Below are 72,089 nucleotides of genomic sequence, written 5' to 3' on the forward strand. Positions count from 1 at the left end.
ACTCTCACTTTCAATGATTTGAACCTCTCCAGTGAGTCCAGTTTTAGATTCCGATGCTTCACTTCAGAATTCCTGTATTCCTTGGACCTTCTTATTGACGATGAATCACAGAAATTTCATCCGAATTAAATTCAAAAGGCGCAATGCCGACTTAAGTACAAGAGGACCGACACTCTAACTTTCTATGATTTGAACCTCTCCTGTGAGCCCAGTTTTAGATTCCGATGCTTCACTTCAGGTTTACTGTATCCCTTGGACCTTCTTATTGATGATGAAACACAGAACTGGCATCCGAATTTAATACAAAAGGCACAATGCCGACTTAAGTACAAGAGGACTGACACTCTCACTTTCTATGAATTCAACCTCTCCTGTGAGTCCAGTTTCAGATTCCGATGCTTCACTTCAGGTTTCCTGTATACCTTTGACCTTCTTATTGACGATGAAACACAGAAATTGCATCCGGATTTAATACAAAAGGCACAATGCCGACTTAAGTACAAGTGGACTGACACTCTCACTTTCTATGATTTGAACCTCTCCTGTGAGTCCAGTTTTAGATACCGATGCTTCACTTCTGGTCTACTGTATCCCTTGAACCTTCTTATTGACGATGAAGCACAGAAATTGGATACGAATTAATTACAAAAGGCACAATGCCGACTTAAGTAGCAGAGGACTGACACTCTAACTTTCTATGATTTGAACCTCCACTGTGAGCCCAGTTTTAGATTCCGATGCTTCACTTCAGGTTTACTGTATCCCTTGGACCTTGTAATTGACGATGAAACACAGAAATTGCATCCGGATTTAATACAAAAGCACAATGCCGACTTAAGTACAAGAGGACTGACACCCTCACTTTCTATGATTTGAACCTGTCCTGTGGGTCCAGTTTTACAATCCGATGCTTCACTTCATGTTTGCTGTATACCTTCGACCTTCTTATTGACGATGAAACACAGAAATTTCATTCAAATTAAATTCAAAATGCACAATGCCGACTTAAGTACAAGAGGACTGACACTCTAACTTTCTATGATTTAAACCTCTCCTGTGAGCCCAGTTTTAGATTCCGATGCTTCACTTCAGGTTTACTGTATCCCTTGGACGTTCTTATTGATGATGAAACACAGAACATGCATCCGAATTTAATACAAAATGCACAATGCCGACTTAAGTACAAGAGGACTGACACTCTCACTTTCTGTGAATTCAACCTCTCCTGTGAGTCCAGTTTTAGATTCCGATGCTTCACTTCAGGTTTCCTGTATACCTTGGACCTTCTTATTGACGATGAAACACAGAAATTGCATCCGGATTTAATACAAAAGGCACACTGCCGACTCAAGCAAAAGAGGACTGACACTCTCACTTTCTATGATTTGAACCTCTCCTGTGAGTCCAGTTTTAGATTCTGATGCTTCCCTTCAGGTCTACTGCATCCCTTGAACCTTCTTACTGACGATGAAGCACAGAAATTGGATCCGAATTTAATACAAAAGGCACAATGCCGACTTAAGTAGCAGAGGACTGACACTCTAACATTCTATGATTTGAACCTCCACTGTGAGTCCCGTTTTAGATTCCGAAGCTTCACTTCAGGTTTACTGTATCCCTTGGACCTTCTTATTGACAATGAAACACAGAAATTGCATCCGAATTTAATACAAAAGCACAATGCCGACTTAAGTACAAGAGGACTGACACTCTCACTTTCTATGATTTGAACCTCTCCTTTGAGTCCAGTTTTAAAATCCGATGCTTCACTTTAGGTTTACTGTATCCCTTGGACCTTCTTATTGACGATGAAACACAGATATTGCATCCGAATTTAATACAAAAGGCACAATGCCCACTTAAGTACAAGAGGACTGACACTCTAACTTTCTATGATTTGAACCTCTCCTTTGAGCGCAGTTTTTGATTCCGATGCTTCACTTCAGGTTTACTGTATCTCTTGGACCTTCTTAATGATGATGAACCACAGAAATTGCATCCAAATTTAATACAAAAGGCACAATGCCGACTTAAGTACAAGAGGACTGACATTCTCACTTTCTCTGAGTTCAACCTCTCCTGTGGGTATAGTTTTAGATTCCGATGCTTCACTTCAGGTTTACTGTATACCTCGTAATATCTTATTGACGATGACACACAGAAATTTCATCCGAATTAAATACAAAATTCACAATGCCCACTTAAGTACAAGAGGACTGACACTCTAACTTTCTATGATTTGAACGTCTCCTGTGAGCCCAGTTTTAGATTCCGATGCTTCACTTCAGGTGTACTGTATACCTTGGACCTGCGTATTGACAATGAAGCACAGAAATTACTTCGGTATTAAATTCAAAATGCACAATGCCGACTTAAGTAGCAGAGGACTGACATTCTAACTTTCTATGAATTGAACCTCCACTGTGAGTCCAGCTTTAGATTCCGATGCTACACTTCAGGTTTACTGTATCCCTTGGACCTTCTTATTGACGATGAAACACAGAAATTGCATCCGAATTAAATACAAAAGGCACTATGCCGACTTAAGTACAAGAGGACTGACACTCTCACTTTCTATGATTCGAACCTCTCATGTGAGTCCAGTTTTAGATTCCGATGCTTCACTTCAGGTTTCCTGTAAACCATGGGCCTTCTTATTTACGATGAAACACAGAAATTTCATCCGAATTAAATTCAAAAGGCACAATGACGACTTAAGTACAAAAGGACTGACAATCTAACTTTCAATGATCTGAACCTCTCCTGTGAGTAGAGTTTAAGATTCCGATGTTTCACTACAGGTTTACTGTATCCCTTGGACCTTCTTATTGACGATGAAACAAAGAAATTGCATCCGAATTTAATACAAAAGGCACAATGACGACTTAAGTACAAAAGGACTGACACCCTAACTTTCTGTGATTTGAACCTCTCCTGTGAGGCCAGTTTCAGATTCCGATGCTTCACTGTATACCTTGGACCTTCTTATTGACGATGAAACACAGAAATTGCATCGGAATTAAATTCAAAAGGCGCAATGCCGACTTAAGTACAAGAGGACTGACACTCTAACTTTCTATGATTTGAACCTCTCCTGTGAGTCCAGTTGTAGATTCGGATGCTTCACTTCAGGTTCACTGTATACCTTGGACCTTCATATTGACGATGAAGCACAGATATTGCTTGGGAATTAAATTCAAAAGGCACAATGCCGACTTAAGTAGCAGAGGACTGACACTCTAACTTTCTATGATTTGAACCTCTCCTGTGAGTCCAGTATTAGATTCCGATGCTTCACTTCAGGTTTGCTGTTCCCTTGGACCTTGTTAATGACGATGAAACACAGAAATTGCATCCGAATTTAATACAAAAGGCACAATGACGACTTAAGTACAAGAGGACTGACACTCTAACTTTCTATGATTTGAACCTCTCCTGTGAGTCCAGTTGTAGATTCGGATGCTTCACTTCAGGTTCACTGTATACCTTGGACCTTCTTATTGACGATGAAACATAGAATTTGGTCGGCATTAAATTCAAAAGGCACAATGCCGACTTAAGTACAAGTGGAGTGACACTCTAACTTTCTATGATTTGAACCTCTCCTGTGAGTCCAGTTTTAGATTCCGATGCTTCACTTCGGGTTTACTGTATCCCTTGGACCTTCTTATTGTCGATGAAACACAGAAATTGCATCCGAATTTAATACAAATGGCACAATGCCAACTTAAGTACAAGAGGACTGACACTCTCACTTTCTATGATTTTAACCTCTCCTGTGAGTCCAGTTTTAGATTCCGATGCTTCACTTCAGGTTTCGTAAATATGTTGGATCTTGTTATTGACGATGAAACACAGAAATTGCATCGAATTTAATACAAAAGGCACAATGCCGACTTAAGTACAAGAGGACTGACACTCTCACTTCCTATGATTTAAGCCTCCACTGTTAGTCCAGTTTTAGATTCCGATGCTTCTATTCAGGTTTACTGTATCCCTTGGACCTTCTTATTGATGATGAAACACAGTACTTGCATCCGAATTTAATACAAAAGGCACAATGCCGACTTGAGTGCAAGAGGAGTGACACTCACACTTTCTATGATTTGAACCTCTCCTGTGGGTCCAGTTTTAGATTCCGATGCTTCACTTCATGTTTCCTGTATACCTTGGACCTTCTTATTGACGATGAAACACAGAAATTTCATCCAAATTAAATTCAAAATGCACAATGCCGACTTAAGTACAAGAGGACTGACACTCTAACTTTATATGATTTGAACCTCTCCTGTGAGCCCAGTTTTAGATGCCGATGCTTCACTTCAGGTGGACTGTATCCCTTGGACCTTCTTATTGATGACGAAACACAGAAATTGCATCCCAATTTAATACAAAAGGCACAATGCCGACTTAAGTACAAGAGGACTGACAGTCTCAGTTTCTATGAGTTCAACCTCTCCTGTGAGTCCAGTTTTAGATTCCGATGCTTCACTTCAGGTTTACTGTATACCTTGTACCTTCTTATTGACGATGAAACACAGAAACTGCATCCGAGTTTAATACCAAAGGCACAATGCCGACTTAAGTACAAGAGGACTGACACTCTAACTTTCTATGATTTGAACCTCTCCTGTGAGTCCACTTTTAGATTCCAAAGCCACACTTCAGGTTTACTGTATCCCTTGGACCTTCTTATTGACGATTAAAATCAGAAATTGCATCCGAAATTAATACAAAAGGCACAATGCCGACTTAAGTACAAGAGGTCTGACACTCTCACTTTCTATGATTTGAACCAGTCCTGTGAGTCCAGTTTTAGGTTCCGATGCTTCACTTCATGTTTCCTGTATACCTTGGACCTTCCTATTGACGATGAAACACAGAAATTGCATCCGGATTTAATACAAAGGGCACAATGCCGACTCAAGTACAAGAGGACTGATACTCTGACTTTCTATGATTTGAACCTGTCCTGTGAGTCCAGTTTTAGATTCCGATGCTTCACTTCAGGTTTACTGTATCCCTTGGACCTTCTTTTTGACGATGAAACACAGAAATTGCATCCGAATTTAATAAAAAAGGCACAATGGCGACTTAAGTACAAGAGGACTGACATTCTCACTTTGTATGATTTGAACCTCTCCTGTGAGTCCAGTTTTAGATTCCGATGCTTCACTTCAGATCTACTGTATACCTTGGACCTTCTTATTGACAATGAAGCACAGAAATTACTTCGGTATTAAATTCAAAAGGCACAATGCCGACTTAAGTACAAGAGGACTGACACTCTAACTTTCTATGATTTGAACCTCTCCTGTGAGTCCAGTTGTAGATTCGGATGCTTCACTTCAGGTTCACTGTATACATTGGACCTTCTTATTGACGATGAAGCACAGAAATCGCTTCGGAATTAAATTCAAAAGGCACAATGCCGACTTAAGTAGCAGAGGACGGACAGTCCAACTTTCTATGATTTGAACCTCTCCTGTGAGTCCAGTTTTAGATTCCGATGCTTCACTTCTGGTTTACTGTTTCCCTTGGACCTTGTTATTGACGATGAAACACAGAAATTGCATCCGAATTTAATACAAAAGGCACAATGACGACTTAAGTACAAGAGGACTGACATTCTAACATTCTATGATTTGAACCTCTCCTGTGAGTCCAGTTGTAGTTTCGGATGCTTCACTTCAGGTTCATTGTATACCTTGGACTTTCTTATTGACGATGAAACATAGAATTTGCCTCGAATTAAATTCAAAAGGCACAATGCCGACTTAAGTACAAGTAAAGTGACACTCTAACTTTGTATGATTTGAACCTCTCCAGTGAGTCCAGTTTTAGATTCCGATGTTTCACTTCGGGTTTACTGTATCCCTTGGACCTTCTTATTGACGATGAAGCACAGAAATTGTATCCGAATTTAATACAAAAGGCACAATGCCGACTTAAGTACAAGAGGACTGACACTGTCACTTTCTATGATTTGAACCTGTCCTGTGAGTCCAGTTTTAGATTCCGATGCTTCACTTCAGGTTTACTGTATCCCTTGGAGCTTCTTTTTGACGATGAAACACAGAAATTGCATCCGAATTTAATAAAAAAGGAACAATGCCGACTTAAGTACAAGAGGACTGACACTCTCACTTTGTATGATTTGAACCTCTCCTGTGAGTCCAGTTGTAGATTCGGATGCTTCACTTCAGGTTCACTGTATACCTTGGACCTTCTTATTGACGATGAAGCACAGAAATCGCTTCGGAATAAATTCAAAAGGCACAATGCCGACTTAAGTAGCAGAGGACTGACACTCTAACTTTCTATGATTTGAACCTCTCCTGTGAGCCCAGTTTTAGATTCCGATGCTTCACTTCAGGTTGACTGTATCCCTTGGACCTTCTTATTGATGACGAAATACAGAAATTGCATCCGAATTTAATACAAAAGGCACAATGTCGACTTAAGTACAAGAGGACTGACACTCTCACTTTCTATGAGTTCAACCTCTCCTGTGAGTCCTGTTTTAGATTCCGATGCTTCACTTCAGGTTTACTGTATACCTTGGACCTTCTTATTGACGATTAAAGTCAGAAATTGCATCTGAATTTAATACAAAAGGCACAATGCCGACTTAAGTACAAGAGGACTGACACTCTCGCTTTCTATGATTTGAACCTCTCCTGTGAGTCCAGTTTTAGAATCCGTTGCTGCTCTTCAGGTTTCCAGTATACCTTGGACCTTCTTATTGACGATGAAACACAGAAATTTCATCCGAATTAAATTCAAAAGGCACTATGCTGACTTAAGTACAAGAGGACTGACACTCTAACTTTCTATGATTTGAACCTCTCCTGTGAGCCCAGTTTTAGATTCCGATGCTTCACTTCAGGTTGACTGTATCCCTTGGACCTTCTTATTGATGACGAAATACAGAAATTGCATCCGAATTTAATACAAAAGGCACAATGTCGACTTAAGTACAAGAGGACTGACACTCTCACTTTCTATGAGTTCAACCTCTCCTGTGAGTCCTGTTTTAGATTCCGATGCTTCACTTCAGGTTTACTGTATACCTTGGACCTTCTTATTGACGATTAAAGTCAGAAATTGCATCCGAATTTAATACAAAAGGCACAATGCCGACTTAAGTACAAGAGGACTGACACTCTCGCTTTCTATGATTTGAACCTCTCCTGTGAGTCCAGTTTTAGATTCCGATGCTTCACTTCAGGTTTACTCTATACCTTGTACCTTCTTATTGACGATGAAACACAGAAATTGCATCCGAATTTAATTCAAAAGGCACAATGCCGACTTAAGTACAAGAGGACTGACACTCTAACTTTCTATGATTTGAACATCACCTGTGAGCCCAGTTTTAGATTCCGATGTTTCACTTCAGGTTTACTGTATTTCTTGGACCTTCTTATTGACGATGAAACACAGAAATTGCATCGGAATTAAACTGAAAAGGCACAATGCCGACTTAAGCACAGGAGCACTGACACTCCAACATTCTATGATTTGAACCTCTCCTGTGAGTCCAGTTTTGGATTCCGATGCTTCACTTCAGGTTTACTGTATCCCTTGGACCTACGTATTGACGATGAAACACAGAAATTCCATCGGAATTAAATCCAAAAGGCACAATGCCGACTTAGGTAAAAGAGGACTGACACTCTCACTTTCTATGATTTGAACCTCTCTTGTGAGTCCAGTTTTAGATTCCGATGCTTCACCTCAGGTTTACTGTATACCTGGGACCTTCTTATTCACGATTAAGCACAGAAATTGCAACAGGAATTAAATTCAAAAGGCACAGTGCCGACTTAAGTACAAGTGGAGTGAAACTCTAACTTTCTATGTTTTGAACCTCTCCTGTGAGACCTGTTTCAGATTCCGCTGCTTCACTACAGGTTTACTGTATCCGTTGGACCTTCTTATTGACAATGAAACACAGAAATTGCATCCGAATGTAATACAAATGGCACAATGCCGACTTATGTACAAGAGGACTGACTCTCTAACTTTCTATGATTTGAACCTCTCCTGTGAGTCCAGTTTTAGAATCCGATGCTTCACTTCAGGTTTACTGTATCCCTTGGACCTTCTTAGTGACAATGAAACAATGAAATTCCATTGGAATTATATTCAAAAGGCACAATGCCGACATGAGTACAAGAGGACTGACAGTCTAACTTTCTAAGATTTGAACCTCTCCTCCGAGTCCAGTTTTAGATTACGATGCTTCACTTCAGGTTTACTGTATCCCAGGGATCTTCTTATTAACGATAAAGCACAGAAATTGCATCGGAATTAAATTCAAAAGGCACAATGCCGACTTAACTACAAGAGGACTGACACTCTAACTTTCTATGATTTGAACCTCTCCTGTGAGTCCAGTTTTAGATTTCGATGCTTCACTACAGGTTTACTGTATCCGTTGGAGCTTCTTATTGACGATGCAACACAGAAATTGCATCCGAATTTAATACAAAAGGTACAATGCTGACTTAAAAACAAGAGGACTGACACTCTAACTTCCTACGATTTGAACCTCTCCAGTGAGTCTAGTTTTAGATTCCGATGCATCACTTCAGGTTCACTGTTTACCTTGGACCTTCTTATTGACGATGAAACATCGAAATTGCATCGGAATTCAATTCAAGTGGCACAATGCCGACTTACGTAGAAGAGGACTGACACTCCAACTTCCTATGATTTGATCCACTCCTGTGAATCCAATTTGGATTCGGATGCTTCACTTCAGGTTTACTGTATACCATGGGACTTCTTATTGACGATGAATCACAGAAATTGCTTCGGAATTAAATTAAAAGGCACAATGCCGACTTAAGTAAAAGAGGACTGACACTCTAACTTTCTATGATTTGAACCTCCCCTGTGAGTCCAGTTTTAGAATCCGATGCTTCACTTCAGGTTTCCTCTATCCCTTGGACCTTCTTATTGACAATGAAACAGTGAAATTGCATCGGAATTAAATTCAAAAGGCACAATGCCGACTTAAGTACAAGAGGACTGACAGTCTAACTTTCTAAGATTTGAACCTCTCCTCCGAGTCCAGTTTTTGATTCCGATGCTTCGCTTCAGGTTTACTGTATCCCAGAGACCTTCTTATTAACGATGAAGCACAGAAATTGCATCGGAATTAAATTCAAAAGACACAATACCGACTTACCTACTAGAGGACTGACACTCTCACTTTCTATGAATTCAACCTCTCCTCCGGGTCCAGTTTTAGATTACGATGCTTCACTTTAGGTTTACTGTATCCCAGGGATCTTCTTATTAACGATGAAGCACAGAAATTGCATCGGAATTAAATTCAAAAGGCACAATGCCGACTTAACTACAAGAGGATTGACAGTCTAACTTTCTAAGATTTTAACCTCTCCTCCGAGTCCAGTTTTGGATTCCGATGCTTCGCTTCAGGTTTACTGTATCCCAGTGACCTTCTTATTAACATGAAGCACAGAAATTGCATCGGAATTAAATTCAAAAGGCACAATGCCGACATAACTACAAGAGGAGTGACACTCTAACTTTCTATGTTTTGAACCTCTCCTGTGAGTCCAGTTTTAGATTCCGAAGCTCACTTCAGGTTTACTGTATCCCTTGGACCTTCGTATTGACGATGAAACACAGGAATTCCATCGGAATTAAATCCAAAAGGCACAATGCCGACTTATGTACAAGAGGACTGACACTCTAACTTTATATGATTTGAACCTCTCCTGTGAGTCCAGTTTTAGATTCCGATGTTTCACTTCAGGTGTACTGTATACCGTGGACCTTCTTATTGACAATGAAGCACTAAAATTGCATCGGAATTAAATTAAAAAGGCACAGTGCTGACTTAAGTACAAGAGGAGTGACATTCAAACTTTCTATGATTTGAACCTCTCCTGTGAGTCCAGTTTTAGATTCGGATGCTTCACTTCAGGTTCACTGTATACCTTGGACCTTCTTATTGACGATGAATCACTAAAATTGCATCGCAATTAAATTAAAAAGGCACAGTGCTGACTTAAGTACAAGAGGACTGACACTCTCACTCTCTATGATTTGAACCTCTCCTGTGAGTCCAGTTTTCGATTCCGATGCTTCACTTCAGGTTTCGGATATACGTTGGACCTTCTTATTGACGATGAAACACGGAAATTGCATCCGAATTTAATACAATAGGCACAATGCCGACTTAAGTACAAGAGGACTGACACTCTCACTTTCTATGATTTGAACCTCTCCTGTGAGTCCAGATTTAGATTCCGATGCTTCACTTCAGGTTTCCTGTATACCTTGGACCTTCTAGTTGACGATGAAACACAGAAATTGCATCTGAATTAAATACAAAAGGCACAATGCCGACTTAAGTACAAGAGGACTGACACTCTCACTTTCTATGATTTGAACCTCTCCTGTGAGTCCAGTTTTCGATTCCGATGCTTCACTTCAGGTTTTCTGTATACCTTGGACCTTCTAATAGACGATGAAACACAGAAATTTCATCCGAATTTAATTCAAAAGGCACAATGGCGACTAAGCTACAAGAGGACTGACACTCTAACTTTCTATGATTTGAACCTCTCCTGTGAGTCCACTTTTAGATTCGTATGCTCACTTCAGGTTTACTGTATACTTTGGAACTTCTTATTGACGATGAAGCACAGAAATTGCTTCGGAATTAAATTCAAAAGGCACAATGCCGACATAAGTAGCAGAGGACTGACACTCTAACTTTCTATGATTTGAACCTCCACTGTGAGTTCAGTTTTAGATTCCGATGCTTCACTTCAGGTTTACTGTATCCTTTGGACCTTCTTATTGACGATGAATCACAGAAATTGCATCCGAATTTAATACAAAAGGCACAATGCCGACTTAAGTACAAGAGGACTGACACTCTCACTTTCTATGATTAAAACCTCTCCTGTGGGTACAGTTTTAGACTACGATGCTTCACTTCATGTTTCCTGTATACCTTGGACCTTCTTATTGACGATGAAACACAGAAATTTCATCCGAATGAAATTCAAAATGCACAATGCCGACTTAAGTACAAGAGGACTGACACTCTCATTTTCTATGAGTTCAACCTCTCCTGTGAGTCCAGTTTTAGATTCCGATGCTTCACTTCAGGTTTACTGTATACCTTGTACCTTCTTATTGACGATGAAACACAGAAATTGCATCCGACTTTAATACAAAAGGCACAATGCCGACTTAAGTACAAGAGGACTGACACTCTAACTATCTATGATTTGAACCTCCCCTGTGAGTCCAGTTTTTGATTCCGATGATTCACTTTAGGTTTACTGTATCCCTTGGACTTTCTTATTGATGATGAAACACAGAAATTGCATCCGAATTTAATACAAAAGGCACAATGCCGACTTATGTACAAGAGGACTGTCACTCTCACTTTCTATGATTTGAACCTCTCCTGAGAGTCCAGTTTTAGATTCCGATGCTTCACTTCAAGTTCACTGTATACCTTGGACCTTCTTATTGACGATGAAACACAGAAATTGCATCGGAATTACATTCAAAAGGCACAATGCCGACTTAAGAACAAGAGGACTGACACTCTAACTTTCTATGATTTGTGCATCTCCTGTAGTGCAGTTTTAGATTCGGATGCTTCACTTCAGGTTTACTGTATACCTTGGACCTTCTTATTGACGATGAAGCACTGAAATTGCTTCAGAATTATATTTAAAAGGCACAATGCCGACTTAAGTACAAGAGGACTGACACTCTAACTTTCTATGATTTGAACCTCTCCTGTGAGTCAAGTTTTAGATTCCGATGCTTCACTTCAGGGTTAGTGTATCCCTTGGAACTTCTTATTGACGATGAAACACAGATATTGCATCCGAATTTAATAGAAAAGGCACAATGACGTCTGAAGTAGAAAAGGACTGACACTCTAACTTTCTGTGATTTGAACCTCTCCTGTGAGTCCAGTATTAGAGTCCAATGCTTCACTTCAGGTTCACTGTAAACCTTGGACCTTCTTATTGACGATGAAACACAGAAATTGCATCGGAATTAAATTCAAAAGGCACAATGCCCACTTAAGTACAAGAGGACTGACACTCTCACTTTCTATGATTTGAACCTATCCTGTGAGTCCAGTTTTAGCTTCCGATGCTTCTCTTCAGGTCTACCTTATCCCTTGGACCTTCTTATTGACGATGAAGCACAGAAATTGCATCCGAATTTAATACAAAAAGGTACAATGCTGACTTAAAAACGAGAGGACTGACACTCTAAATTCCTACGATTTGAACCTCTCCAGTGAGTCTAGTTTTAGATTCCAATGCCTCACTTCAGGTTCACTGTTTACCTTGGACCTTCTTATTGACGATGAAACATCGAAATTGCATCGGAATTCAATTCAAATGGCACAATGCCGACTTACGTAGAAGAGGACTGACACTCTAACTTTATATGATTTGAACCTCCCCTGTGAGTCCAGTTTTAGATTCCGATGTTTCACTTCAGGTTTATTGTATACCGTGGACCTTCTTAGTGACAATGAAACTCTGAAATTGCATCGGAATTATATTCAAAAGGCACAATGCCGACATAAGTACAAGAGGACTGACACACTAACTTTCTAAGATTTGAACCTCTCCTCCGAGTCCAGTTTTAGATTACGATGCTTCACTTCAGGTTTACTGTATCCCAGGGATCTTCTTATTAACGATGAAGCACAGAAATTGCATCGGAATTAAATTCAAAAGGCACAATGCCGACTTAACTACAAGAGGACTGACACTCTAACTTTCTATGATTTGAACCTCTCCTGTGAGTCCTGTTTTAGATTCCGATTCTTCACTTCAGGTTTACTGTATCCCTTGGACCTTCTTATTGACGATGAAACACAGAAATTGCATCGGAATTAAATTCAAAAGGCACAATGCCGACTTAAGTACAAGAGGACTGACATTCAAACTTTCTATGATTTGAACCTCCCCTGTCAGTCCAGTTTTAGAATCCGATGCTTCACTTCAGGTTTACTCTATCCCTTGGACCTTCTTATTGACAATGAAACACTGAAATTGCATCGGAATTAAATTCAAAAGGCACAATGCCGACTTAAGTACAAGAGGACTGACAGTCTAACTTTCTAAGATTTGAACCTCTCCTCCGAGTCCAGTTTTAGATTCCGATGCTTCACTTCAGGTTTACTGTATCCTTTGGACCTTCTTATTGACGATGAATCACAGAAATTGCATCCGAATTTAATACAAAAGGCACAATGCCGACTTAAGTACAAGAGGACTGACACTCTCACTTTCTATGATTAAAACCTCTCCTGTGGGTACAGTTTTAGATTCCGATGCTTCACTTCATGTTTCCTGTATACCTTGGACCTTCTTATTGACGATGAAACACAGAAATTTCATCCGAATGAAATTCAAAATGCACAATGCCGACTTAAGTACAAGAGGACTGACACTCTCATTTTCTATGAGTTCAACCTCTCCTGTGAGTCCAGTTTTAGATTCCGATGCTTCACTTCAGGTTTACTGTATACCTTGTACCTTCTTATTGACGATGAAACACAGAAATTGCATCCGACTTTAATACAAAAGGCACAATGCCGACTTAAGTACAAGAGGACTGACACTCTAACTATCTATGATTTGAACCTCTCCTGAGAGTCCAGTTTTAGATTCCGATGCTTCACTTCAAGTTCACTGTATACCTTGGACCTTCTTATTGACGATGAAACACAGAAATTGCATCGGAATTACATTCAAAAGGCACAATGCCGACTTAAGAACAAGAGGACTGACACTCTAACTTTCTATGATTTGTTCATCTCCTGTAGTGCAGTTTTAGATTCGGATGCTTCACTTCAGGTTTACTGTATACCTTGGACCTTCTTATTGACGATGAAGCACAGAAATTGCTTCAGAATTATATTTAAAAGGCACAATGCCGACTTAAGTACAGGAGGACTGACACTCTAACTTTCTATGATTTGAACCTCTCCTGTGAGTCAAGTTTTAGATTCCGATGCTTCACTTCAGGGTTAGTGTATCCCTTGGAACTTCTTATTGACGATGAAACACAGATATTGCATCCGAATTTAATAGAAAAGGCACAATGACGTCTGAAGTAGAAAAGGACAGACACTCTAACTTTCTGTGATTTGAACCTCTCCTGTGAGTCCAGTATTAGAGTCCAATGCTTCACTTCAGGTTCACTGTAAACCTTGGACCTTCTTATTGACGATGAAACACAGAAATTGCATCGGAATTAAATTCAAAAGGCACAATGCCCACTTAAGTACAAGAGGACTGACACTCTCACTTTCTATGATTTGAACCTATCCTGTGAGTCCAGTTTTAGCTTCCGATGCTTCTCTTCAGGTCTACTGTATCCCTTGGACCTTCTTATTGACGATGAAGCACAGAAATTGCATCCGAATTTAATACAAAAGGTACAATGCTGACTTAAAAACGCGAGGACTGACACTCTAAATTCCTACGATTTGAACCTCTCTAGTGAGTCTAGTTTTAGATTCCGATGCCTCACTTCAGGTTCACTGTTTACCTTGGACCTTCTTATTGACGATGAAACATCGAAATTGCATCGGAATTCAATTCAAATGGCACAATGCCGACTTACGTAGAAGAGGACTGACACTCTAACTTTATATGTTTTGAACCTCTCCTGTGAGTCCAGTTTTAGATTCCGATGTTTCACTTCGGGTTTATTGTATACCGTGGACCTTCTTAGTGACAATGAAACTCTGAAATTGCATCGGAATTATATTCAAAAGGCACAATGCCGACATAAGTACAAGAGGACTGACACACTAACTTTCTAAGATTTGAACCTCTCCTCCGAGTCCAGTTTTAGATTACGATGCTTCACTTCAGGTTTACTGTATCCCAGGGATCTTCTTATTAACGATGAAGCACAGAAATTGCATCGGAATTAAATTCAAAAGGCACAATGCCGACTTAACTACAAGAGGACTGACACTCTAACTTTCTATGATTTGAACCTCTCCTGTGAGTCCTGTTTTAGATTCCGATGCTTCACTTCAGGTTTACTGTATCCCTTGGACCTTCTTATTGACGATGAAACACAGAAATTGCATCGGAATTAAATTCAAAAGTCACAATGCCGACTTAAGTACAAGAGGACTGACATTCAAACTTTCTATGATTTGAACCTCCCCTGTGAGTCCAGTTTTAGAATCCGATGCTTCACTTCAGGTTTACTCTATCCCTTGGACCTTCTTATTGACAATGAAACACTGAAATTGCATCGGAATTAAATTCAAAAGGCACAATGCCGACTTAAGTACAAGATGACTGACAGTCTAACTTTCTATGTTTTGAACCTCTCCTGTGAGTCCAGTTTTAGATTCCGAAGCTTCACTTCAGGTTTACTGTATCCCTTGGACCTTCGTATTGACGATGAAACACAGGAATTCCATCGGAATTAAATCCAAAAGGCATAATGCCGACTTATGTACAAGAGGACTGACACTCTGACTTTATATGATTTGAACCTCTCCTGTGAGTCCAGTTTTAGATTCCGATGTTTCACTTCAGGTGTACTGTATACCGTGGACCTTCTTATTGACGAAGAAACACAGATATTGCATCCGAATTAAATTCAAAAGGCACAATGGCGACTTAAGTACAAGAGAACTGACTCTCTAACTTTCTATGATTTGAACCTCTCCTGTCAGTCCAGTTTTTGATTCCGATGATTCACTTTAGGTTTACTCTATCTCTTGGACTTTCTTATTGATGATGAAACACAGAAATTGCATCCGAATTTAATACAAATGGCACAATGCCGACTTATGTACAAGAGGACTGACACTCTCACTTTCTATGATTTGAACCTCTCCTGTGAGTCCGGTTTTAGATTCCGATGCTTCACTTCAAGTTCACTGTATACCTTGGACCTTCTTATTGACGATGAAACACAGAAATTGCATCTTAATTACATTCAAAAGGCACAATGCCGACTTAAGAACAAGAGGACTGTTACTCTAACTTTCTATGATCTGTGCATCTCCTGTGAGTCCAGTTTTAGATTCAGATGCTTCACTTCAGGTTTACTGTATACCTTGGACCTTCTTATTGACGATGAATCACTAAAATTGCATCGGAATTAAATTAAAAAGGCACAGTGCTGACTTAAGTACAAGAGGACTGACACTCTCACTCTCTATGATTTGAACCTCTCCTGTAAGTCCAGTTTTAGATTCCGATGCTTCACTTCAGGTTTCGGATATACGTTGGACCTTCTTATTGACGATGAAACATGGAAATTGCATCCGAATTTAATACAATAGGCACAATGCCGACTTAAGTACAAGAGGACTGACACTCTCACTTTCTATGATTTGAACCTCTCCTGTGAGTCCAGTTTTAGATTCCGATGCTTCACTTCAGGTTTCCTGTATACCTTGGACCTTCTAATAGACGATGAAACACAGAAATTTCATCCGAATTAAATTCAAAAGGCACAATGCCGACTAAAGTACAAGAGGACTGACACTCTAACTTTCTATGATTTGAACCTCTCCTGTGAGCCCAGTTTGAAATTCCGATGCTTCACTTCAGGTTTACTGTATCCCTTGGACCTTCTTATTGATGATGAAACACAGAACTTGCATCCGAATTTAATACAAAAGGCACAATGCCGACTTAAGGACAAGAGGACTGACACTCTCACTTCCTACGAATTCAACCTCTCCTGTGAGTCCAGTTTTAGATTCCGATGCTTCGCTTCAGGTTCACTGTATACCATGGACCTTCTTATTGACGATGAAACACAGAAATTGCATCGGAATTAAATTCAAAAGGCACAATGCCGACTTAAGTACAGGAGGACTGACACTCTAACTTTCTATGATTTGAACCTCTCCTGTGAGTCCAGTTTTAGATTTGTATGCTCACTTCAGGTTTACTGTATACTTTGGAACTTCTTATTGACGATGAAGCACAGAAATTGCTTCGGAATTAAATTCAAAAGGCACAATGCCGACATAAGTAGCAGAGGACTGACACTCTAACTTTCTATGATTTGAACCTCCACTGTGAATTCAGTTTTAGATTCCGATGCTTCACTTCAGGTTTACTGTATCCTTTCTACCTTCTTATTGACGATGAATCACAGAAATTGCATCCGCATTTAATACAAAAGGCACAATGCCGACTTAAGTACAAGAGGACTGACACTCTCACTTTCTATGATTAGAACCTCTCCTGTGGGTCCAGTTTTAGATTCCGATGCTTCACTTCATGTTTCCTGTATACCTTGGACCTTCTTATTGACGATGAAACACAGAAATTTCATCCGAATGAAATTCAAAATGCACAATACCGACTTAAGTACAAGAGGACTGACACTCTCACTTTCTATGAGTTCAACCTCTCCTGTGAGTCCAGTTTTAGATTCCGATGCTTCACTTCAGGTTTACTGTATACCTTGTACCTTCTTATTGACGATGAAACACAGAAATTGCATCCGACTTTAATACAAAAGGCACAATGCCGACTTAAGTACAAGAGGACTGACACTCTAACTTTCTATGATTTGAACCTCCCCTGTGAGTCCAGTTTTAGTTTCCAAAGCCTCACTTTAGGTTTACTGTATCCCTGGGACCTTCTTATTGACGATGTAACACAGAAATTGCATCCGAATTTAATACAAAAGGCACAATGCCGACTTAAGTACAAGAGGACTGACACTCTCACTTTCTATGATTTGAACCTGTCCTGTGAGTTTAGTTTTACATTCCGATGCTTCACTTCAGGTTTACTGTATCCCTTGGACCTTCTTTTTGACGATGAAACACAGAAATTGCAACCGAATTTAATACAAAAGGCACAATTCCGACTTAAGTACAAGAGGACTGACACTCTCACTTTCTATGATTTGAACCTCTCCTGTGAGTCCAGTTTTAGATTCCGATGCTTGACTTCAGGTTTTGTCTATACTTTGGCCCTTCTTATTGACGATGAAACACAGAAATTGCATCCGAATTAAATTCAAAAGGCACAATAGCGACTTAAGTACTAGAGAACTGACTCTCTAACTTTCTTTGATTTGAACCTCTCCTGTGAGTCCAGTTTTTGATTCCGATGATTCACTTTAGGTTTACTGTATCCCTTGGACTTTCTTATTGATGATGAAACACAGAAATTGCATCCGAATTTAATACAAAAGGCACAATGCCGACTTATGTACAAGAGGAGTGACACTCTCACTTTCTATGATTTTAACCTCTCCTGAGAGTCCAGTTTTAGATTCCGATGCTTCACTTTAAGTTCACTGTATACCTTGGACCTTCTTATTGACGATGAAACACAGAAATTGCATCGGAATTACATTCAAAAGGCACAATGCAGACTTAAGAACAAGAGGAATGACACTCTAACTTTCTATGATTTGTGCATCTCCTGTGAGTGCAGTTTTAGATTCCGATGCTTCACTTCAGTTTTACTGTATCCCTTGGACATTCTAATTGACGATTAAACACAGAAATTGCATCGGAATTAAATTCATAAGGCACAATGCCGACTTAAGTACAAGAGGACTGACACTCTAACTTTCTATGATTTGAACCTCTCCTGTGAGTCCAGTTTTAGATTCCGACGCTTCACTTCATTTTTACTATATCCCTTTTACCTTCTTATTGACGATGAGGCACAGAAATTATTAAATTCAAAAGGCACATTGCCGACTTAAGTACAAGAGGAGTGTAACTCTAACTCTCTATGATTTAAACCTCTCCTGTGAGTCCAGTTTTAGATTCCGATGCTTCAATTCAGATCTACTGTATCCCTTGGACCTTCTTATTGAAGATGAAACAAAGAAATTGCATCCGAACATAATACAAAAGGCACAATGCCGACTTAAGTACAAGAGGACTGACACTCTCACTTTCTATGATTTGAACGTCTCCTGTGAGTCCAGTTTTAGAATCCGATACTTCACTTCAGGTTTTCTGTATACCTTGGACCATCTTATTGACGATGAAACACAGAAATTGCATCCGAATTTAATACAAAAGGCACAATGCCGACTTAAGTACAAGAGGACTGACACTCTCACTTTCTATGATTTGAACCTCTCCTGCGAGTCCAGTTTTAGATTCCGATGCTTCACTTCAGGTTTCCTGTATACCTTGGACCTTCTTATTGACGAAGAAAGACAGATATTGCATCCGAATTAAATTCAAAAGGCACAATGGCGACTTAAGTACAAGAGAACTGACTCTCTAACTTTCTATGATTTGAACCTCTCCTGTGAGTCCAGTTTTTGATTCCGATGATTGACTTTAGGTTTACTGTATCCCTTGGACTTTCTTATTGATGATGAAACACAGAAATTGCATCCGAATTTCATACAAAAGGCACAATGCAGACTTATGTACGAGAGGACTGACACTCTCACTTTCTATGATTTGAACCTCTCCTGTGAGACCAGTTTTACATTCCGATGCTTCACTTCAGGTTCACTGTATACCTTGGACCTTCTTATTGACGATGAAACACAGAAATTGCATCGGAATTACATTCAAAAGGCACAATGCCGACTTAAGTACAAGAGGACTGACACTCTAACTTTCTATGATTTGAACCTCTCCTGTGAGTCAAGTTTTAGATTCCGACGCTTCACTTCAGGTTTGCTGTATCCCTTTTACCTACTTATTGACGATGAGGCACAGAAATTGCATCGGAATTAAATTCAAAAGGCACATTGCCGACTTAAGTACAAGAGGAGTGAAACTCTAACTTTCTATGATTTGAACCTCTCCTGTGAGTCCAGTTTTAGATTCCGATGCTTCACTACAGGTTTACTGTATCCGTTGGAGCTTCTTATTGACGATGAAACACAGAAATTGCATCCGAATTTAATACAAAAGGCACAATGCCGACTTAAGTACAAGAGGACTGACACTCTCACTTTCTATGATTTGAACCTATCCTGTGAGTCCAGTTTTAGCTTCCGATGCTTCACTTCAGGTCTACTGTATCCCTTGGACCTTCTTATTGACGATGAAGCACAGAAATTGCATCCGAATTTAATACAAAAGGCACAATGCTGTCTTAAGTGCAAGAGGACTGACACTCTAACTTCCTACGATTTGAACCTCTCCAGAGAGTCTAGTTTTAGATTCCGATGCTTCACTTCAGGTTCACTGTTTACCTTGGACCTTCTTATTGACGATGAAACACCGAAATTGCATCGGAATTCAATTCAAAAGGCACAATGCCGACTTAAGTAGAAGAGGACTGACACTCTAACTTTCTATGATTTGATCCTCTCCTGTGAATCCAATTTGGATTCGGATGCTTCACTTCAGGATTACTGTATCCCTTGGACCTTCGTATTGACGATGAAACACAGAAATTCCATCGGAATTAAATTCAAAAGTCATAATGCCGACTTAAGTACAAGAGGACTGACACTCGTAATTTCTATGATTTGAACCTCTCCTGTGAGTCCAGTTTTAGATTCCGATGCTTCACTACATTTTTACTGTATCCGTTGGAGCTTCTTATTGACGATGAAGCACAGAAATTGCATCCGAATTTAATACAAAAGGCACAATGCCGACTTAAGTACAAGAGGACTGACACTCTAACTTTCTATGATTTGAACCACTCCTTTGAGTCCAGTTTTAGATTCAGATGCTTCACTTCAGGTTTAGTGTATCCCTTGGACCTTCTTATTGACGATGAAGCACAAAAATTGCATCGGAATTAAATTCAAAAGGCACAATGCCGACTTAAGTACAAGAGGACTGACACTCTAACTTTCTATGATTTGAACCTCTCCTGTGAGTCCAGTTTTAGAATCCGATGCTTCACTTCAGGTTTACTGTATCCCTTGGACCTTCTTATTGACAATGAAACACTGAAATTGCATCGGAATTAAATTCAAAAGGCACAATGCCGACTTAAGTACAAGAGGACTGACACTCTAACTTTCTAAGATTTGAACCTCTCCTCCGAGTCCAGTTTTAGATTCCGATGCTTCACTTCAGGTTTACTGTATCCCAGGGACCTTCTTATTAACGATGAAGCACAAAAATTGCATCGGAATTAAATTCAAAAGGCACAATGCCGACTTAACCCTTTAATGCATACTGTAGCTGATAAGCTACAGACCTCATTTCTTCGTTTTATTCCATATGGAGAAACATTTTCGATCAAATTCGTTATGTAGCTAAGTGTATACACTCCGCTGCAGTTTCTAGTAGTTCTTCATAGCGATCATAGATGGCAGGACGAGCTGAAGCAGTTCGACAGTGACCTGTGTGGACATACTGCCAAGTGTGTGTTTTGGCGGAAAGTTGAGGTGGGTTTTTGGTGTTTGTGCACTGATTTCTGGTTTTGAAAATTACTTTTTCATTTTGAAAACGTAAGTAGATATGGTGTAAACAGTTAATTCGAGTGTCTTTGCGATAGATTTGAAATGAGGCCTGTTTTTGTGTATGTAGCTTATCAGCTACATTTTTCATTTACTGCATTTCAGGCGCTGACGTAAAAATGTCTCGAAAGAGTCAAGAAGAAATGCTTATGGAATGGTTAGAGATTCCACTAAGCAGTGATGACGATCTTGAGTGTTTCTCTGACGATTCCATTCAAGATGAGACGTATGTTGCTCCAGAATCTGTTGATTGTGATAGTGACAGTAGTGACGAAGAAAGTCAAGTACCAGTAATTAGGACTGAAGATGTTTCTGGAACAAGACAATCTGATGTTATAATGAAGGAATCGACGTCACAGTTGTCTGATAATGCTCTGAAACTGCCATGCAGCAGCAAAAATGTTACCAAAAACAGCAGGAGTGTGGTTTGGAAAGATAAACAGTTCATTATTCCCGAACTGTAGTCAAAATTTCATGGCAATACTTCGTTACTAGAAGAAGTAATAAACTTAAATACTCCATACCAATTCTTCAAACATATATTTCCATCTAAATTGTTTGATCTAATTGTCGAAGAGTCTCATAGATACAGTGTGCAGTGTAATCCTGATAGACCAATAGATTTATCCTGTGATGACATAAAAAAATTTATGGGCATCTGTCTCGTAATGTCAATAGTTCATGTACCTAATACGAGGGATTACTGGGGAGAAGTTACTGGTACTCATCTGATCAAGACAACAATGACAGTGAATCAGTATGAGCATATACGTAAGTTTCTTCACTTCAATGACAACAGTGCAATGATACCCAGGGGTGAAAAAGGTCATGATAGACTCTTCAAGATAAGACCCATAATAGAATTGATGAGATCTCGGTTTCAAACAATACCTGTTGAGGAGTGAGTTTCTGTTGATGAACAGATATGTTCAACAAAGGCTAGAAGTTATTTGAAACAATACATGCCAAACAAGCCTCATAAATATGGATACAAATTATTTGTTATTAGTGGCATATCTGGTTATGCCTACGATTTTGAGATTTTCACTGGAGATGAAAATAAACCAGAAAAAAGAGTGACTGGGGAGGAAGACTTGGGAGCAAGCGCAAATGTTGTAGTTCGACTCAGTAGGATACTACCAAGAAATATGAACCACAAACTGTACTGTGACAATTATTACACAAGTCTGCCACTGCTTGTATGGTTACATAAACAAGGAATTTACTCACTTGGGACAGTCAGAAGAAACAGAGTGCCAGACTGCAAGCTCCCTTCAGAAGCTGAGCTGAAGAAAATGGCACGAGGTGCATCAGTAGAGCGTGTCGCAACAGTGGATGGTGTCGACATATCAAATGTAGTGTGGAAAGATAACAAGAGTGTGATGTTGCTTTCTACACTTGCTGGACAGCAGCCTATTCATGAAGCAGGGAGGTATGACAAAAAAACAAAGTCAAGAACAACAATACCTTGTCCACAAATAATTAAACTCTACAATAAACATATGGGAGGTGTTGACCTTCTTGACAGCATAATGGGTCGACATAAAATTCTTGTGAAAAGTCGAAAATGGTATATAAGATTGTTTTACCATCTCCTGGACATGGGAGTAGTCAATTCCTGGCTGTTGTATAGGAGAGTAGCAGAAACCAAAGGGATTAAGAGAACTATGAAACTCTCCGAATTTCGAATGGAAATTGCTCCCTGTTTGTGTCGCTCAGGTCATACTTCAGCAAAACGTGGAAGGCCAAGTAATGAACTCGAAAACCAAATACAAGCTAAGAAGACAAAGGGGCCCACAGCACATGTACCTCCACAAGATGTAAGGCTGGATGAAGTAGGTCACCTGCCTTCGTACTTGCAAGTGAGACAGAGGTGCAAAATGCCAGGATGCAAGGGTTTTTCCTGGGTTCAGTGTAATAAATGTGCAGTTGCATTGTGTTTGCACAAACAAAAGAACTGTTTTCAAACATTTCATGTAAAGTGATTATCACATGCTTGGGTACAAACCTGTTGGAACTAGATACCTTATTGTTCATATACAAAAGTGAATAAAATATACAATAAATGCTCAATATTTACAACATTAATGTCCTATTTATTATTTTAGGATTTTCCCTTCCTATTCAAAGTATTTAATCATAATCAACAATTAAGTTACGAGAGATTTGGTCAAAATTGAGGGAGCAAAATAAGCACATTTATTGTGGCTCATAAGGTGTTAACTCAAAATGTAGCTGATCAGCTACAAAGCGATTTTCAACAATAGTGCCTTGTTAATTTAATTAAAAAAATTTTCAATATTTTTTTCGAAATGTAAGCACTATAAACTAAACATGGTAATTTTTACAGCTTGAAATAAAAAATCATGCATTTAAGGGTTAACTACAAGAGGACTGACACTCTAACTTTCTATGATTGGAACCACACCTGTGATTCCAGTTGTAGATTCCGATGCTTCACTTCAGGTTTACTGTATTCTTTGGACCTTCTGATTGACGATGAAAAACAGAATTTGCATAAGAATTTAATACAAAAGACACAATGCCGACTTAAGTACAAGAGGACTGACACTCTAACTTTCTATGATTTGAACCTCTCCTGTGAGTCCAGTTTCAGATTCCGAAGCTTCACTTCAGGTTTACTGTATCCCTTGGACCTTCGTACTGACGATGAAACACAGGAATTCCATCGGAATTAAATCCAAAAGGCACAATGCCGACTTAAGTACAAGGGGGCTGACACTCTAACTTTATATGACTTGAACCTCTCCTGTGAGTCCAGTTTTAGATTCCGAGGTTTCACTTCAGGTTTACTGTATACCTTGGACCTTCTTATTGACGATGAAGCACTGAAATTGCATCGGAATTATATTAAAAAGGCACAGTGCTGACTTAAGTACAAGAGGAGTGACACTCTAACTTTCTATGATTTGAACCTCTCCTGTGAGTCCAGTTTTAGATTCCGATGCTTCACTTCAGGTTCACTGTATACCTTGGACCTTCATATTGACGATGAAGCACAGAAATTGCTTCGGAATTAAATTCAAAAGGCACAATGCCGACTTAAGTAGCAGAGGACTGACACTCTAACTTTCTATGATTTGAACCTCTCCTGTGAGTCAAGTTTTAGATTCCGACGCTTCACTTCAGGTTTGCTGTATCCCTTTTACCTACTTATTGACGATGAGGCACAGAAATTGCATCGGAATTAAATTCAAAAGGCACATTGCCGACTTAAGTACAAGAGGAGTGAAACTCTAACTTTCTATGATTTGAACCTCTCCTGTGAGTCCAGTTTTAGATTCCGATGCTTCACTACAGGTTTACTGTATCCGTTGGAGCTTCTTATTGACGATGAAACACAGAAATTGCATCCGAATTTAATACAAAAGGCACAATGCCGACTTAAGTACAAGAGGACTGACACTCTCACTTTCTATGATTTGAACCTATCCTGTGAGTCCAGTTTTAGCTTCCGATGCTTCACTTCAGGTCTACTGTATCCCTTGGACCTTCTTATTGACGATGAAGCACAGAAATTGCATCCGAATTTAATACAAAAGGCACAATGCTGTCTTAAGTGCAAGAGGACTGACACTCTAACTTCCTACGATTTGAACCTCTCCAGAGAGTCTAGTTTTAGATTCCGATGCTTCACTTCAGGTTCACTGTTTACCTTGGACCTTCTTATTGACGATGAAACACCGAAATTGCATCGGAATTCAATTCAAAAGGCACAATGCCGACTTAAGTAGAAGAGGACTGACACTCTAACTTTCTATGATTTGATCCTCTCCTGTGAATCCAATTTGGATTCGGATGCTTCACTTCAGGATTACTGTATCCCTTGGACCTTCGTATTGACGATGAAACACAGAAATTCCATCGGAATTAAATTCAAAAGTCATAATGCCGACTTAAGTACAAGAGGACTGACACTCGTAATTTCTATGATTTGAACCTCTCCTGTGAGTCCAGTTTTAGATTCCGATGCTTCACTACATTTTTACTGTATCCGTTGGAGCTTCTTATTGACGATGAAGCACAGAAATTGCATCCGAATTTAATACAAAAGGCACAATGCCGACTTAAGTACAAGAGGACTGACACTCTAACTTTCTATGATTTGAACCTCTCCTGTGAGACCAGTTTTACATTCCGATGCTTCACTTCAGGTTCACTGTATACCTTGGACCTTCTTATTGACGATGAAACACAGAAATTTCATCCGAATGAAATTCAAAATGCACAATACCGACTTAAGTACAAGAGGACTGACACTCTCACTTTCTATGAGTTCAACCTCTCCTGTGAGTCCAGTTTTAGATTCCGATGCTTCACTTCAGGTTTACTGTATACCTTGTACCTTCTTATTGACGATGAAACACAGAAATTGCATCCGACTTTAATACAAAAGGCACAATGCCGACTTAAGTACAAGAGGACTGACACTCTAACTTTCTATGATTTGAACCTCCCCTGTGAGTCCAGTTTTAGTTTCCAAAGCCTCACTTTAGGTTTACTGTATCCCTGGGACCTTCTTATTGACGATGTAACACAGAAATTGCATCCGAATTTAATACAAAAGGCACAATGCCGACTTAAGTACAAGAGGACTGACACTCTCACTTTCTATGATTTGAACCTGTCCTGTGAGTTTAGTTTTACATTCCGATGCTTCACTTCAGGTTTACTGTATCCCTTGGACCTTCTTTTTGACGATGAAACACAGAAATTGCAACCGAATTTAATACAAAAGGCACAATTCCGACTTAAGTACAAGAGGACTGACACTCTCACTTTCTATGATTTGAACCTCTCCTGTGAGTCCAGTTTTAGATTCCGATGCTTGACTTCAGGTTTTGTCTATACTTTGGCCCTTCTTATTGACGATGAAACACAGAAATTGCATCCGAATTAAATTCAAAAGGCACAATAGTGACTTAAGTACTAGAGAACTGACTCTCTAACTTTCTTTGATTTGAACCTCTCCTGTGAGTCCAGTTTTTGATTCCGATGATTCACTTTAGGTTTACTGTATCCCTTGGACTTTCTTATTGATGATGAAACACAGAAATTGCATCCGAATTTAATACAAAAGGCACAATGCCGACTTATGTACAAGACGACTGACACTCTCACTTTCTATGATTTTAACCTCTCCTGAGAGTCCAGTTTTAGATTCCGATGCTTCACTTCAAGTTCACTGTATACCTTGGACCTTCTTATTGACGATGAAACACAGAAATTGCATCGGAATTACATTCAAAAGGCACAATGCAGACTTAAGAACAAGAGGAATGACACTCTAACTTTCTATGATTTGTGCATCTCCTGTGAGTGCAGTTTTAGATTCCGATGCTTCACTTCAGTTTTACTGTATCCCTTGGACATTCTAATTGACGATTAAACACAGAAATTGCATCGGAATTAAATTCATAAGGCACAATGCCGACTTAAGTACAAGAGGACTGACACTCTAACTTTCTATGATTTGAACCTCTCCTGTGAGTCCAGTTTTAGATTCCGACGCTTCACTTCATTTTTACTATATCCCTTTTACCTTCTTATTGACGATGAGGCACAGAAATTATTAAATTCAAAAGGCACATTGCCGACTTAAGTACAAGAGGAGTGTAACTCTAACTCTCTATGATTTAAACCTCTCCTGTGAGTCCAGTTTTAGATTCCGATGCTTCAATTCAGATCTACTGTATCCCTTGGACCTTCTTATTGAAGATGAAACAAAGAAATTGCATCCGAACATAATACAAAAGGCACAATGCCGACTTAAGTACAAGAGGACTGACACTCTCACTTTCTATGATTTGAACGTCTCCTGTGAGTCCAGTTTTAGATTCCGATACTTCACTTCAGGTTTTCTGTATACCTTGGACCATCTTATTGACGATGAAACACAGAAATTGCATCCGAATTTAATACAAAAGGCACAATGCCGACTTAAGTACAAGAGGACTGACACTCTCACTTTCTATGATTTGAACCTCTCCTGCGAGCCCAGTTTTAGATTCCGATGCTTCACTTCAGGTTTCCTGTATACCTTGGACCTTCTTATTGACGAAGAAAGACAGATATTGCATCCGAATTAAATTCAAAAGGCACAATGGCGACTTAAGTACAAGAGAACTGACTCTCTAACTTTCTATGATTTGAACCTCTCCTGTGAGTTCAGTTTTTGATTCCGATGATTGACTTTAGGTTTACTGTATCCCTTGGACTTTCTTATTGATGATGAAACACAGAAATTGCATCCGAATTTCATACAAAAGGCACAATGCAGACTTATGTACGAGAGGACTGACACTCTCACTTTCTATGATTTGAACCTCTCCTGTGAGACCAGTTTTACATTCCGATGCTTCACTTCAGGTTCACTGTATACCTTGGACCTTCTTATTGACGATGAAACACAGAAATTGCATCGGAATTACATTCAAAAGGCACAATGCCGACTTAAGTACAAGAGGACTGACACTCTAACTTTCTATGATTTGAACCTCTCCTGTGAGTCAAGTTTTAGATTCCGACGCTTCACTTCAGGTTTGCTGTATCCCTTTTACCTACTTATTGACGATGAGGCACAGAAATTGCATCGGAATTAAATTCAAAAGGCACATTGCCGACTTAAGTACAAGAGGAGTGAAACTCTAACTTTCTATGATTTGAACCTCTCCTGTGAGTCCAGTTTTAGATTCCGATGCTTCACTACAGGTTTACTGTATCCGTTGGAGCTTCTTATTGACGATGAAACACAGAAATTGCATCCGAATTTAATACAAAAGGCACAATGCCGACTTAAGTACAAGAGGACTGACACTCTCACTTTCTATGATTTGAACCTATCCTGTGAGTCCAGTTTTAGCTTCCGATGCTTCACTTCAGGTCTACTGTATCCCTTGGACCTTCTTATTGACGATGAAGCACAGAAATTGCATCCGAATTTAATACAAAAGGCACAATGCTGTCTTAAGTGCAAGAGGACTGACACTCTAACTTCCTACGATTTGAACCTCTCCAGAGAGTCTAGTTTTAGATTCCGATGCTTCACTTCAGGTTCACTGTTTACCTTGGACCTTCTTATTGACGATGAAACACCGAAATTGCATCGGAATTCAATTCAAAAGGCACAATGCCGACTTCAGTAGAAGAGGACTGACACTCTAACTTTCTATGATTTGATCCTCTCCTGTGAATCCAATTTGGATTCGGATGCTTCACTTCAGGATTACTGTATCCCTTGGACCTTCGTATTGACGATGAAACACAGAAATTCCATCGGAATTAAATTCAAAAGTCATAATGCCGACTTAAGTACAAGAGGACTGACACTCGTAATTTCTATGATTTGAACCTCTCCTGTGAGTCCAGTTTTAGATTCCGATGCTTCACTACATTTTTACTGTATCCGTTGGAGCTTCTTATTGACGATGAAGCACAGAAATTGCATCCGAATTTAATACAAAAGGCACAATGCCGACTTAAGTACAAGAGGACTGACACTCTAACTTTCTATGATTTGAACCACTCCTTTGAGTCCAGTTTTAGATTCAGATGCTTCACTTCAGGTTTAGTGTATCCCTTGGACCTTCTTATTGACGATGAAGCACAAAAATTGAATCGGAATTAAATTCAAAAGGCACAATGCCGACTTAAGTACAAGAGGACTGACACTCTAACTTTCTATGATTTGAACCTCTCCTGTGAGTCCAGTTTTAGAATCCGATGCTTCACTTCAGGTTTACTGTATCCCTTGGACCTTCTTATTGACAATGAAACACTGAAATTGCATCGGAATTAAATTCAAAAGGCACAATGCCGACTTAAGTACAAGAGGACTGACACTCTAACTTTCTAAGATTTGAACCTCTCCTCCGAGTCCAGTTTTAGATTCCGATGCTTCACTTCAGGTTTACTGTATCCCAGGGACCTTCTTATTAACGATGAAGCACAAAAATTGCATCGGAATTAAATTCAAAAGGCACAATGCCGACTTAACCCTTTAATGCATACTGTAGCTGATAAGCTACAGACCTCATTTCTTCGTTTTATTCCATATGGAGAAACATTTTCGATCAAATTCGTTATGTAGCTAAGTGTATACACTCCGCTGCAGTTTCTAGTAGTTCTTCATAGCGATCATAGATGGCAGGACGAGCTGAAGCAGTTCGACAGTGACCTGTGTGGACATACTGCCAAGTGTGTGTTTTGGCGGAAAGTTGAGGTGGGTTTTTGGTGTTTGTGCACTGATTTCTGGTTTTGAAAATTACTTTTTCATTTTGAAAACGTAAGTAGATATGGTGTAAACAGTTAATTCGAGTGTCTTTGCGATAGATTTGAAATGAGGCCTGTTTTTGTGTATGTAGCTTATCAGCTACATTTTTCATTTACTGCATTTCAGGCGCTGACGTAAAAATGTCTCGAAAGAGTCAAGAAGAAATGCTTATGGAATGGTTAGAGATTCCACTAAGCAGTGATGACGATCTTGAGTGTTTCTCTGACGATTCCATTCAAGATGAGACGTATGTTGCTCCAGAATCTGTTGATTGTGATAGTGACAGTAGTGACGAAGAAAGTCAAGTACCAGTAATTAGGACTGAAGATGTTTCTGGAACAAGACAATCTGATGTTATAATGAAGGAATCGACGTCACAGTTGTCTGATAATGCTCTGAAACTGCCATGCAGCAGCAAAAATGTTACCAAAAACAGCAGGAGTGTGGTTTGGAAAGATAAACAGTTCATTATTCCCGAACTGTAGTCAAAATTTCATGGCAATACTTCGTTACTAGAAGAAGTAATAAACTTAAATACTCCATACCAATTCTTCAAACATATATTTCCATCTAAATTGTTTGATCTAATTGTCGAAGAGTCTCATAGATACAGTGTGCAGTGTAATCCTGATAGACCAATAGATTTATCCTGTGATGACATAAAAAAATTTATGGGCATCTGTCTCGTAATGTCAATAGTTCATGTACCTAATACGAGGGATTACTGGGGAGAAGTTACTGGTACTCATCTGATCAAGACAACAATGACAGTGAATCAGTATGAGCATATACGTAAGTTTCTTCACTTCAATGACAACAGTGCAATGATACCCAGGGGTGAAAAAGGTCATGATAGACTCTTCAAGATAAGACCCATAATAGAATTGATGAGATCTCGGTTTCAAACAATACCTGTTGAGGAGTGAGTTTCTGTTGATGAACAGATATGTTCAACAAAGGCTAGAAGTTATTTGAAACAATACATGCCAAACAAGCCTCATAAATATGGATACAAATTATTTGTTATTAGTGGCATATCTGGTTATGCCTACGATTTTGAGATTTTCACTGGAGATGAAAATAAACCAGAAAAAAGAGTGACTGGGGAGGAAGACTTGGGAGCAAGCGCAAATGTTGTAGTTCGACTCAGTAGGATACTACCAAGAAATATGAACCACAAACTGTACTGTGACAATTATTACACAAGTCTGCCACTGCTTGTATGGTTACATAAACAAGGAATTTACTCACTTGGGACAGTCAGAAGAAACAGAGTGCCAGACTGCAAGCTCCCTTCAGAAGCTGAGCTGAAGAAAATGGCACGAGGTGCATCAGTAGAGCGTGTCGCAACAGTGGATGGTGTCGACATATCAAATGTAGTGTGGAAAGATAACAAGAGTGTGATGTTGCTTTCTACACTTGCTGGACAGCAGCCTATTCATGAAGCAGGGAGGTATGACAAAAAAACAAAGTCAAGAACAACAATACCTTGTCCACAAATAATTAAACTCTACAATAAACATATGGGAGGTGTTGACCTTCTTGACAGCATAATGGGTCGACATAAAATTCTTGTGAAAAGTCGAAAATGGTATATAAGATTGTTTTACCATCTCCTGGACATGGGAGTAGTCAATTCCTGGCTGTTGTATAGGAGAGTAGCAGAAACCAAAGGGATTAAGAGAACTATGAAACTCTCCGAATTTCGAATGGAAATTGCTCCCTGTTTGTGTCGCTCAGGTCATACTTCAGCAAAACGTGGAAGGCCAAGTAATGAACTCGAAAACCAAATACAAGCTAAGAAGACAAAGGGGCCCACAGCACATGTACCTCCACAAGATGTAAGGCTGGATGAAGTAGGTCACCTGCCTTCGTACTTGCAAGTGAGACAGAGGTGCAAAATGCCAGGATGCAAGGGTTTTTCCTGGGTTCAGTGTAATAAATGTGCAGTTGCATTGTGTTTGCACAAACAAAAGAACTGTTTTCAAACATTTCATGTAAAGTGATTATCACATGCTTGGGTACAAACCTGTTGGAACTAGATACCTTATTGTTCATATACAAAAGTGAATAAAATATACAATAAATGCTCAATATTTACAACATTAATGTCCTATTTATTATTTTAGGATTTTCCCTTCCTATTCAAAGTATTTAATCATAATCAACAATTAAGTTACGAGAGATTTGGTCAAAATTGAGGGAGCAAAATAAGCACATTTATTGTGGCTCATAAGGTGTTAACTCAAAATGTAGCTGATCAGCTACAAAGCGATTTTCAACAATAGTGCCTTGTTAATTTAATTAAAAAAATTTTCAATATTTTTTTCGAAATGTAGGCACTATAAACTAAACATGGTAATTTTTACAGCTTGAAATAAAAAATCATGCATTTAAGGGTTAACTACAAGAGGACTGACACTCTAACTTTCTATGATTGGAACCACACCTGTGATTCCAGTTGTAGATTCCGATGCTTCACTTCAGGTTTACTGTATTCTTTGGACCTTCTGATTGACGATGAAAAACAGAATTTGCATCCGAATTTAATACAAAAGACACAATGCCGACTTAAGTACAAGAGGACTGACACTCTAACTTTCTATGATTTGAACCTCTCCTGTGAGTCCAGTTTCAGATTCCGAAGCTTCACTTCAGGTTTACTGTATCCCTTGGACCTTCGTACTGACGATGAAACACAGGAATTCCATCGGAATTAAATCCAAAAGGCACAATGCCGACTTAAGTACAAGGGGGCTGACACTCTAACTTTATATGACTTGAACCTCTCCTGTGAGTCCAGTTTTAGATTCCGAGGTTTCACTTCAGGTTTACTGTATACCTTGGACCTTCTTATTGACGATGAAGCACTGAAATTGCATCGGAATTATATTAAAAAGGCACAGTGCTGACTTAAGTACAAGAGGAGTGACACTCTAACTTTCTATGATTTGAACCTCTCCTGTGAGTCCAGTTTTAGATTCCGATGCTTCACTTCAGGTTCACTGTATACCTTGGACCTTCATATTGACGATGAAGCACAGAAATTGCTTCGGAATTAAATTCAAAAGGCACAATGCCGACTTAAGTAGCAGAGGACTGACACTCTAACTTTCTATGATTTGAACCTCTCCTGTGAGTCAAGTTTTAGATTCCGACGCTTCACTTCAGGTTTGCTGTATCCCTTTTACCTACTTATTGACGATGAGGCACAGAAATTGCATCGGAATTAAATTCAAAAGGCACATTGCCGACTTAAGTACAAGAGGAGTGAAACTCTAACTTTCTATGATTTGAACCTCTCCTGTGAGTCCAGTTTTAGATTCCGATGCTTCACTACAGGTTTACTGTATCCGTTGGAGCTTCTTATTGACGATGAAACACAGAAATTGCATCCGAATTTAATACAAAAGGCACAATGCCGACTTAAGTACAAGAGGACTGACACTCTCACTTTCTATGATTTGAACCTATCCTGTGAGTCCAGTTTTAGCTTCCGATGCTTCACTTCAGGTCTACTGTATCCCTTGGACCTTCTTATTGACGATGAAGCACAGAAATTGCATCCGAATTTAATACAAAAGGCACAATGCTGTCTTAAGTGCAAGAGGACTGACACTCTAACTTCCTACGATTTGAACCTCTCCAGAGAGTCTAGTTTTAGATTCCGATGCTTCACTTCAGGTTCACTGTTTACCTTGGACCTTCTTATTGACGATGAAACACCGAAATTGCATCGGAATTCAATTCAAAAGGCACAATGCCGACTTAAGTAGAAGAGGACTGACACTCTAACTTTCTATGATTTGATCCTCTCCTGTGAATCCAATTTGGATTCGGATGCTTCACTTCAGGATTACTGTATCCCTTGGACCTTCGTATTGACGATGAAACACAGAAATTCCATCGGAATTAAATTCAAAAGTCATAATGCCGACTTAAGTACAAGAGGACTGACACTCGTAATTTCTATGATTTGAACCTCTCCTGTGAGTCCAGTTTTAGATTCCGATGCTTCACTACATTTTTACTGTATCCGTTGGAGCTTCTTATTGACGATGAAGCACAGAAATTGCATCCGAATTTAATACAAAAGGCACAATGCCGACTTAAGTACAAGAGGACTGACACTCTAACTTTCTATGATTTGAACCACTCCTTTGAGTCCAGTTTTAGATTCAGATGCTTCACTTCAGGTTTAGTGTATCCCTTGGACCTTCTTATTGACGATGAAGCACAAAAATTGCATCGGAATTAAATTCAAAAGGCACAATGCCGACTTAAGTACAAGAGGACTGACACTCTAACTTTCTATGATTTGAACCTCTCCTGTGAGTCCAGTTTTAGAATCCGATGCTTCACTTCAGGTTTACTGTATCCCTTGGACCTTCTTATTGACAATGAAACACTGAAATTGCATCGGAATTAAATTCAAAAGGCACAATGCCGACTTAAGTACAAGAGGACTGACACTCTAACTTTCTAAGATTTGAACCTCTCCTCCGAGTCCAGTTTTAGATTCCGATGCTTCACTTCAGGTTTACTGTATCCCAGGGACCTTCTTATTAACGATGAAGCACAAAAATTGCATCGGAATTAAATTCAAAAAGCACAATGCCGACTTAACCCTTTAATGCATACTGTAGCTGATAAGCTACAGACCTCATTTCTTCGTTTTATTCCATATGGAGAAACATTTTCGATCAAATTCGTTATGTAGCTAAGTGTATACACTCCGCTGCAGTTTCTAGTAGTTCTTCATAGCGATCATAGATGGCAGGACGAGCTGAAGCAGTTCGACAGTGACCTGTGTGGACATACTGCCAAGTGTGTGTTTTGGCGGAAAGTTGAGGTGGGTTTTTGGTGTTTGTGCACTGATTTCTGGTTTTGAAAATTACTTTTTCATTTTGAAAACGTAAGTAGATATGGTGTAAACAGTTAATTCGAGTGTCTTTGCGATAGATTTGAAATGAGGCCTGTTTTTGTGTATGTAGCTTATCAGCTACATTTTTCATTTACTGCATTTCAGGCGCTGACGTAAAAATGTCTCGAAAGAGTCAAGAAGAAATGCTTATGGAATGGTTAGAGATTCCACTAAGCAGTGATGACGATCTTGAGTGTTTCTCTGACGATTCCATTCAAGATGAGACGTATGTTGCTCCAGAATCTGTTGATTGTGATAGTGACAGTAGTGACGAAGAAAGTCAAGTACCAGTAATTAGGACTGAAGATGTTTCTGGAACAAGACAATCTGATGTTATAATGAAGGAATCGACGTCACAGTTGTCTGATAATGCTCTGAAACTGCCATGCAGCAGCAAAAATGTTACCAAAAACAGCAGGAGTGTGGTTTGGAAAGATAAACAGTTCATTATTCCCGAACTGTAGTCAAAATTTCATGGCAATACTTCGTTACTAGAAGAAGTAATAAACTTAAATACTCCATACCAATTCTTCAAACATATATTTCCATCTAAATTGTTTGATCTAATTGTCGAAGAGTCTCATAGATACAGTGTGCAGTGTAATCCTGATAGACCAATAGATTTATCCTGTGATGACATAAAAAAATTTATGGGCATCTGTCTCGTAATGTCAATAGTTCATGTACCTAATACGAGGGATTACTGGGGAGAAGTTACTGGTACTCATCTGATCAAGACAACAATGACAGTGAATCAGTATGAGCATATACGTAAGTTTCTTCACTTCAATGACAACAGTGCAATGATACCCAGGGGTGAAAAAGGTCATGATAGACTCTTCAAGATAAGACCCATAATAGAATTGATGAGATCTCGGTTTCAAACAATACCTGTTGAGGAGTGAGTTTCTGTTGATGAACAGATATGTTCAACAAAGGCTAGAAGTTATTTGAAACAATACATGCCAAACAAGCCTCATAAATATGGATACAAATTATTTGTTATTAGTGGCATATCTGGTTATGCCTACGATTTTGAGATTTTCACTGGAGATGAAAATAAACCAGAAAAAAGAGTGACTGGGGAGGAAGACTTGGGAGCAAGCGCAAATGTTGTAGTTCGACTCAGTAGGATACTACCAAGAAATATGAACCACAAACTGTACTGTGACAATTATTACACAAGTCTGCCACTGCTTGTATGGTTACATAAACAAGGAATTTACTCACTTGGGACAGTCAGAAGAAACAGAGTGCCAGACTGCAAGCTCCCTTCAGAAGCTGAGCTGAAGAAAATGGCACGAGGTGCATCAGTAGAGCGTGTCGCAACAGTGGATGGTGTCGACATATCAAATGTAGTGTGGAAAGATAACAAGAGTGTGATGTTGCTTTCTACACTTGCTGGACAGCAGCCTATTCATGAAGCAGGGAGGTATGACAAAAAAACAAAGTCAAGAACAACAATACCTTGTCCACAAATAATTAAACTCTACAATAAACATATGGGAGGTGTTGACCTTCTTGACAGCATAATGGGTCGACATAAAATTCTTGTGAAAAGTCGAAAATGGTATATAAGATTGTTTTACCATCTCCTGGACATGGGAGTAGTCAATTCCTGGCTGTTGTATAGGAGAGTAGCAGAAACCAAAGGGATTAAGAGAACTATGAAACTCTCCGAATTTCGAATGGAAATTGCTCCCTGTTTGTGTCGCTCAGGTCATACTTCAGCAAAACGTGGAAGGCCAAGTAATGAACTCGAAAACCAAATACAAGCTAAGAAGACAAAGGGGCCCACAGCACATGTACCTCCACAAGATGTAAGGCTGGATGAAGTAGGTCACCTGCCTTCGTACTTGCAAGTGAGACAGAGGTGCAAAATGCCAGGATGCAAGGGTTTTTCCTGGGTTCAGTGTAATAAATGTGCAGTTGCATTGTGTTTGCACAAACAAAAGAACTGTTTTCAAACATTTCATGTAAAGTGATTATCACATGCTTGGGTACAAACCTGTTGGAACTAGATACCTTATTGTTCATATACAAAAGTGAATAAAATATACAATAAATGCTCAATATTTACAACATTAATGTCCTATTTATTATTTTAGGATTTTCCCTTCCTATTCAAAGTATTTAATCATAATCAACAATTAAGTTACGAGAGATTTGGTCAAAATTGAGGGAGCAAAATAAGCACATTTATTGTGGCTCATAAGGTGTTAACTCAAAATGTAGCTGATCAGCTACAAAGCGATTTTCAACAATAGTGCCTTGTTAATTTAATTAAAAAAATTTTCAATATTTTTTTCGAAATGTAGGCACTATAAACTAAACATGGTAATTTTTACAGCTTGAAATAAAAAATCATGCATTTAAGGGTTAACTACAAGAGGACTGACACTCTAACTTTCTATGATTGGAACCACACCTGTGATTCCAGTTGTAGATTCCGATGCTTCACTTCAGGTTTACTGTATTCTTTGGACCTTCTGATTGACGATGAAAAACAGAATTTGCATCCGAATTTAATACAAAAGACACAATGCCGACTTAAGTACAAGAGGACTGACACTCTAACTTTCTATGATTTGAACCTCTCCTGTGAGTCCAGTTTCAGATTCCGAAGCTTCACTTCAGGTTTACTGTATCCCTTGGACCTTCGTACTGACGATGAAACACAGGAATTCCATCGGAATTAAATCCAAAAGGCACAATGCCGACTTAAGTACAAGGGGGCTGACACTCTAACTTTATATGACTTGAACCTCTCCTGTGAGTCCAGTTTTAGATTCCGAGGTTTCACTTCAGGTTTACTGTATACCTTGGACCTTCTTATTGACGATGAAGCACTGAAATTGCATCGGAATTATATTAAAAAGGCACAGTGCTGACTTAAGTACAAGAGGAGTGACACTCTAACTTTCTATGATTTGAACCTCTCCTGTGAGTCCAGTTTTAGATTCCGATGCTTCACTTCAGGTTCACTGTATACCTTGGACCTTCATATTGACGATGAAGCACAGAAATTGCTTCGGAATTAAATTCAAAAGGCACAATGCCGACTTAAGTAGCAGAGGACTGACACTCTAACATTCTATGATTTGAACCTCTCCTGTGAGTCCAGTTTTAGATTCCGATGCTTCACTTTAGGTCTACTGTATCCCTTGGACCTTCTTATTGACGATGAAACACAGAAATTGCATCCGAATTTAATACAAAAGGCACAATGCCGACTTAAGTACAAGAGGACTGACTCTCTCACTTTCTATGATTTGAACCTGTCCTGTGAGTCCAGTTTTACATTCCGATGTTTCACTTCAGGCTTACTGTATCCCTTGGACCTTCTTTTTGACGATGAAACACAGAAATTGCATCCGAATTTAATACAAAAGGCACAATTCCGACTTAAGTACAAGAGGACTGACACTCTCACTCTCTATGATTTGAACCTCTCCTGTGAGTCCAGTTTTAGATTCCGATGCTTCAATTCTGATCTACTGTATCCCTTGGACCTTCTTATTGAAGATGAAACAAAGAAATTGCATCCGAACTTGATACAAAAGGCACAATGCCGACTTAAGTACAAGAGGACTGACACTCTCACTTTCTATGATTTGAACCTCTCCTGTGAGTCCGGTTTTAGATTCCGATGCTTCACTTCAAGTTCACTGTATACCTTGGACCTTCTTATTGACGAAGAAACACAGATATTGCATCCGAATTAAATTCAAAAGGCACAATGGCGACTTAAGTACAAGAGAACTGACTCTCTAACTTTCTATGATTTGAACCTCTCCTGTCAGTCCAGTTTTTGATTCCGATGATTCACTTTAGGTTTACTCTATCTCTTGGACTTTCTTATTGATGATGAAACACAGATATTGCATCCGAATGTAATACAAAAGGCACAATGTCGTCAGAAGTACAAAAGGACAGACACTCTAACTTTCTGTGATTTGAACCTCTCCTGTGAGTCCAGTAGCAGAGTCCAATGCTTCACTTCAGGTTCACTGTATACCTTGGACCTTCTTATTGACGATGAAACACAGAAATTGCATCGGAAATAAATTCAAAAGGCACAATGCCGACTTAAGTACAAGAGGACCGAAACTCTAACTTTCTATGATTTGAACCTCTCCTGTGAGTCCAGTTTTAGCTTCCGATGCTTCACTTCAGGTTTACTGTATCCCTTGGACCTTCTTATTGACGATGAAACACAGAAATTCCATCGGAATTAAATTCAAAAGGCACAATGCCGACTTAAGTACAAGAGGACTGACACTCTAACTTTCTATGATTTGAACCTCTCCTGTGAGTCCAGTTTTAGTTTCCGATGCTTCACTTCAGTTTCACTGTATCCCTTGGGCATTCTAATTGACGATGAAACACAGAAATTGCATCGTTATTAAATTCAAAAGGCACAATTCCGATTTAAGTACAGGAGGACTGACACTCTAACTTTGTATGATTTGAACCTCTCCTGTGAGTCCAGTTTTGGATTCTGATGCTTCACATCAGGTTTACTGTATACCTTGGACCTTCTTATTGACAATGAAACACTGAAAGTGCATGGGAATCAAATTCAAAAGGCACAATGCCGACTTAAGTACAAGAGGACTGACTGTCTAACTTTCTATGATTTGAACCTCACCTGTGAGTCCAGTTTTACATTCCGATGCTTCTCTTCACGTTTACTGTTTCCCTTGTACCTTCTTATTGACGAAGAAACACAGGTATTGCATCCGAATTAAATTCAAAAGGCACAATGGCGACTTATGCACAAGAGGACTGACACTCTCACTTTCTATGATTTGAACCTCTCCTGTGAGTCCAGTTGTAGCTTCCGATGCTTCACTACAGGTTCACTGTATACCTTGGACCTTCTTATTGACGATGAAACACAAAAATTGCATCGGAATTACATTCAAAAGGCACAATGCCGACTTAAGGACAAGAGGACTGATACTCTAACTTTCTATGATTTGTGCATCTCCTGTGAGTCCAGTTTTAGCTTCCGATGCTTCACTTCAGGTTTACTGTATCCCTTGGACCTTCTTATTGACGATGAAACACAGAAATTCCATCGGAATTAAATTCAAAAGGCACAATGCCGACTTAAGTACAAGAGGACTGACACTCTAACTTTCTATGATTTGAACCACTCCTTTGAGTCCAGTTTTAGATTCAGATGCTTCACTTCAGGTTTAGTGTATCCCTTGGACCTTCTTATTGACGATGAAGCACAAAAATTGCATCGGAATTAAATTCAAAAGGCACAATGCCGACTTAAGTACAAGAGGACTGACACTCTAACTTTCTATGATTTGAACCTCTCCTGTGAGTCCAGTTTTAGAATCCGATGCTTCACTTCAGGTTTACTGTATCCCTTGGACCTTCTTATTGACAATGAAACACTGAAATTGCATCGGAATTAAATTCAAAAGGCACAATGCCGACTTAAGTACAAGAGGACTGACACTCTAACTTTCTAAGATTTGAACCTCTCCTCCGAGTCCAGTTTTAGATTCCGATGCTTCACTTCAGGTTTACTGTATCCCAGGGACCTTCTTATTAACGATGAAGCACAAAAATTGCATCGGAATTAAATTCAAAAGGCACAATGCCGACTTAACCCTTTAATGCATACTGTAGCTGATAAGCTACAGACCTCATTTCTTCGTTTTATTCCATATGGAGAAACATTTTCGATCAAATTCGTTATGTAGCTAAGTGTATACACTCCGCTGCAGTTTCTAGTAGTTCTTCATAGCGATCATAGATGGCAGGACGAGCTGAAGCAGTTCGACAGTGACCTGTGTGGACATACTGCCAAGTGTGTGTTTTGGCGGAAAGTTGAGGTGGGTTTTTGGTGTTTGTGCACTGATTTCTGGTTTTGAAAATTACTTTTTCATTTTGAAAACGTAAGTAGATATGGTGTAAACAGTTAATTCGAGTGTCTTTGCGATAGATTTGAAATGAGGCCTGTTTTTGTGTATGTAGCTTATCAGCTACATTTTTCATTTACTGCATTTCAGGCGCTGACGTAAAAATGTCTCGAAAGAGTCAAGAAGAAATGCTTATGGAATGGTTAGAGATTCCACTAAGCAGTGATGACGATCTTGAGTGTTTCTCTGACGATTCCATTCAAGATGAGACGTATGTTGCTCCAGAATCTGTTGATTGTGATAGTGACAGTAGTGACGAAGAAAGTCAAGTACCAGTAATTAGGACTGAAGATGTTTCTGGAACAAGACAATCTGATGTTATAATGAAGGAATCGACGTCACAGTTGTCTGATAATGCTCTGAAACTGCCATGCAGCAGCAAAAATGTTACCAAAAACAGCAGGAGTGTGGTTTGGAAAGATAAACAGTTCATTATTCCCGAACTGTAGTCAAAATTTCATGGCAATACTTCGTTACTAGAAGAAGTAATAAACTTAAATACTCCATACCAATTCTTCAAACATATATTTCCATCTAAATTGTTTGATCTAATTGTCGAAGAGTCTCATAGATACAGTGTGCAGTGTAATCCTGATAGACCAATAGATTTATCCTGTGATGACATAAAAAAATTTATGGGCATCTGTCTCGTAATGTCAATAGTTCATGTACCTAATACGAGGGATTACTGGGGAGAAGTTACTGGTACTCATCTGATCAAGACAACAATGACAGTGAATCAGTATGAGCATATACGTAAGTTTCTTCACTTCAATGACAACAGTGCAATGATACCCAGGGGTGAAAAAGGTCATGATAGACTCTTCAAGATAAGACCCATAATAGAATTGATGAGATCTCGGTTTCAAACAATACCTGTTGAGGAGTGAGTTTCTGTTGATGAACAGATATGTTCAACAAAGGCTAGAAGTTATTTGAAACAATACATGCCAAACAAGCCTCATAAATATGGATACAAATTATTTGTTATTAGTGGCATATCTGGTTATGCCTACGATTTTGAGATTTTCACTGGAGATGAAAATAAACCAGAAAAAAGAGTGACTGGGGAGGAAGACTTGGGAGCAAGCGCAAATGTTGTAGTTCGACTCAGTAGGATACTACCAAGAAATATGAACCACAAACTGTACTGTGACAATTATTACACAAGTCTGCCACTGCTTGTATGGTTACATAAACAAGGAATTTACTCACTTGGGACAGTCAGAAGAAACAGAGTGCCAGACTGCAAGCTCCCTTCAGAAGCTGAGCTGAAGAAAATGGCACGAGGTGCATCAGTAGAGCGTGTCGCAACAGTGGATGGTGTCGACATATCAAATGTAGTGTGGAAAGATAACAAGAGTGTGATGTTGCTTTCTACACTTGCTGGACAGCAGCCTATTCATGAAGCAGGGAGGTATGACAAAAAAACAAAGTCAAGAACAACAATACCTTGTCCACAAATAATTAAACTCTACAATAAACATATGGGAGGTGTTGACCTTCTTGACAGCATAATGGGTCGACATAAAATTCTTGTGAAAAGTCGAAAATGGTATATAAGATTGTTTTACCATCTCCTGGACATGGGAGTAGTCAATTCCTGGCTGTTGTATAGGAGAGTAGCAGAAACCAAAGGGATTAAGAGAACTATGAAACTCTCCGAATTTCGAATGGAAATTGCTCCCTGTTTGTGTCGCTCAGGTCATACTTCAGCAAAACGTGGAAGGCCAAGTAATGAACTCGAAAACCAAATACAAGCTAAGAAGACAAAGGGGCCCACAGCACATGTACCTCCACAAGATGTAAGGCTGGATGAAGTAGGTCACCTGCCTTCGTACTTGCAAGTGAGACAGAGGTGCAAAATGCCAGGATGCAAGGGTTTTTCCTGGGTTCAGTGTAATAAATGTGCAGTTGCATTGTGTTTGCACAAACAAAAGAACTGTTTTCAAACATTTCATGTAAAGTGATTATCACATGCTTGGGTACAAACCTGTTGGAACTAGATACCTTATTGTTCATATACAAAAGTGAATAAAATATACAATAAATGCTCAATATTTACAACATTAATGTCCTATTTATTATTTTAGGATTTTCCCTTCCTATTCAAAGTATTTAATCATAATCAACAATTAAGTTACGAGAGATTTGGTCAAAATTGAGGGAGCAAAATAAGCACATTTATTGTGGCTCATAAGGTGTTAACTCAAAATGTAGCTGATCAGCTACAAAGCGATTTTCAACAATAGTGCCTTGTTAATTTAATTAAAAAAATTTTCAATATTTTTTTCGAAATGTAGGCACTATAAACTAAACATGGTAATTTTTACAGCTTGAAATAAAAAATCATGCATTTAAGGGTTAACTACAAGAGGACTGACACTCTAACTTTCTATGATTGGAACCACACCTGTGATTCCAGTTGTAGATTCCGATGCTTCACTTCAGGTTTACTGTATTCTTTGGACCTTCTGATTGACGATGAAAAACAGAATTTGCATCCGAATTTAATACAAAAGACACAATGCCGACTTAAGTACAAGAGGACTGACACTCTAACTTTCTATGATTTGAACCTCTCCTGTGAGTCCAGTTTCAGATTCCGAAGCTTCACTTCAGGTTTACTGTATCCCTTGGACCTTCGTACTGACGATGAAACACAGGAATTCCATCGGAATTAAATCCAAAAGGCACAATGCCGACTTAAGTACAAGGGGGCTGACACTCTAACTTTATATGACTTGAACCTCTCCTGTGAGTCCAGTTTTAGATTCCGAGGTTTCACTTCAGGTTTACTGTATACCTTGGACCTTCTTATTGACGATGAAGCACTGAAATTGCATCGGAATTATATTAAAAAGGCACAGTGCTGACTTAAGTACAAGAGGAGTGACACTCTAACTTTCTATGATTTGAACCTCTCCTGTGAGTCCAGTTTTAGATTCCGATGCTTCACTTCAGGTTCACTGTATACCTTGGACCTTCATATTGACGATGAAGCACAGAAATTGCTTCGGAATTAAATTCAAAAGGCACAATGCCGACTTAAGTAGCAGAGGACTGACACTCTAACTTTCTATGATTTGAACCTCTCCTGTGAGTCCAGTTTTAGATTCCGATGCTTCACTTTAGGTCTACTGTATCCCTTGGACCTTCTTATTGACGATGAAACACAGAAATTGCATCCGAATTTAATACAAAAGGCACAATGCCGACTTAAGTACAAGAGGACTGACTCTCTCACTTTCTATGATTTGAACCTGTCCTGTGAGTCCAGTTTTACATTCCGATGTTTCACTTCAGGCTTACTGTATCCCTTGGACCTTCTTTTTGACGATGAAACACAGAAATTGCATCCGAATTTAATACAAAAGGCACAATTCCGACTTAAGTACAAGAGGACTGACACTCTCACTCTCTATGATTTGAACCTCTCCTGTGAGTCCAGTTTTAGATTCCGATGCTTCAATTCTGATCTACTGTATCCCTTGGACCTTCTTATTGAAGATGAAACAAAGAAATTGCATCCGAACTTGATACAAAAGGCACAATGCCGACTTAAGTACAAGAGGACTGACACTCTCACTTTCTATGATTTGAACCTCTCCTGTGAGTCCGGTTTTAGATTCCGATGCTTCACTTCAAGTTCACTGTATACCTTGGACCTTCTTATTGACGAAGAAACACAGATATTGCATCCGAATTAAATTCAAAAGGCACAATGGCGACTTAAGTACAAGAGAACTGACTCTCTAACTTTCTATGATTTGAACCTCTCCTGTCAGTCCAGTTTTTGATTCCGATGATTCACTTTAGGTTTACTCTATCTCTTGGACTTTCTTATTGATGATGAAACACAGAAATTGCATCCGAATTTAATACAAATGGCACAATGCCGACTTATGTACAAGAGGACTGACACTCTCACTTTCTATGATTTGAACCTCTCCTGTGAGTCCGGTTTTAGATTCCGATGCTTCACTTCAAGTTCACTGTATACCTTGGACCTTCTTATTGACGATGAAACACAGAAATTGCATCTTAATTACATTCAAAAGGCACAATGCCGACTTAAGAACAAGAGGACTGTTACTCTAACTTTCTATGATCTGTGCATCTCCTGTGAGTCCAGTTTTAGATTCAGATGCTTCACTTCAGGTTTACTGTATACCTTGGACCTTCTTATTGACGATGAAGCACAGAAATTGCTTCGGATTTAAATTCAAAAGGCACAACGCCGACATAAGTACAAGAGGACTGACACTCTAACTCTCTATGATTTGAACCTCTCTTGTGAGTCAAGTTTTAGATTCCGATGCTTCACTTCAGGTTTAGTGTATCCCTTGGAACTTCTTATTGACGATGAAACACAGATATTGCATCCGAATGTAATACAAAAGGCACAATGTCGTCAGAAGTACAAAAGGACAGACACTCTAACTTTCTGTGATTTGAACCTCTCCTGTGAGTCCAGTAGCAGAGTCCAATGCTTCACTTCAGGTTCACTGTATACCTTGGACCTTCTTATTGACGATGAAACACAGAAATTGCATCGGAAATAAATTCAAAAGGCACAATGCCGACTTAAGTACAAGAGGACCGAAACTCTAACTTTCTATGATTTGAACCTCTCCTGTGAGTCCAGTTTTAGCTTCCGATGCTTCACTTCAGGTTTACTGTATCCCTTGGACCTTCTTATTGACGATGAAACACAGAAATTCCATCGGAATTAAATTCAAAAGGCACAATGCCGACTTAAGTACAAGAGGACTGACACTCTAACTTTCTATGATTTGAACCTCTCCTGTGAGTCCAGTTTTAGTTTCCGATGCTTCACTTCAGTTTCACTGTATCCCTTGGGCATTCTAATTGACGATGAAACACAGAAATTGCATCGTTATTAAATTCAAAAGGCACAATTCCGATTTAAGTACAGGAGGACTGACACTCTAACTTTGTATGATTTGAACCTCTCCTGTGAGTCCAGTTTTGGATTCTGATGCTTCACATCAGGTTTACTGTATACCTTGGACCTTCTTATTGACAATGAAACACTGAAAGTGCATGGGAATCAAATTCAAAAGGCACAATGCCGACTTAAGTACAAGAGGACTGACTGTCTAACTTTCTATGATTTGAACCTCACCTGTGAGTCCAGTTTTACATTCCGATGCTTCTCTTCACGTTTACTGTTTCCCTTGTACCTTCTTATTGACGAAGAAACACAGGTATTGCATCCGAATTAAATTCAAAAGGCACAATGGCGACTTATGCACAAGAGGACTGACACTCTCACTTTCTATGATTTGAACCTCTCCTGTGAGTCCAGTTGTAGCTTCCGATGCTTCACTACAGGTTCACTGTATACCTTGGACCTTCTTATTGACGATGAAACACAAAAATTGCATCGGAATTACATTCAAAAGGCACAATGCCGACTTAAGGACAAGAGGACTGATACTCTAACTTTCTATGATTTGTGCATCTCCTGTGAGTCCAGTTTTAGATTCAGATGCTTCACTTCAGGTTTACTGTATACCTTGGACCTTCTTATTGACGATGAAGCACAGAAATTGCTTCGGAATTAAATTCAAAAGACACAATGCCGACTTAACTACAAGAGGAGTGAAACTCTAACTATCTATGATTTGAACCTCTCCTGTGAATCCTGTTTTAGATTCCGTTGCTTCACTAAGGGTTTACTGTATCCGTTGGACCTTCTTATTGACGATGAAACACAGAAATTGCATCCGAATTTAATACAAAAGGCACAATGCCGACTTAAGTTCAAGAGGACTGACACTCTCACTTTCTATGATTTGAACCTATCCTGTGAGTTCAGTTTTAGATTCCGATGCTTCACTTCAGGTCTACTGTATCCCTTGGACCTTCTTATTGACGGTGAAGCACAGCAACTGCATCCGCATTTAATAAAAAAGGCACAATACTGACTTAAGTACAAGAGGACTGACACTCTAACTTTCTATGATTTGAACCTCTCCAGTGAGTCTAGTTTTAGATTCCGATGCTTCACTTCAGGTTCACTGTTTACCTTGCACCCTCTTACTGACGATGAAATACAGAAATTGCATCGGAATTCAATTCAAAAGGCACAATGCCGACTTAAGTAGAACGGGACTGACACTCTAACTTTCTATGATATGAACACCTCCTCCGAGTCCAGTTTTAGATTCCGATGCTTCACTTCAGGTTTATTGTATCCCAGGGACCTTCTTATTAACGATGAAGCACAGAAATTGCATCGGAATTAAATTCAAAAGGCACGATGCCGACTTAACTACAAGTGGACTGACACTCTAACTTTCTATGCTTTGAACCTCTCCTGTGAGTCCAGCTTTAGATTCCGATGCCTCACTTCAGGTTTACTGTATCCCTCGGACCTTCTTATTGACGATGAAACACGGAAATTGCATCCGAATTTAATACAAAAGGCACAATGTCGACTTAAGTACAAGAGGACTGACACTCTCACTTTCTGTGATTTGAACCTCTCCTGTGAGTCCAGTTTTAGATTCCCATGCTTCACTTGCGGTTTACTGTATCCCATGGACATTCTTATTGACGATGAAGCACAGAAATTGCATCCGAATTTAATACAAATGGCACAATGCCGACTTCAGTACAAGAGGACTGACACTCTCACTTTCTATGATTTGAACCAGTCCTGTGAGACCAGTTTTACATTCCGATGCTTCACTTCAGGTTTACTATATCCCTTGGACCTTCTTTTTGACGATGAAACACAGAAATTGCATCCGAATTTAATACAAAAGGCACAATTCCGACTTAAGTACAAGAGGAATGACACTCTCACTTTCTATGATTTGAACCTCTCCTGTGAGTCCAGTTTTAGATTCCAATGCTTCACTTTAGGTTTCCTGTATACCTTGGACCTTCGTATTGATGAAGAAACACAGATATTGCATCCGAATTAAATTCAAATGGCACAATGGCGACTTAAGTACAAGAGAACTGACTCTCTAACTTTGTATGATTTGAACCTCTCCTTTCAGTCCAGTTTTTGATTCCGATGATTCACTTTAGGTTTACTGTATCCCTTGGACTTTCTTATTGATGATGAAACACAGAAATTGCATCTGAATTTAATACAAATGGCACAATGCCGACTTAAGTACAAGAGGATTGACACTCTCACTTTCTATGATTTGAGCCTCACCTGTGAGTCCGGTTTTAGATTCCAATGCTTCACTTCAAGTTCACTGTATGCCTTGGACCTTCTTATTGACGATGAAACACAGAAATTGCATCTTAATTACATTCAAAAGGCACAATGATGACTTAAGAACAAGAGGACTGACACTCTAACTTTCTATGATCTGTGCATCTCCTGTGAGTCCAGTTTTAGATTCAGATGCTTCACTCCAGGTTTACTGTATACCTTGGACCTTCTTATTGACGATGAAGCACAGAAATTGCTTCGGAATTAAATTCAAAAGGCACAATGCCGACTTAAGTACAAGAGGACTGACACTGTAACTCTCTATGATTTGAACCTGTCCTGTGAGTCAAGTTTTAGATTCCGATGCTTCACTTCAGGTTTAGTGTATCCCTTGGATCTTCTTATTGACGATGAAACACAGATATTGCATCCGAATTTAATACAAAAGGCACAATGACGTCAGAAGTACAAAGGGACAGACACTCTAACTTTCTGTGATTTGAACCTCTCCTGTGAGTCCAGTATTAGAGTCCAATGCTTCACTTCAGGTTCACTGTATACCTTGGACCTTCCTATTGACGATGAAACACAGAAATTGCATCGGAATTAAATTCAAAAGGCACAATGCCGACTTAAGTGCAAGAGGTCTGAAACCCTAACTTTCTATGATTTGAACCTCTCCTGTGAGTCCAGTTTTAGATTCCGATGCTTCACTTCACGTTTACTGTATCCCTTGGACCTTCTTATTGACGATGAAACACAGAATTTGCATCGGAATTAAATTCAAAAGGCACAATGCCGACTTAAGTACAAGAGGACTCACACTCTAACTTTCTATGATTTGAACCTCTCCTGTGAGTCCAGTTTTGGATTCCGATGCTTCACTTCAGTTTTACTGTATCCCTTGGTCATTCTAATTGACGATGAAACACAGAAATTGCATCGGAATTAAATTCAAAAGGCACAATTCCGATTTAAGTACAGGAGGACTGACACTCTAACTTTCCATGATTTGAACTTCTCCTGTGAGTCCAGTTTTAGATTCTGATGCTTCACATCAGGTTTACTGTATACCTTGGACCTTCTTATTGACAATGAAACTCTGAAATTGCATGGGAATCATATTCAAAAGGCATAATGCCGACTTAAGTACAAGAGGATTGACTCTCTAACTTTCTATGATATGAACCTCTCCTGTGAGTCTAGTTTTAGATTCCGATGCTTCACTTCAGGTTTACTGTATCCCAGGGACGGTCTTATGGACGATGAAGCACAGAAATTGCATCGGAATTAAATTCAAGAGGCACAATGCCGACTTAACTACAAGAGGAGTGAAACTCTAACTCTCTATGATTTGAACCTCTCCTGTGAGTCCAGTTTTACATTCCGATGCTTCTCTTCAGGTTTACTGTTTCCCTTGGACCTTCTTATTGACGAAGAAGCACAGGTATTGCATCCGATTTAAATTAAAAAGTCACAATGGCGACATAAGTACAAGAGAACTGACTCTCTAACTTTCTATGATTTGAACCTCTCCTGTGAGTCCAGTTTTTGATTCCGATGATTCACTTTAGGTTTACTGTATCCCTTGGACTTTCTTATTGATGATGAAACACAGAAATTGCATCCGAATTTAATACAAAAGGCACAATGCCGACTTATGTACAAGAGGACTGACACTCTCACTTTCTATGATATGAACCTCTCCTGTGAGTCCAGTTTTAGATTCCGATGCTTCACTTCAGGTTCACTGTATACCTTGGACCTTCTTATTGACGATGAAACACAGAAATTGCATCGGAATTACATTCAAAAGGCACAATGCCGACTTAAGAACATGAGGACTGATACTCTAACTTTCTATGATTTGTGCATCTCCTGTGAGTCCAGTTTTAGATTCAGATGCTTCACTTCAGGTTTACTGTATACCTTGGACCTTCTTATTGACGATGAAGCACAGATATTGCTTCGGAATTAAATTCAAAAGACACAATGCCGACTTAACTACAAGACGAGTGAAACTCTAACTATCTATGATTTGAACCTCTCCTGTGAATCCTGTTTTAGATTCCGTTGCTTAACTAAAGGTTTACTGTATCCGTTGGACCTTCTTATTGACGATGAAACACAGAAATTGCATCCGAATTTAATACAAAAGGCACAATGCCGACTTAAGTACAAGAGGACTGACACTCTCACTTTCTATGATTTGAACCTATCCTGTGAGTCCAGTTTTAGATTCCGATGCTTCACTTCAGGTCTACTGTATCCCTTGGTCCTTCTTATTGACGGTGAAGCACAGAAACTGCATCCGAATTTAATACAAAAGGCACAATGCTGACTTAAGTACAAGAGGACTGACACTCTAACTTTCTATGATTTGAACCTCTCCAGTGAGTCTAGTTTTAGATTCCGATGCTTCACTTCAGGTTTTTTGTATACCTTGGACCTTCTTATTGACGATGAAACACAGAAATGCGTCGGAATTAAATTCAAAAGGCACAATGCCAACTAAAGTACAAGAGGACTGACACTCTAACCTTCAATGATTTGAACCTCTCCTTTGAGCCCAGTTTTAGAATCCGATGCTTCACATCAGGTGTACTGTATCCCTTGGACCTTCTTATTGACAATGAAACATTGAAATTGCATCGGAATTAAATTCAAAAGGCACAATGCCGACTTAAGTACAAGCGGACTGACACTCTAACTTTCTATGATATGAACATCTCCTCCGAGTCCAGTTTTAGATTACGATGCTTCACTTCAGGTTTGTTGTATCCCAGGGACCTTCTTATTAACGATGAAGCACAGAAATTGCATCGGAATTAAATTCCAAAGGCACGATGCCGACTTAACTACAAGAGGACTGACACTCTAACTTTCTGTGATTTGAGCCTCTCCTGTGAGTCCTGTTTTAGATTCCGATGCTTCACTTCAGGTTTACTGTGTCCCTTGGACCTTCTTATTGACGATGAAACACTGAAATTGCATCGGAATTGAATTCGAAAGTCACAATGCCGACTTAAGTACAAGAGGACTGACACTCTAACTTTCTATGATTTGAACCTCCACTGTGAGTCCAGTTTTCGATTCCGAAGCTTCACTTCAGGTTTTCTGTATCCCTTGGACCTTCTTATTGACGATGAAACATAGAAATTGCATCCGAAATTAATACAAAAGGCACAATGACGACTTAAGTACAAGAGGACTGACACTCTAACTTTCTATGATTTGAATTTATCCTGTGAGTCCAGATTTAGATTCCGATGCTTCACTTCAAGTTTACTGTATACCTTGGACCTTCTTATTGACGATGAACCACAGAATTTGCATCGGAATTAAATTCAAAAGGCACAATGCCGACCTAAGTACACGAGGACTGACACTCTAACTTTCTATGATTTGAACCACTCCTGTGAGTCCAGTTTTAGATTCCGATGCTACACTTCAGGTGTGCTGTATACCATGGACCTTCTTATTGACGATGAAGCACAGAAATTGCATCGGAATGAAATTAAAAAGGCACAATGCCGACATAAGAACAAGATGGCTGACGCTCTAATTTTCTATGATTTGATCCTCTCCTGTCAGTCCTGTTTTAGATTCCGATGATTCCCTTCAGGTTTACTGTATCCCTTGGACCTTCTTATTGACGATGAAACACAGAAATTGCATCCGAATATAATACAAAAGGCACAATGCCGAGTTAAGTAAAAGAGGACTGACACTCTATGATTTGAACCTCTCCTGTAAATCTAGTTTTAGAATCTGATGCTTCACTTCAGGTTTGCAGTATCCCTTGGACCTTCTTATTGACGATGAAACACAGAAATTGCATCGGAATTAAATTCAAAAGGTACAGTGCCGACTTAAGTACAAGAGGACTGACACTCTAAATTTCTATGAATTGAACCTCTCCTGTGAGTCAAGTTTTAGATTCCGATGCTTCACTTCAGGTTTACTGTATACCTTGGACATTCTTACTGACAACGAAACACAGAAATTGCATGGGAATTAAATTCAAAAGGCACAATGCCGACTTAAGTACAAGAGGACTGACACTCTAACTTTCGATGATTTGAATCTCTCCGGTGAGTCCAGTTTTAGATTCCGATGCTTCACTTCAGGTTTACTGTGTACCATGGACATTCTTATTGACGATGAAGCACAGAAATTGCATCGGAATGAAATTCAAACGGCACAATGCCGACTTAAGTACAAGATGACTAACACTCTAATTTTCTATGATTTGAACCTCTCCTGTGAGTCCAGTTTTAGAATCCGATCCTTCACTTCAGGTTTACTGTATTCCTTGGACCTCCTTATTGACGATGAAACACAGAAATTGCATCCGAATGTAATACAAAAGGCACAATGCCGACTTAAGTACAAGACGACTGACACTCTAATTTTCTATGATTTGAACCTCTCCTATGAGTCCAGTTTTAGATTCCGATGCTTCCCTTCAGGTTTCCTGTATACCTTGGACCTTCTTATTGACGATGAAACACAGAAATTGCATCCGAATTTAATACAAAAGGCACAATGCCGACCTAAGTACAAGAGGACTGACGGTCTAACTTTCTATGATTTGAACCTCTCCTGTGAGTCCAGTTTTAGATTCCGATGCTTCCCTTCAGGTTTACTGTATACCTTGGACCTTCTTATTGACGATGAAACACAGATATTGCATCCGAATTTAATACAAAAGGCACAATGCCGACTTAAGTACAAGAGGACCGACACACTCACTTTCTATGATTTGAACCTCTTCTGTGAGTCCAGTTTTAGATTCCAATGCTTCCCTTCAGGTTTACTGTATACCATGGAATTCTTATTGACGATGAAGCACAGAAATTGCATCGGAATGAAATTGAAAAGGCACAATGCCGACTTAAGTACAAAAGGACTGACACTCTAAATTTCTATGATTTGAATCTCTCGTGTGAGTCCAGTTTTAGATTCCGATGCTTCACTTCAGGCTTACTGTATCCCTCGGACCTTCTTAATGACGATGAAACACAGAAGTTGCATCAGAATATAATACAAAAAGCACAATGCCGAGTTAAGTTCAAGAGGACTGACACTCTATGATTTGAACCTCTCCTGTAAGTCTAGTTTTAGAATCCGATGCTTCACTTCAGGTTTGCAGTATCCCTTGGACCTTTTTATTGACGATGAAACACAGAAATTGCATCCGAATTTAATACAACAGGCACAATGCCGACTTAAGTACAAGAGGACTGCCACTCTAACTTTCAATGATTTGAACCTCTCCAGTGAGTCCAGTTTTAGATTCTGATTTTTCACTTGAGGTTTACTGTATCCCTTGGAACTTCTTTTTAACGGTGAAGCACAGAAATTGCATCGGAATGAAATTCAAAAGGCACAATGCCGACTTAAGTACAAGAGGACTGACACTCTACCTTTCTATAATTTGAACCTCTCCTGTGAGTCAGTTTTAGATTCCGATGCTTCACTGCAGGTTTACTGTATACCTTAGAGCTTCTTATAGACGATAAACACAGTTATTGCATCAGAATGAAAATTCGAAAGGCACAATGCCGACTTAAGAACAAGAGGACTGACACTCTACCTTTCTATAATTTGAACCTCTCCTGTGAGTCAGTTTTAGTTTCCGATGCTTCACTTCAGGTATACTGTATACCTTGGACCTTCTTCTTGACGTTGAAACACAGTAATTGCATCGGAAGTAAATTCAAGAAGCACAATGCCGACTTAAGTACAAAAGGACAGACACTCTAAATTTCTATGATTTGAATCTCTCGTGTGAGTCCAGTTCTAGATTCCGAAGCTTCACTTCAGGCTTACTGTATCCCTTGGACCTTCTTATTGACGATGAAACACAGAAGTTGCATCAGAATATAATACAAAAGGCACAATGCCGAGTTAAGTTCAAGAGGACTGTCACTCTATGATTTGAACCTCTCCTGTAAGTCTAGTTTTAGAATCCGATGCTTCACTTCAGGTTTATTGTATCCCTTGGACCTTCTTATTGACGATGAAACACAGAAATTGCATCCGAATGTAATACAAAAGGCACAATGCCGACTTAAGTACAAGAGGACGGACACTCTAACTTTCTATGATTTGAACCTCTCCTGTGAGTCCAGTTTTAGATTCCGATGCTACACTTCAGGTTTACTGTATACCATGGACATTCTTATTGACGATGAAGCACAGAAATTGCATCGGAATGAAAGTCAAAAGGCACAATGCCGACTTAAGTAGAAGATGACTAACACTCTAATTTTCTATGATTTGAACCTCTCCTGTGAGTCCAGTTTTAGAATCCGGTCCTTCACTTCAGGTTTACTGTATACCTTGGACCTCCTTATTGACGATGAGACACAGAAATTGCATCCGAATGTAATACAAAAGGCACAATGCCGACTTAAGTACAAGACGACTGACACTCTAATTTTCTATGATTTGAACCTCTCCTATGAGTCCAGTTTAAGATTCCGATGCTTCCCTTCAGGTTTACTGTATACCTTGGACCTTCTTATTGACGATGAAACACAGAAATTGCATCCGAATTTAATACAAAAGGCACAATGCCGACCTAAGTACATAGGACTGACGCTCTAACTTTCTATGATTTGAACCTCTCCTGTGAGTCCAGTTTTAGATTCCGATGCTTCCCTTCAGGTTTACTGTATACCTTGGACCTTCTTATTGACGATGAAACACAGAAATTGCATCCGAGTTTAATACAAAAGGCACAATGCCGACTTAAGTACAAGAGGACCGACTCACTCACTTTCTATGATTTGAACCTCTCCTGTGAGTCCAGTTTTAGATTCCGATGCTTCCCTTCAGGTTTAGTGTATACCATGGACCTTCTTATTGACGATGAAGCACAGAAATTGCATCGGAATGAAATTGAAAAGGCACAATGCCGACTTAAGAACAAGATGACTGACGCTCTAATTTTCTATGATTTGAACCTCTACTGTCAGTACAGTTTTAGAATCCGAAGATTCACTTCAGGTTTACTGTATCCCTTGGACCTTCTTATTGACGATGAAACACAGAAGTTGCATCCGAATATAATACAAAAGGCACAATGCCGAGTTAAGTACAAGAGGACTGACACTCTATGATTTGAACCTCTCCTGTAAGTTTAGTTTTAGAATCCGATGCTTCACTTCAGGTTTGCAGTATCCATTGGACCTTCTTATTGACGATGAAACACAGAAATTGCATCGGAATTAAAATCAAAAGGCACAGTGCCGACTTAAGTACAAGAGGACTGACACTCTAACGTTCTATGAATTGAACCTCTCCTGTGAGTCAAGTTTTAGATTCCGATGCTTCACTTCGGGTTTACTGTATACCTTGGAATTTCGTATTGACGATGAAACACAGAAAATGCATCGGAATTAAATTCAAAAGGCACAATGTCGACTAAAGTACAAGAGGACGGGCACTCTAACTTTCTATGATTTGAACCTCTCCTGTGAGTCCAGTTTTAGATTCCGATGCTTCACTGCAGGTTTACAGTATACCTTGGAGCTTCTTATAGACGATAAACACAGTTATTGCATCAGAATAAAAATTCAAAAGGCACAATGCCGACTTAAGTACAAGAGGACTGACACTGTACCTTCTATGATTTGAAGCTCTCCTGTGAGTACAGTTTTAGATTCTGATGCTTCACTTCAGGTTTACTGTATCCCTTGGACCTTCTTATTGACGATGAAACACAGATATTGCATCCGAATTTAATACAACAGGCACAAGGCCGACTTAAGTACAAGAGGACTGACACTCTAACTTTCGATGATTTGAATCTCTCCGGTGAGTCCAGTTTTAGATTCCGATGCTTCACTTCAGGTTTACTGTATACCTTGGACCTTCTCCTTGACGATGAAACACAGTAATTGCATCGGAAGTAAATTCAAGAGGCACAATGCCGACTTAAGTACAAGAGGACTGACACTCTAACTTTGAATGATTTGAATCTCTCCTGTAAGTCCAGTTTTAGATTTCGATGCTTCCCTGCAGGTTTACTGTATACCTTGGACCTTCTTATTGACGATGAAACACAGAAATTGCATCCGAATTTAATACAAAAGGCAGAATGCCGACTTAAGTACAAGAGGACTGACACTCTCACTTGCTATGATTGGAACCTCTCCAGTGGGTCCAGTTTTAGATTCTGATGCATCCCTTCAGGTTTACTGTATACCTTGGACCTTCTTACTGACGATGAAACACAGAAATTGCATCCGAATTTAATACAAAAGGCACAATGTTAACTTAAGTACAAGAGGACTGACACTCTAACTTTCTATGTTTTGAACCCCTCCTGTGAGTCCAGTTTTAGATTCCGATGCTTCACTTCAGGTTTACTGTATACCTTGGACCTTCTTATTGACGATGAAACACAGAAATTGGAACCGAATTTAATGCAAAAGGCACAATACCGACGTAAGTACAAGAGGACTGACACTCTCACTTTCTATGATTTGAAACTCTCCAGTGAGTACAGTTTTAGATTCCGATGCTTCACTTCAGGTTTCCTGTATACCTTGGACCTTCTTACTAACGATGAAACACAGAAAATGCATCGGAATTAAATTCAAAAGGCACAATGCCGACTTAAGTACAAGAGGACCGACACACTCACTTTCTATGATTTGAACCTCTCTTGTGAGTCAAGTTTTAGATTCCGATGCTTCCCTTCAGGTTTACTGTATACCATGGATCTTCTTATTGACGATGAAGCACAGAAATTGCATCGGAATGAAATTGAAAAGGCACAATGCCGACTTAAGAATAAGATGACTGACGCTCTAATTTCCTATGATTTGAACCTCTACTGTCAATCCAGTTTTAGAATCCGATGATTCACTTCAGGTTTACTGTATCCCTTGGACCTTCTTATTGACGATGAAACACAGAAGTTGCAACCGAATATAATACAAAAGGCACAATGCCGAGTTAAGTACAAGAGGACTGACACTCTATGATTTGAACCTCTCCAGTGAGCCAAGTTTTAGATTCCGATGCTTCACTTCAGGTTTACTGTATACCTTGGACATTCTTATTGACGATGAAACACAGAAAATGCATCAAAATTGAATTTAAAAGGCACAATGCCGACTAAAGCACAAGAGGACTGACATTCTAACTTTCTATGACTTGAAACTCTCCTGTGAGTCCAGCTTTAGATTCCGATGCTTCACTTCAGGTTTACTGTATCCCTTGGACCTTCTTATTGACGATGAAACACGGAAATTGCATCCGAATTTAATACAAAAGGCACAATGCCGACTTATGTACAAGAGGACTGACACTCTCACTTTCTGTGATTTGAACCTCTCCTGTGAGTCCAGTTTTAGATTCCGATGCTTCACTTGAGGTTTACTGTATCCCATGGACATTCTTATTGACGATGAAACACAGAAATTGCATGCGAATTTAATACAAATGTCACAAAGCCGACTTCAGTACAAGAGGACTGACACTCTAATCTTCTATGATTTGAACCTCTCCTGTGAGTCCAGTTTTAGATTCCGATGCTTCACTGCAGGTTTACTGTATACCTTGGAGCTTCTTATAGACGATAAACACAGTTATTGCATCAGAATAAAAATTCAAAAGGCACAATGCCGACTTAAGTACAAGAGGACTGACACTGTACCTTCTTTGATTTGAACCTCTCCTGTGAGTATAGTTTTAGATTCTGATGCTTCACTTCAGGTTTACTGTATCCCTTGGACCTTCTTATTGACGATGAAACACAGATATTGCATCCGAATTTAATACAACAGGCACAAGGCCGACTTAAGTACAAGAGGACTGACACTCTAACTTTCGATGATTTGAATCTCTCCGGTGAGTCCAGTTTTAGATTCCGATGCTTCACTTCAGGTTTACTGTATACCTTGGACCTTCTCCTTGACGATGAAACACAGTAATTGCATCGGAAGTAAATTCAAGAGGCACAATGCCGACTTAAGTACAAGAGGACTGACACTCTAACTTTGAATGATTTGAATCTCTCCTGTAAGTCCAGTTTTAGATTTCGATGCTTCCCTTCAGGTTTACTGTATACCTTGGACCTTCTTATTGACGATGAAACACAGAAATTGCATCCGAATTTAATACAAAAGGCAGAATGCCGACTTAAGTACAAGAGGACTGACACTCTCACTTGCTATGATTGGAACCTCTCCAGTGGGTCCAGTTTTAGATTCTGATGCATCCCTTCAGGTTTACTGTATACCTTGGACCTTCTTACTGACGATGAAACACAGAAATTGCATCCGAATTTAATACAAAAGGCACAATGTTAACTTAAGTACAAGAGGACTGACACTCTAACTTTCTATGATTTGAACCCCTCCTGTGAGTCCAGTTTTAGATTCCGATGCTTCACTTCAGGTTTACTGTATACCTTGGACCTTCTTATTGACGATGAAACACAGAAATTGGAACCGAATTTAATGCAAAAGGCACAATACCGACGTAAGTACAAGAGGACTGACACTCTCACTTTCTATGATTTGAAACTCTCCAGTGAGTACAGTTTTAGATTCCGATGCTTCACTTCAGGTTTCCTGTATACCTTGGACCTTCTTATTAACGATGAAACACAGAAAATGCATCGGAATTAAATTCAAAAGCCACAATGCCGACTTAAGTACAAGAGGACCGACACACTCACTTTCTATGATTTGAACCTCTCTTGTGAGTCAAGTTTTAGATTCCGATGCTTCCCTTCAGGTTTACTGTATACCATGGACCTTCTTATTGACGAAGAAGCACAGAAATTGCATCGGAATGAAATTGAAAAGGCACAATGCCGACTTAAGAATAAGATGACTGACGCTCTAATTTCCTATGATTTGAACCTCTACTGTCAATCCAGTTTTAGAATCCGATGATTCACTTCAGGTTTACTGTATCCCTTGGACCTTCTTATTGACGATGAAACACAGAAGTTGCAACCGAATATAATACAAAAGGCACAATGCCGAGTTAAGTACAAGAGGACTGACACTCTATGATTTGAACCTCTCCAGTGAGCCAAGTTTTAGATTCCGATGCTTCACTTCAGGTTTACTGTATACCTTGGACATTCTTACTGACGATGAAACACAGAAAATGCATCAAAATTGAATTTAAAAGTCACAATGCCGACTAAAGCACAAGAGGACTGACATTCTAACTTTCTATGACTTGAAACTCTCCTGTGCGTCCAGCTTTAGATTCCGATGCTTCACTTCAGGTTTACTGTATCCCTTGGACCTTCTTATTGACGATGAAACACGGAAATTGCATCCGAATTTAATACAAAAGGCACAATGCCGACTTATGTACAAGAGGACTGACACTCTCACTTTCTGTGATTTGAACCTCTCCTGTGAGTCCAGTTTTAGATTCCGATGCTTCACTTGAGGTTTACTGTATCCCATGGACATTCTTATTGACGATGAAACACAGAAATTGCATCCGAATTTAATACAAATGGCACCAAGCCGACTTCAGTACAAGAGGACTGACACTCTAATCTTCTATGATTTGAACCTCTCCTGTGAGTCCAGTTTTAGATTCCGATGCTTCACTGCAGGTTTACTGTATACCTTGGAGCTTCTTATAGACGATAAACACAGTTATTGCATCAGAATAAAAATTCAAAAGGCACAATGCCGACTTAAGTACAAGAGGACTGACACTCTACCTTTCTATAATTTGAACCTCTCCCGTGAGTCTGTTTTAGATTCCGATGCTTCACTTCAGGTTTACTGTATACCTTGGACCTTCTTCTTGATGATGAAACACAGTAATTGCATCGGAAATAAATTCAAGAAGCACAATGCCGACTTAAGTACAAGAGGACTGACACTCTAACTTTCAATGATTTGAATCTCTCCTGTGAGTCCAGTTTTAGATTTCGATGCTTCCCTTCAGGTTTACTGTATAACTTGGACCTTCTTATTGACGATGAAACAGAGAAATTGCATCCGAATTTAATACAAAAGGCAGAATGCCGACTTAAGGACAAGAGGACTGACACTCTCACTTGCTGTGATTGGAACCACTCCAGTGGGTCCAGTTTTAGATTCCGATGCATCCCTTCAGGTTTACTGTATACCTTGGACCTTCTTATTAACGATGAAACACAGAAAATGCATCGGAATTAAACTCAAAAGGCACAATGCCGACTTAAGTACAAGAGGACCGACACACTCAATTTCTATGATTTGAACCCCTCCTGTGAGTCCAGTTTTAGATACCGATGCTTCCCTTCAGGTTTACTGTATACCATGGACCTTCTTATTGACGATTAAGCACAGAAATTGCATCGGAATGAAATTGAAAAGGCACAATGCCGACTTAAGGATAAGATGACTGACGCTCTAATTTTCTATGATTTGAACCTCTACTGTCAGTCCAGTTTTAGAATCCGATGATTCACTTCAGGTTTACTGTATCCCTTGGACCTTCTTATTGATGATGAAACACAGAAGTTGCATCCGAATATAATACAAAAGGCACAATGCCGAATTAAGTACAAGAGGACTGACACTCTATGATTTGAACCTCTCCAGTCAGTCAAGTTTTAGATTCCGATGCTTCACTTCAGGTTTACTGTATACCTTGGACCTTCTTATTGACGATGAAACACAGAAAATGCATCAAAATTACATTCAAAAGGCACAATGCCGACTACAGCACAAGAGGACTGACACTCTAACTTTCTATGATTTGAACCTCTCCTGTGAGTCCAGTTCTAGATTCCGATGCTTCACTTCAGGTTTACTGTATCCCTTGTACCTTGGTATTGATGATGAAACACAGAAACTGCATCCGTATTTAATATAAATGGCACAATGCCGACTTAAGTACAAGAAGACTGACACTCTAACTTTCTATGATTTGAAGCTCTCCTGTGAGTCCAGTTTTAGATTCCGTTGCCTCACTTCAGGTTTACTGTATCCCTTGGACCTTCTTATTGACGATGAAACACAGAAATTGCATCCGAATTTACTACAAAAGGCACAATGCCGACTTAAGTACAAGAGGACTGACACTCTAACTTTCTAAGATGTGGACCTCTCCTGTGAGTCCAGTTTTAGATTCCGATGCTTCCCTTCAGGTTTACTGTATACCTTGGACCTTCTTACTGACGATGAAACACAGAAATTGGATCCGAAATTAATGCAAATGGCACAATGCCGACTTAAGTACAAGAGGACTGACACTCTAACTTTCTATGATTTGAACCTCTCCTGTGAGTCCAGTTTTCGATTCCAAAGCTTCCCTTCAGGTTTACTGTATACCTTGGACCTTCTTATTGACGATGAAACACAGAAATTGCATCCGAATTTAATAGAAAAGGCACAATGCCGACTTAAGTACAAGAGGTCTGACACTCTCACTTTCTATGATTTTAACCTCGCCTGTGAGTCCAGTTTTAGATTCCGATTCTTCACTTCAGGTTTCCAGTATACCTTGGACCTTCTTGTTGACGATGAAACACAGTTATTGCATCCGAATTAAATTCAAAAGGCACAATGCCGACTTAAGTACAAGAGGACTGACTCTCTAACTTGCTATGATTTGAACCTCTCCTGTGAGTCCAGTTTTAGATTCCAATGATTCACTTCAGGTTTACTGTATCCCTTGGACCTTCTTGTTGACGAAGAATCACAGAAATTGCATCCGAATTTAATACAAAAGGCACAATGCCGACTTAAGTACAAGAGGACAGACACTCTCACTTTCTATGATTTGAACCTCTCCTGTGAGTCCAGTTTTAGATTCCGATGCTTCACTTCAGGTTTCCTGTATATCGTGGACCTTCTTATTGACGATGAAACACAGAAATTGCATCCGAATTTAATACAAAAGGCACAATGCCGACTTAAGTACAAGAGGACTGACACTCTCACTTTCTATGATTTGAACCTCTCCTGTGAGTCCAGGTTTATATTCCAATGATTCACTTCAGGTTTACTGTATCCCTTGGACCTTCTTATTGACGAAGAAACACAGAAATTGCATCCGAATTTAATGCAAAAGGCACAATGCCGACTTAAGTACAAGAGGACTGACACTCTAACTTTCTATGATTTGAACCTCTCCTGTGAGTAGAGTTTTAGATTCCGATGCTACACTTCAGGTTTACTGAATTACTTGGACCTTCTTATTGACGATGAAACAAAGAAATTGCATCCGAATTTAATACAAAAGGCACAATGCCGACTAAAATACAAGAGGACTGACACTCTAACCTTCTATGATTTGAACCTCTCCTGTGAGTCCAGTTTAAAATTCCGATGCTTCACTACAGGTTTACTGTATACCTTGCAATTTCTTATTGACGATGAAACACAGCAATTGCATCGGAATAAAAATTCAAAAGGCACAATGCTGACTTAAGTACAAGAGGACTGACACTCTACCTTTGACGATTTGAACCTCTCCTGTGAGTCCAGTTTTAGATACCGATTTTTCACCTCAGGTTTACTGTTTCCTTTGGACCTTCTTTTTAACGGAGAGGCACAGAAATTGCTTCGGAATGAAATTCAAAAGGCACAATGCCGACTTAAGTATATGAGGACTGACACTCTACCTTTCTATAATTTCAACCACTCATATGAGTCCAGTTTTAGATTCCGATGTTTCACTTCAGGTTTACTGTATACCTTGGACCTTCTTATTGACGATGAAACACAGAAATTGCATCGGAATTAAATTCAAAACACAATGCCGACTTAAGTACAAGAGGACTGACACTCTAACTTTCTATGATATGAATCTCTCCAGTGAGTCCAGTTTTAGATTCCGATGCTTCACTTCAGGTTTCCTGTATACCTTGGACCTTGTTATTGACGATTAAACACACAAATTGCATCCGAATTTATTACAAAAGGCACAATGCCGAATTAAGTACAAGAGGACTGACATTCTCACTTTCTATGCTTTGAACCTCTCCTGTGAGTACAGTTTTAGATTCCGATGCTTCACTTCAGGTTTCCTGTATACCTTGGACCTTCTTATTGACGATGAAACACAGATATTGCATCCGAATTAAATTCAAAAGGCACAATGCCGACTTAAGTACAAATGGACTGACACTCTAACTTTCTATAATTTGAACCTCTTCTGTGAGTCCAATTTTAGGTTCCGATGCTTCACTTCAGGTTTACTGTATACCTTGGACCTTCTTATTGACGATGAAACACAGATATTGCATCGTAATTAAATTCAAAAGCACAATGCCGACTTAAGTACAAGTCGACTGACACTCTAACTTTCTATGATTTGAATCTCTCCAGTGAGTCCAGTTTTAGATTCCGATGCTTCACTTCAGGTTTACTGTATACCTTGGACCTTCTTCTTGACGATGATACACAGAAATTGCATCGGAAGTAAATTGAAAAGGCACAATGCCGACTTAAGTACAAGTGGACTGACACACTAACTTTCAATGATTTGAATCTCTCCTGTGAGTCCAGTTTTAAATTCCGATGCTTCACTTCAGGTTTACTGTATACCATGGACCTTCTTACTGACGATGGAACACAGAAATTGCATCCGAATTTAATACAAAAGGCAAAATGTCGACTTAAGTAGAAGAGTACTGACACTCTAACATTCTATAATTTGAACCACTTCTGTGAGTCCGGTTTTAGATTCCGATGACTCACTTGAGGTTTACTGTATCCCTTGGACCTTCTTATTGACGATGAAACACAGAAATTGCATCCAAATTTAATACAAGAGGCACAATGCCGACTTAAGTACAAGAGGACAGACACTCTCACTTTCTATGATTTGAACCTCTCCTGTGAGTCCAGTTTTAGATTCCGATGCTTAACTTCAGGTTTCCTGTATATCTTGGACCATCTTATTGACGATGAAACACAGAAATTGCATCCGAATTTAATACAAAATGCACAATGCCGACTTAAGTACAAGAGGACTGACACTCTCACTTTCTATGACTTGAACCTCTCCTGTGAGTCCAATTTTATATTCCAATGATGCACTTCAGGTTTACTGTATCCCCAGGACCGTCTTATAGACGAAGAAACACAGAAATTGCATCCGAATTTAATGCAAAAGGCACAATGCCGACTTAAGTACAAGAGGACTGACACTCTAACTTTCTATGATTTGAACCTCTCCTGTGAGTCCAGTTTTAGATTCCGATGCTACACTTCAGGTTTACTAAATTACTTGGTCCTTCTTATTGACGATGAAACACAGAAATTGCATCCGAATTTAATACAAAAGGCACAATGCCGACTTAAATACAAGAGGACTGACACTCTAACCTTCTATGATTTGAACCTCTCCTGTGAGTCCAGTTTTAGATTCCGATGCTTCACTACAGGTTTACTGTATACCTTGGAACTTCTTATTGACGATGAAACACAGTAATTGCATCGGAATAAAAATTCAAAATTCACAATGCTGACTTAAGTACAAGAGGACTGACACTCTACCTTCGACGATTTGAACCTCTCCTGTGAGTCCAGTTTTAGATTCCGATGCTTCACTTCAGGTTTACTGTATCCCTTGGACCTTCTTATTGACGATGAAACACAGAAATTGCATCCGAATTTAATATAAAAGGCACAATGACGACTTAAGTACAAGAGGACTGACACTCTAACTTTCAATGATTAGAGCCCCTCCTGTGAGTCCAGTTTTAGATTCCGATTTTTCACCTCAAGTTTACTGTTTCCCTTGGACCTTCTTTTTAACAGTGAGGCACAGAAATTGCTTCGGAATGAAATTCAAAAGACACAATGCCGACTTAAGTATATGAGGACTGACACTCTAACTTTCTATAATTTGAACCACTCATGTGAGTCCAGTTTTAGATTCCGATGCTTCACTTCAGGTTTACTGTATACCTTGGACCTTCTTATTGACGATGAAACACAGAAATTGCATCAGAATTAAATTCAAAACACAATGCCGACTTAAGTACAAGAGGACTGACACTCTAACTTTTTATGATTTGAATCTCTCCAGTGAGTCCAGTTTTAGATTCCGATGCTACACTTCAGGTTTACTGTATACCTTGGACCTTCCTCTTGACGATGAAACACAGAAGATGCATCGGAAGTAAATTCAAAAGGCACAATGCCGACTTAAGTACAACAGGACTGACACTCTAACTTTCAATGATTTGAATCTCTCCTGCGAGTCCAGTTTCAGATTTCAATGCTTCCCTTCAGGTTTACTGTATACCTTGAACCTTCTTATTGACGATGAAACACACAAATTGCATCAGAATTTAATACGAAAGGCACAATGCCGACTTAAGTACAAGAGGACTGACATTCTCACTTTCTATGATTAGAACCTCTCCTGTGAGTCCAGTTTTAGATTCCGATGCATCCCTTCAGGTTTACTGTATACCTTGGACCATCTTACTGACGATGAAACACAGAAACTGCATCCGAATTTAATACAAAAGGCACAATGCCGACTTAAGTACAAGAGGACTGACACTCTCACTTTCTATGATTTGAACCTCTCCTGTGAGTCCAGTTTTAGATTCCGATGCTTCACTTCAGGTTTACTGTATACCTTGGACCTTCTTATTGACGTTGAAACACAGAAATTGGATCCGAATTTATTGCAAAAGCCACCACGCCGACTTAAATACAAGAGGACTGACACTCTCACTTACTATGATTTGAAACTCTCCTGTGAGTACAGTTTTAGATTCCGATGGTTCACTTCAGGTTTCCTGTATACCTTGGACCTTGTTATTGACGATTAAACACACAAATTGCATCCGAATTTATTACAAGAGGCACAATGCCGAATTAAGTACAAGAGGACTGACATTCTCACTTTCTATGTTTTGAACCTCTCCTGTGAGTACAGTTTTAGATTCCGATGCTTCACTTCAGGTTTCCTGTATACCTTGGACCTTCTTATTGACGATGAAACACAGATATTGCATCCGAATTAAATTCAAAAGGCACAATGCCGACTTAAGTACAAATGGACTGACACTCTACCTTTCTATAATTTGAACCTCTTCTGTGAGTCCAGTTTTAGGTTCCGATGCTTCACTTCAGGTTTACTGTATACCTAGGACCTTCTTATTGACGATGAAACACAGAAATTGCATCGTAATTAAATTCAAAAGCACAATGCCGACTTAAGTACAAGTGGACTGACACTCTAACTTTCTATGATTTGAATCTCTCCAGTGAGTCCAGTTTTAGATTCCGATGCTTCACTTCAGGTTTACTGTATACCTTGGACCTTCTTCTTGACGATGAAACACAGAAATTGCATCGGAAGTAAATTCAAAAGGCACAATGCCGACTTAAGTACAAGTGGACTGACACACTAACTTTCAATGATTTGAATCTCTCCTGTGAGTCCAGTTTTACATTCCGATGCTTCACTTCAGGTTTACTGTATACCTTGGATCTTCTTACTGACGATGAAACAAAGAAATTGCTTCCGAATTTAATACAAAAGCACAATGCCGACTTAAGTACAAGAGGACTGACACTCTCACTTTCTATGATTTGAACCACACCTGTGAGTCCAATATAAGATTCCAATGCTTCCCTTCAGTTTTACTGTATACCATGGACCTTCTTACTGACGATGGAACACAGAAATTGCATCCGAATTTAATACAAAAGGCAAAATGTCGACTTAAGTAGAAGAGGACTGACACTCTAACATTCTATAATTTGAACCACTTCTGTGAGTCCGGTTTTAGATTCCGATGCCTCACTTCAGGTTTACTGTATCCCTTGTACCTTCTTATTGACGATGAAACCCAGAAATTGCATCCAAATTTAATACAAGAGGCACAATGCCGACTTAAGTACAAGAGGACTGACACTCTAACTTTCTATGATTTGATCCTCTCCTGTGAGTCCAGTTTTAGATTCCGATGCTTCACTTCAGGTTTCCTGTATACCTTCGACCTTGTTATTGACGATGAAACACAGATACTGCATCCTAATTTAATACAAAAGGCACAATGGCGACTTACGTGCAAGAGGACTGACACTCTCACTTTCTATGATTTGAACCTCTCCTGTGAGTCCAGTTTTAGATTCCAATGATTCACTTCCGGTTTACTGTATGCCTTGGACCTTCTAATTGATGATGATACACAGAAATTGCATCCGAATTTAATACAAAAGGCACAATGCCGACTTAAGTACAAGAGGACAGACTCTCTCACTATCTATGATTTGAACCTCTCCTGTGTGTCCAGTTTTAGATTCCGACGCTTCACTTGATGTTTACTGTACCCCTTGGACATTCTTATTGACGATGAAACACAGAAATTGCATCCGAATTTAATACAAAAGGCACAATGCCGACTTACGTACAAGAGGACTGACACTCTAATTTTCAATGATTAGAACATCTCCCGTGAGTCCAGTTTTAGATTCCGATTTTTCACTTCAGGTTTACTGTATCCCTTGGTCCTTCTTTTTAACGGTGAGGCACAGAAATTGCTTCGGAATGAAATTCAAAAGGCACAATGCCGACTTAAGTATATGAGGACCGACACTCTACCTTTCTATAATTTGAACCACTCATGTGAGTCCAGTTTTAGATTCCGACGCTTCACTTCAGGTTTACTGCATACCTTGGACCTTCTTATTGACGATGAAACACAGAAATTGCATCGGACTTAAATTCAAAACACAATGCGGACTTAAGTACAAGAGGACTGACACTCTAACTTTCTATGATTTGAATCTCTCCAGTGAGTCCAGTTTTAGATTCCGATGCTTCACTTCAGGTTTACTGTATACCTTGGACCTTCCTCTTGACGATGAAACACAGAAGATGCATCGGAAGTAAATTCAAAAGGCACAATGCCGACTTAAGTACAACAGGACTGACACTCTAACTTTCAATGATTTGAATCTCTCCTGCGAGTCCAGTTTCAGATTTCAATGCTTCCCTTCAGGTTTACTGTATACCTTGAACCTTCTTATTGACGATGAAACACACAAATTGCATCCGAATTTAATACGAAAGGCACAATGCTGACTTAAGTACAAGAGGACTGACATTCTCACTTTCTATGATTAGAACCTCTCCTGTGAGTCCAGTTTTAGATTCCGATGCATCCCTTCAGGTTTAATGTATACCTTGGACCATCTTACTGACGATGAAACACAGAAACTGCATCCGAATTTAATACAAAAGGCACAATGCCGACTTAAGTACAAGAGGACTGACACTCTCACTTTCTATGATTTGAACCTCTCCTGTGAGTCCAGTTTTAGATTCCGATGCTTCACTTCAGGTTTACTGTATACCTTGGACCTTCTTATTGTCGTTGAAACACAGAAATTGGATCCGAATTTAATGCAAAAGGCACAATGCCGACTTAAGTACAAGAGGACTGACACTCTCACTTACTATGATTTGAAACTCTCCTGTGAGTACAGTTTTAGATTCCGATCCTTCACTTCAGGTTTCCTGTATACCTTGGACCTTGTTATTGACGATTAAACACACAAATTGCATCCGAATTTATTACAAAAGGCACAATGCCGAATTAAGTACAAGAGGACTGACATTCTCACTTTCTATGTTTTGAACCTCTCCTGTGAGTACAGTTTTAGATTCCGATGCTTCACTTCAGATTTCCTGTATACCTTGGACTTTCTTATTGACGATGAAACACAGATATTGCATCCGAATTAAATTCAAAAGGCACAATGCCGACTTAAGCACAAATGGACTGACACTCTACCTTTCTATAATTTGAACCTCTTCTGTGAGTCCAGTTTTAGGTTCCGATGTTTCACTTAAGGGTTTACTGTATTCCTTGGACCTTCTTATTGACGATGAAACACAGATATTGCATCGTAATTAAATTCAAAAGCACAATGCCGACTTAAGTACAAGTGGACTGACACACTAACTTCCTATGATTTGAATCTCTCCAGTGAGTCCAGTTTTAGATTCCTATGCATCACTTCAGGTTTACTGTATATCTTGGATTTTCTTCTTGACGATGAAACACAGAAATTGCATCGGAAGTAAATTCAAAAAGCACAATGCCGACTTAAGTACAAGTGGACTGACACAATAACTTTCAATGATTTGAATCTCTCCTGTGAGTCCAGTTTTAGATTTCGATGAATCCCCTCAGGTTTACAGTATACCTTGGACCTTCTTATAGACGATGAAACACAGAAATTGCATCCGAATTTAACACAAAAGGCACAATGCCGACTTAAGTACAAGAGGACAGACACTCTCACTTTCTATGATTTGAACCTCTCCTGTGAGTCCAGTTTTAGATTCAGACGCTTCACTTCAGGTTTACTGTATACTTTGGACCTTCTTACTGACGATGAAACAAAGAAATTGCTTCCGAATTTAATACTAAAGCACATTGCCGACTTAAGTACAGGAGGACTGAAACTCTCACTTTCTATGATTTGAACCACACCTGTGAGTCCGGTTTCAGATTCCAATGCTTCCCTTCCGTTTTACTGTATACCATGGACCTTCTTACTGACGATGGAACACAGAAATTGCATCCGAATTTAATACAAAAGGCACAATGTCGACTTAAGTACAAGAGGACTGACACTCTAACATTCTATAATTTGTACCACTTCTGTGAGTCCGGTTTTAGATTCCGATGCCCCACTTCAGGTTTACTGTATCCCTTGGACCTTCTTATTGACGATGAAACACAGATATTGCATCCGAATTTAATACAAGAGGCACAATGCCGACTTAAGTACAAGAGGACTAACACTCTAACTTGCTATGATTTGAACCTCTCCTTTGAGTCCAGTTTTAGATTCCGATGCTTCACTTCAGGTTTCCTGTATACCTTGGACCTTGTTATTGACGAAGAAACACAGAAATTGCATCCGAATTTAATACAAAAGGCACAATGCCGACCTAAGCACAAGAGGACTGACACGCTCACTTTCTATGACTTGAACCTCTCCTGTGAGTCCAGTTTTAGATTCCAATGATTCACTTCAGGTTTACTGTATCCCTTGGACCTTCTTATTGATGAGGAAACACAGAAATTGCATCCGAATTTAATACAAAAGGCACAATGCCGACTTAAGTACAAGAGGACAGACTCTCTCACTCTCTATGATTTGAACCTCTCCTGTGTGTCCAGTTTTAGACTCCGACGCTTCACTTGATGTTTACTGTACCCCTTGGACATTCTTATTGACAATGAAACACAGAAATTGCATCCGAATTAATACAAATGCACAATGCCTCCTTAAGTACAAGAGGACTGACACTCTGACCTTCTATGATTTGAACCTCTCCTGAGAGTCCAGTTTTAGATTCCGATGCTTCACTACAGGTTTACTGTATACCTTGGAACTTTTTATTGACGATGAAACACAGTAATTGCATCGGAATAAAAATTCAAAAGGCACAATTCCGACATAAGTACAAGAGTACTGACACTCTACCTTCCATGATTTGAACCTCTCCTGTGAGTCCAGTTTTAGATTCCGATGCTTTACTTCAGGTTTACTGTATCCCTTGGACCTCCTTATTGGCGATGAAACACAGAAATTGCATCCGAATTAAATACAAAAGGCACAATGCCAACTTACGTACAAGAGGACTGACACTCTAATTTTCAATGATTAGAACCTCTCCCGTGAGTCCAGTTTTAGATTCCGATTTTTCACTTCAGGTGTACTGTATCCCTTGGACCTTCATTTTAACGGTGAAGCACAGAAATTGCATCGGAATGAAATTCAAAAGGCACAATGCCGACTTAAGTACAAGAGGACTGACACTCTACCTTTCTATAATTTGAACTTCTCCTGTGAGTCCAGTTTTGGATTCCGATGCTTCACTTCAGGTTTACTGTATACCTTGGACCTTCTTCTTGACGATGGAACACAGAAATTGCAACGGAAGTAAATTAAAAAGGCACAATGCCGACTTAACTACAATATTACTGACACTCTTACTTTCTATGATTTGAACCTCTCCTGTGAGTCCAGTTTTATATTCCGATGCTTCACTTCAGGTTTACTGTATACCTTGGACCTTCTTATTGACGATGAAACACAGAAATTGGATCCGAATTTAAGGCAAAAGGCACAATGCCGACTTAAGTGCAAGAGGACTGACACTCTAACTTTCTATGATTTGAACCTCTCCTGTGAGTCCAGTTTTAGATTCCGATGCATCAATTCAGGTTTACTGTATACCTTGGCCCTTCGTACTGACGATGAAACACAGAAATTGCATCCGAATTTAATACAAAAGGCACAATGCCGACTTAAGTACAAGAGGACTGACACTCTCACTTTCTATGATTTGAACCACTCCTGTGAGACCAGGTTCAGATTCCAATGCTTCCCTTCAGTTTTACAGTATACCATGAACCTTCTTACTGACGATGAAACACAGAAATTGCATCCGAAGCTAATACAAAAGGCGCAATGACGACTTAAGTACAAGAGAACTGACACTCTAACTTTCAATGATTAGAAGCTCTCCTGTGAGTCCAGTTTTAGATTCCGATTTTTCACTTCAGATTTACTGCATCTCTTGGACCTTCTTTTTAACGGTGAAGCACAGAAATTGCATCGGAATGAAATTCAAAAGGCACAATGCCGACTTAAGTACAAGAGGACTGACACTCTACCTTTCTATAATTTGAACCTCGCTTGTGAGTCCAGTTTTAGATTCCGATGCTTCACTTCGGGTTTACTGTATACCTTGGACCTTCTTATTGACGATGAAACACAGAAATTGCATCGGAATTAAATTCAAAATCACTATGCCGACTTAAATACAAGAGGACAGACACTCTAACTTTCTATGATTTGAATCTCTCCAGTGTGTCCAGTTTTAGACTCCGATGCTTCATTTCAGGTTTACTGTATACCGTGGACCATCTTCGTGACGATGAAACACAGAAATCGCATCGGAAGTAGATTCAAAAGGCACAATGCCGACTTAAGTACAAGATGACTGACACTCTAACTTTCAATGATTTGAATCTCTCCTGTGAGTCCAGTTTTAGATTTCAATGCTTCCCTTCAGTTTTACTGTATACCTTGGACCTTCTTATTGACGATGAAACACAGAAATTGCATCCGAATTTAATACAAAAAGCACAATGCCGACTTAAGTACAAGAGGACTGACACTCTCACTTTCTATGATTTGAACCACTCCTGTGAGTCCAGGTTCAGATTCCAATGCTTCCCTTCAGTTTTACAGTATACCATGAACTTTCTTACTG

At 39.3% G+C, this 72,089-nt stretch overlaps 4 protein-coding genes across 4 annotated transcripts; all 4 read left to right on the forward strand.

The window, feature by feature from the left end:
• Positions 1-22,121: 22,121 nt before the first annotated feature.
• Positions 22,122-29,884, forward strand: LOC124576595 (piggyBac transposable element-derived protein 2-like). The gene is made up of 3 exons (XM_047131208.1): positions 22,122-22,354; positions 22,463-23,315; positions 29,873-29,884. Exons 1-3 carry the CDS (start codon positions 22,122-22,124, stop codon positions 29,882-29,884), a joined length of 1,098 nt encoding a protein of 365 aa, XP_046987164.1.
• Positions 29,885-30,435: 551 nt separating this feature from the next.
• LOC124576596 (piggyBac transposable element-derived protein 2-like) lies at positions 30,436-34,787 on the forward strand. The gene is made up of 3 exons (XM_047131209.1): positions 30,436-30,668; positions 30,777-31,629; positions 34,776-34,787. Exons 1-3 carry the CDS (start codon positions 30,436-30,438, stop codon positions 34,785-34,787), a joined length of 1,098 nt encoding a protein of 365 aa, XP_046987165.1.
• A 551-nt stretch (positions 34,788-35,338) lies between these two features.
• Positions 35,339-40,717, forward strand: LOC124576597 (piggyBac transposable element-derived protein 2-like). The gene is made up of 3 exons (XM_047131210.1): positions 35,339-35,571; positions 35,680-36,532; positions 40,706-40,717. The coding sequence occupies exons 1-3, from the start codon at positions 35,339-35,341 to the stop codon at positions 40,715-40,717; spliced, it is 1,098 nt and encodes a 365-aa protein (XP_046987166.1).
• Positions 40,718-41,268: 551 nt separating this feature from the next.
• On the forward strand, positions 41,269-42,983 carry LOC124576599 (piggyBac transposable element-derived protein 2-like). Its single transcript, XM_047131211.1, has 3 exons — positions 41,269-41,501; positions 41,610-42,462; positions 42,951-42,983. Exons 1-3 carry the CDS (start codon positions 41,269-41,271, stop codon positions 42,981-42,983), a joined length of 1,119 nt encoding a protein of 372 aa, XP_046987167.1.
• Positions 42,984-72,089: the final 29,106 nt, after the last annotated feature.

This window comes from Schistocerca americana, unplaced genomic scaffold, assembly GCF_021461395.2.
Source record: "Schistocerca americana isolate TAMUIC-IGC-003095 unplaced genomic scaffold, iqSchAmer2.1 HiC_scaffold_25, whole genome shotgun sequence".
Classification (NCBI taxonomy): Eukaryota; Metazoa; Arthropoda; class Insecta; order Orthoptera; family Acrididae; genus Schistocerca; species Schistocerca americana.

Coding starts and splice junctions, on each gene's coding strand:
- LOC124576595 (XM_047131208.1), top strand. CDS start 22,122: ATGTCAATAGTTCATGTACCTAATACGAGGGATTACTGGGGAGAAGTT. Junction 22,355..22,462: donor CAAACAATACCTGTTGAGGA/GTGAGTTTCTGT, acceptor ATTTGTTATTAG/TGGCATATCTGGTTATGCCT.
- LOC124576596 (XM_047131209.1), top strand. CDS start 30,436: ATGTCAATAGTTCATGTACCTAATACGAGGGATTACTGGGGAGAAGTT. Junction 30,669..30,776: donor CAAACAATACCTGTTGAGGA/GTGAGTTTCTGT, acceptor ATTTGTTATTAG/TGGCATATCTGGTTATGCCT.
- LOC124576597 (XM_047131210.1), top strand. CDS start 35,339: ATGTCAATAGTTCATGTACCTAATACGAGGGATTACTGGGGAGAAGTT. Junction 35,572..35,679: donor CAAACAATACCTGTTGAGGA/GTGAGTTTCTGT, acceptor ATTTGTTATTAG/TGGCATATCTGGTTATGCCT.
- LOC124576599 (XM_047131211.1), top strand. CDS start 41,269: ATGTCAATAGTTCATGTACCTAATACGAGGGATTACTGGGGAGAAGTT. Junction 41,502..41,609: donor CAAACAATACCTGTTGAGGA/GTGAGTTTCTGT, acceptor ATTTGTTATTAG/TGGCATATCTGGTTATGCCT. Junction 42,463..42,950: donor ACCTGCCTTCGTACTTGCAA/GTGAGACAGAGG, acceptor TAATTTTTACAG/CTTGAAATAAAAAATCATGC.